This window comes from Beta vulgaris, chromosome 2 (assembly GCF_026745355.1).
Source record: "Beta vulgaris subsp. vulgaris cultivar EL10 chromosome 2, EL10.2, whole genome shotgun sequence".
Taxonomy (NCBI): Eukaryota; Viridiplantae; Streptophyta; class Magnoliopsida; order Caryophyllales; family Amaranthaceae; genus Beta; species Beta vulgaris.
The window spans coordinates 49,199,015-49,271,103 of NC_079203.1; the positions used below are offsets into that span (position 1 = coordinate 49,199,015).

Sequence of the window (72,089 nt, forward strand, 5' to 3'; positions counted from 1 at the left end):
TCATTTATGTTAATGTATTATTTATGTATTAACCGACTTCGACTTTCAGTCAAATGTATAATATAGGAATTTTCCATTAGAGAAATGATGTTAAAAATAATCGTAATATTTAAATTATTTATACTATATAAGATTTTCATATGATTATTAAAATAAATTATAATGATTAGATTATTCTATTATAAAAAACGGGCAGAAAAATAAGTCAGATCAGGTTCGGAGTTCGATGTTCGAATTTTAAGTCAGAACAGATCGGATTCGGAGTCATATGTTCGAATTTTAAGTCGGATTTGGATTTTCGGGGCCGAAATCGGATTTAAAATCCGACTTCTTGTAGGGTCGAAGTCAGATTATGCATAATCCGGTCCAAGTCTGACCTGTTGCCATCCCTAACCACCACCATGCACATGAAAAAGGAGAAAACGGAATACGCATATTTATTTGTCTTATCCACTGGCTATTCACATGCTGATTGCAACCGTAACTAATCCACCAGCGAACTCGCCTAAGCGCTGACGAGCCCACAGCGGCGGCAAGCCAACAATAGGGTGCTAGCAGCAGCAAGGAACCGTCCAGATTTAGAGGAGAGAGAAACATGAGAAACCAAAATTTAATCTTGATGACGAACATTGGAAGAAGATGACGAATCAATTTCTCTTTTTCTCACAATCAGACTTGAAGGTGGAAGAAGATGAGTGAGCAAGATAATTGAGCTATTTAAATACGAACCAGTAGAAGAAGAGGACAACTGCGATTGGTTTTGCAAAAGATGTCGAACACCGAAAATCTAACTATCATCGGAACCGGAAGTTGGTCGGAGAAAAGCGAAAAAAGGAGAAGAGATGGAAAATTGGCAACAACAAACAAAAATGAGGGGAAATTGGCTTAATAGGAAAATAGAAGAGTTAACGCCGGAATTGAGATGGCCAATAACGAAAAAAGGGAATATGTTTTATCTTGCAAAAAAATTAAGTTTGTGATTTTCTTTTTTGCAAAAATCGAATTTTTGAATGGTTTTTTTTGACAAATTTTTCAAAATTTTAACATGTGATAAAAGATATTAATAATCAAATCAAATCAAATCATTCATATATCTAAAAAATGCGGAAAAAATAAATAAAGCAAATAATGAGTGACAAAGGAAACAATGCTCAATAATGTATAGTTTCTCCAATACTAATGAATAATATTGTTCTAGTTGTGGTAGGCTCCTTCACTCAACATTTACAAGAGTAGTCCCTATCAGTCATGTACTATTCTATCTCATAATGTAGAATTTAAATTGTTGAAAAATGAGATAAAATGTACAATGCTAGGCAAGAACAACTCATATAAGACTTCTTATCAATTTAAATTAAATAATGCTCCATTTGTTTTTAATTATTTACAAAAAATTCTCCTTCTTTGTTTATTCATATGTAAAATCTATTGGATGTTACCGAGTTTGTGTCAACATGCATTACCACGATATCAAATCCATGTTTTAATTATACATCATAAAAAAATTAATTTCTCAATTAATTGGGCATTGTAGACCATGCATATGAAAACAAATGTTTCAACTAGAAGTATCAATTAACAGAACTTATATTAAAAACCCAATGTACAATACATGTAAGGTTAATTTATTCACTCATGTTCATTTGGAGAACAAAGTGCAAAAAAAAAAAAGCTGTAGGTACACCCTTATGCACAATATAAATTTCAATTTAATAAAAATGGAAATATCATGTAAAGATGTTAGTATTATGAATTTATGTGTGGCTCTCAAGAATACATAGAATTAGGGCTTCTTCTATTCGACATAAAACAGTTAAACTGAACTGATTGGAGCTTAACTGAACTGAACTGAATTGAATTAAATTAAATTGAATTAAATTGAATTAAATTAAATATAATAAATATATAAATAATATTTAAACAATAATAATATGAATATTAATTATAATGATAAGCAATAATAATGAATAATAATAATAATATTTTGGATATTTCTAAATGATAGTTATAAATATATAATATTAATAATCATAAATTAATAATCATAATAATTAATGATAATAATGATAATTAATAATTATTATTTTATATTATTTGTATTAATATATTAATACTTGATGATAATATATAATAACAATAATATCTAAGAAGTAAATTAATATTACTATTTTAATAATTAGATTTAATAATATAATAATATTTAGTAATAAAAATAATGATTGGGTTGGACGGCGAAAATTACATCATAAACCGTCTTGAAGCGATTTGATTGGTTTATGGGCTAAAAAACGTGGGTTTATTTGTGCTTTAACCTAAACCATGTTCCTCCTAATAATAATAGTAAATAATGAGTAAAGCTATAATAAATAACAATAATATATAGAAACAACAACAACAACAACAACAATAATAATAATAATAATAATACTTAAAAGTAATGATATAAAAATAAATAATAATAATAATAAGAGTAATTAGTAAAATAAATTATACCAACATAATAATAATATTTAACAAAATGGTTATAAAAGAATGGAGCTGAACTGAATTGGAGCTGAACTGAGCTGAACTGAACTGAAAATAAGTTGGGGAGAACAGACCCTTAGGTGCAATAATATTTTCTTTAATTGGCAATCTTCCAAATCACCTGAAAATGTTCGGAAGCACGAAGCATTATAAAACGAAGATTGGTATATTTGAGGAACAAGTATAAGTATGTTCTTACTGTTTACGTGGATTATCAGTGACATAATTATTAAAAGAGACGGTTTAATTTTAATATAAAAGTAGACTTAATCATTAAATGGATTAAACTAGTTACCGAAAGACATTATTGGGCTTATTCACTTTTTAATATTGTGCTTACCATTGTCTAATTTTAATTTAAAAGTAGGCGGTCTCTTACATGACAAACTTTATGAATGATCTTAATTTGGAACATTAATAATATACACTGATTTAACTTCAATGGATTTTGATTACCCGTTCGCGAATACAAAATAATTATGTTAAATTTGGTTAAAATAAATATGATCTACTATAAAATAAGTAAAATACTTCTTTCAAAAAACTCTAACATAAAAAAATAAGTATTTTATTTATTTTAAAACGGATGAAGTAATTCATTTTAATCTAATTCATTCTACAAATGGTGAAACATATTACTAACCTCTGACAATCTTTTAGCACTACACAATATCAGTTCGTTAAGCCAAACTTGGCCAAATTTACCATGCACTATAGTCTTCCCGTGCTTATCTAACTTTGTCATTATTTTGGTGAAATTTCAATAGTTTGGTATCTTCCTCTACTTTTGCAAGACTAATTTGGTCTCAATTGATAGATATCCTTCCCTACTTCCAATATTGGCAATTGATTTGTTGGAAATGGAGGGAAATGAAAAGTATAATGTCTTAAGTTGTGGTCATATGATTGAACGGAGGACATGTAACTTCTTGCAAAATTTAGTGAAAACTATATAGTTGATTCTTTTATTTTGTAAAAAATAGTGTTTCTCGTAAAACATAGCTTATTATGTTTATTTCAAGTTTCAACCAAATAACTCTTTGATTTTTCTTCTCATTATTTAGTTGATTGCATAGTTAAGTTTACTTTCTTAAAATTACATCATTACTAGTTTTAAAAGAAGTTAGAAAAATCTATGGACGACATACGCACACGTCCTGATCAATTGGTCAAGCATAGAGATGGCGCTGAAGACTATTGTATAGTTGTTTATTGCCCGATTATTGTATTCCCATATCTTTTTGGATTTTATCTTCATTGCTTATTGCTTGTTTGTCGTAATTATGATGTAATTTTCTCTGCTAATCCCTCTCTAATTTTCCATTTTTTTCCTTGGTTAGTTGATGGCGCATATGTCAACTAAACAACTTTTTAATTTTTCGTTTCCTTGTTTAGTTGATTGCCTTATTAAATGCACTTTAATGGAGTGGGGGTTGCTGGGGTGGTGGGAGGGTGAGGGAGGGGTGGTTATGTTTAGGTTTAGGATTTAGGGTTGGGATTAGGGGTAAGGGTTAGGATTAAAGGTTAGAGTTAGTGATTAATTAATTAGGGTTGAAATCTTCTAAATTATGATTAGCGACTAATGACAGTTAATGGAGTCAACCGCTGTTAGTCATTAAAAGCATTTGGTGTATTATTATGAAATTGAGGGATACTCTTTATATTTTGAAAAATGCGAAGGTACCTCGTGAATATTCTGAAAACTCGGGGTACTTGGTGAAAAAACCGTAATTATTATGTAATTCTCTTCATTAAATCCTCCTATTTAATTATCTTTATCATCTATATCGACTTATCAGTTATCCCACTCATCAGAAACACCAACTCTTCTTTTTCTCTAACTTATGCATTACTTATGCTAATTTCAGGATTGTAAACACACACAATTTTCCAAATCATGCTAATCCTGAAGGACGATCTCTATCAATCTGATCTACTCATGCAATCAAAATAAATACAATAGATAAACTACTCAATATAATAGAGATAAACATTATTATTTGACGAAGTCCAACTCAATATTGTTAATAATTTTTTAATTATCTACTTTAATGGGTAACTTATTCTATAGATAGATTTATCAATCTCAACACAAAAAATTCGTCTTCAGAAATGGCTTTCACCACAACCCCACAATTGTAGTTTATGCCTTCCAATATACTCCCTCTGTTTCATATTAATTTACTCACTTCACTTTGGGGGAGAACCAAGGAGGAAGTACAAAAGTATGAGAGAGAAACTGAAAAGTGGGATAGAGAAACAAAAAAGTGGGTTAAAATATTAAAAAGTGAATGACATGTGTGGAAAAAGAGTAGAAAGTAGATGTGATATATTACCAAATATAAAAAAAGCATCAGTGTGTAGATTAAAAAGAAACGGACTAAAAAAGAAAGTGTGTAGATTAAAAAGAAACGTAGGGAGTATAAGTTAAAATTGTTTACACTTTACAGTATTACTTGCAAGTTGCACAACAGAAATAGTTGTCAAAATATTTTAAGGGACAATAATAATTCAATACAGAATTTTTCTTATTGGACTAGGGGAGTAGAATCACCTAGGCAGAACCTAATCTAAAAGCAGGTCCAAAGAAAACAAAATATTTAGTGGTCAGGTTCAAAAAATTTGATACAAAAACTGGTGAATCTAGATCATGTTTTGGATATTTCTGGTATTCTGAGGCCTCCATGTTTTGAGATTGAATCACAAAGATAAAGTTGATGAAATAAATAAAAATAATAATTGGGGTAGAATTATTAAAGTAAAGTATTTTTCCCTGAGGCTGGGGATTTATGAGAATCTTGGGGAAAAGTAAAACATGTGGCTAGTTTGATACTCCTACTGCAAAACTGCTTTTTCTTCATTTTTTTCTGTTGTACTGCTGTCATTTAGTACGTAGTTTCTAAAAGCGTTTCATAATTTATACGCAATTTAGCTGCTTTAGCGTTCCATCAAACAAAATTTGATCTGATCATAAAGGTTCGGCTTCATGATTTCAAGGTTATGAGATAAAACTCTATCAACAATTTTTTACAGGCGGGATGAGGTTTTTCTTATCATCCCTTCTGCCTCCCGAGAAGTTTGATCTACAAATCTTAGTAGTTAAACCTGAGCGAAGTGCCGATTTCTTTAGGATCCGTCATCTTACCTATTTTTTTTTTAAAAAAAAAAGTTCTAGTTGGCTTTGATTGTAAAGTTTCATTTGCTGCTAATACGGTTTGTAGTAAGTATAAAGTTATAACTTTTGGTTAGGAGGAGATTTAATTATGAAGGTAATTAAAGTGCGGGGAGCGTGCAAGCGCCACTTAGAAACACTTTCGGTGTACCTCTTTGAGTGTTTGTAACTAATTCTAATATGCTAATTGCTATCAGCTATACTCTAATGTCTTGCATCCTTCAGTCCCCAAGCTTTGTCTACACCTCTAAAGGTCGAGTCTTTTCGTAAAGAGCATCTTGGTAAGTTTACTAGATAGTAAAGTTAATATTAAAATACACTTAAGTTGATATCAAATAGGGTTTTGTTTGTAATTAGACTTTATTTTGGTATCAACAATTTGGTACTCACTCTCTATTGTTGTTCGTTTACAATAAGAAAGAATTTTCAATATTCTTCTCAATGTATAAGAGAAAAAATATAATGTGAGATCTTGTTTGATGCTTTTCAATGATTAATTTATTAATATTCATTCGTTATAATTTTTACTAATATGTGATGATGATACTTAAGGTCAAAAAGTGAATTGGCAAACGCAACAGACAAACTAAAAAGATATAAATATATGGAGTATCAACTTAACTCTTTTTTTTACCAACTTAAGGATCCGTTTGATTCAACATATTTTGTCTTGTCTTATCTCATCTTTTCTTATCTTATCTTATCTTTTTCTTAAATGAGTGGAGATGAATTGAACAGAAAATCTTATCATATCTTATATAAGATCTTAAATAAGTTAATATAAGTTAAATAGAACGTGACCGAAGTATATTTGGTACCATTTTGACTTTGGCACCAACTTACTGTACTTCTCAAACTCGTGAAATTATGATTATTCTCTTATTTGGTAGAGTCCGTCGAGACTACTGATTTTTATTTCAAAAATTATTAAAAGAGACGGTCTAATTTTGATATAAAAGTAGACCTAGTAACTAAATTGATTAAACTAGTCATCAAAAGAAATTAGCCTAGTCCTTGTTGGATTAATTCTCTTTTTAATATTGGGCTTACCAATGCCTAATTTTAATTTAAAAGTAGACGGTCTCTTACAAGACAAACTCTTTTTATTTTTACGAACACTTTCTCCCATCTTTTACGAAAGTAAAAATTTATACAAGTTATTAAATATTAAAAATGCTAATTGACGTATAATTTTATAACCAATTTTAGAGTTCATATTCTTCTTTTAGAATAAGCAAGGTTGAGATGGTGGAGTAGTAGTATCGCTTTTCATCTCCTATTCCTAAAGTCTAGGTATATAAGACTCATTTGAGAAATTTCCCATATCCTAATTAAATCCCATTCATCTTACCCAAAAAATCAAAAAATTAAGTCAATAATAATGTTGTTTCTTACTCCTATTATTGTCATGTTCTCTATGTCGTCATTGTTATCATTATGAGGCATGATCGGTATATTTTAATAAGTTTTTAATGCATGCTTTCTATAATTCTGTTGAACAAGAAAACCAAAATTATCTTGGTGCTATACTGCTATCAATACAATTATTAGTGCAATTTAATAATGAAAAATTTACCCATACTTTCCTTTTTTTTTAATACTTGTAAGTTGTAACATTAAAGTTAGCCACACGATTTAAGAAAAATATTAAAAACAATAAACAGACAAATTTATAATAGCAATTTGAATATCGATTAGAGAAAAGGTCTAGATTTTCGCTTTCAATTTTAAAGTTAGGTTATTCGTGTTAAATTAGCTTTATAAAAGACTAATCAGTAATCACCCTATCATCAAGCTGCAACTTAACTATATAATGAACTCCAACTAATACATTATATTGCTTTTCCTCACCTAATGCAAAATAAAAGTTCAACTATTACTCCACTTAAACAACTACTAGTAAAAAGAAGGGGATTAGAACTTAGGTCAAGTTTCTCTCCCCTCCAAAGAAAAAACCCCAAACCCTATCTCGAAAACCCTTTTGGGGAGGCCGCCGCCTAGCCTCACGGCTGGTGTAAGGCGTGTCTCCCCTTCCTCCGCGTGTTTTTCTTTTGTGTTTCTTTGTGTTTATGCTCGATCTATTTCCTCATCCCCATAGTTTCTTTGGCCTCATCTTTTTGCTCTGGTTAGATTGTGGGTTGTGGTTTTTTCCCTCCCATCTATTCTGATTAGAGAAGGTGAGGCAAAGTGTTTAATTGTAGTGGCCCTGAGGCGGTGATCTTCCTTTTCAATAAAGGTTTTGTCTTCTCATTTGGTAGAAGTTTGTTCTTTCTTTTGTTTTTGCTCTGTTTTATGGTTTTCTCGGAAGAAGGTGTGATTCGGAAGATGAAAGATCTGATCTACAACAAGGGTATTGATATTCAAAAAGTTACAGCACGTTCAGTGAAGATTCAGTTAAAGATGCGTAGACCTCGATTCAAATGGGCTCGGATAGATTTTCAGTTATCTTCTTTGGATGATGTATTACTTGTTGTTTTCATATCTACTTCCATATCTCATTTATCAATTTATGTAGATGTCGGGTGTCTTTTTAATGAATGATAATTTCCTGTAAAAAAAAAAAAAAACAACAATTACTAGTAACAATAGAGTAACCCACGAAGGAGAAGAGTTGTGATTGTAAATTAACATAGGTATAACAACATGAAAGAGTATTTTAGAGAGAAAAGAAAGAGAGAGGAAGTTTGTTATTACTGTGAATGATAGAAAATGGTTTCTACAAAAAGAAAGAAAAAGATAACAGGCTACTTATAGTAGCTAAGGACAGTTACAAAGTAGTTACAAAGTTTGTTACAGTAGGTAACAACTTATTACACATATAACAGAAAAGTAAAACTAGTTTATTAGTCTTCATATCCCCCCTTCAAGCTGGACATGTGAGGAGTCCACAAGTCCAAGCTTGGAAGCAAGTAGCTGATGCTGAGGACCTGGAAGAGGCTTAGTGAGTAAATCTGCCAGCTGCAATTGACTAGAGATGTGAGAGGTTTTGAGAAAACCAGCTTCAACCTGCTCTCTCACATAATGACAATCTCTTTTCAAGTGTTTAGTTCTTTCGTGGAAGACTGGATTCTGCGCAATATGTTGAGCAGCAGTGTTATCACAGTATAAATAAATAGGAGTAGGAACATGAATCTGCAAATCTTGAAGTAATCCTTCCAACCAAACTACTTCAGAAGTTGTGCTAGACATACTTCTGTATTCTGCCTCAGCAGAAGATTTACTAACTGTTTTCTGCTTTTTAGTCTTCCAAGAGACTAAGTGTGAACCCAAGAAAATGCAATATGCACTTAAAGATCTACTACTGAAAGTACAAGTACTCCAATCAGCATCACTGTAAGCTTTGAGAATCAAATCAGATTGTGCTGAATAAAACAAACCCAAATTCAGTGTAGTCTTTAAGTACCTAACCACATACATAGCTGCTTGCAAATGAGGTTTTCTTGGACAACTTAAAAACTGACTTAAGTGTTGTGTGGCATTGGAAAGGTCTGGCCGAGTAATATTAAGGTACAACAGCTTACCCACCAGCTTCCTATAATGTTCAGGTTCTTCTAAAATGTCCCCAAATTCAGTAGAGAGACCTAAGCCCTTGGGAAGAGGAGAGGAAACAGGCTTGGAGTTGCCAAGATTTAGATCCTTGATGATGTCAAGAATATACTTTCTTTGACTTAACAAAGTCCCTGATTCATTTCTGATTACTTCAATACCCAAAATGTATTTAAGATCTCCCAGATCTTTGATTGTAAAAGCTTCATGCAACTGTTGTTTGACAACATCTATCTGAGATTGAGATGTTCCAGTAAGCACCATGTCATCTACATACACTAAGATGACAATGAATTCACCATGTAGCTCACGAGTAAACAATGAATAGTCTTGTTTAGATTGTATGAAACCAATATTAAACAGAAACTTGCTAAGTTCCTTATTCCATTGACGAGAAGCTTGCTTTAATCCATACAAAAATCTCTTAAGGAGACACACTTCACCAGCTTTTGCTTTATCATAACCAAGAGGTGGCCTCATGTAAACTTCCTCTTCTAAATAGCCATGAAAGAAAAGCGTTATTTATGTCAAGTTGACATAAAGGCCACTGTTTTGCAGTTGCAAGAGAAACAATGACTCTAACTGTTGCAAGCTTGGCAACAGGTGAAAATGTATGAGTGAAATCCTCACCCTCTACTTGCTGGTAACCAGTAGCAACAAGCCTTGCTTTAAAACGTTCTACACTCCCATCTGCTTTGTGCTTGATTTTAAATACCCATTTTGAGCCAATAACTTTCTTTCCTTGTGGTAAGGAAGTAAGTAAACAAGTCTCATTAGTTTCAAGTGCATTAAGTTCTTGTTGCATAGCTTGTTTCCATTCAGGGAATTGAATAGCTTGTTGATATGTAGTAGGTTCGGGAACATGAGTGACATTAGATTGAACAGAAAAAGAATGAGAATTGGAAGAAACAGGAAGGGTAGGACAAATGAAGTCTTGCAACTTAACTGGAGGTTTAGAAACTCTACTAGAATGTCTAGTAACAGGAATATTGACAGTATGATGTATATTATTTGATAGAGACATAGAAGCTGTAGTAGATGCAGGAGAATTAAGAGGTGGATTAATAGAAGGAGAAAGCTGTGCAGTAGATAATAAAGGAGATGGATTAGGAGAAGCTGAATGATGAGAATCAGAAGAAGAATGTGTTGTAGGAGTTGTAAGAATATGAGGAGGATCAATATTAGAATTGTTAGAAATAGGTGAGTCATTTGAATTTTCAAATGAAACAATAGAAGGATTATTAGTAACAGAAGAAGAAATAGAATTAGGAGAGTGATGAAAGGGAAAAGAATTTTCTTGAAATATGACATCTCTGCTAACAAAGCATTTATGTGACTCTAAGTCATAGACTTTGAATCCCTTTTGACCAAAAGGGTAGCCTATAAAAATGCATTTCTTAGCTCTAGGACTAAATTTGTCCTTATTTCTATCCATGTTGTATGCAAAACATAGGCATCCAAAAATTCTCAGCATTGAATAGTCAGGAGGTTTGCCAAATAATATTTCAGAAGGAGTTTTCCAATTAGTAACAGAAGAAGGAAGGATATTAATCAAGTATGTTGCTGTTAACAGACAGTCACCCCAGAATTTTGAAGGTAACTTGGCATGAAACTTGAGAGCTCTAGCTACTTCAAGTAGATGTCTATGTTTGCGTTCAACACGACCATTTTGTTGTGGTCTACCAACAATGCTATTCTGATTAAGAATACCTTTATTCATGAACAATGATAAACATTGATCTTGAATGATTTCAGTGCCATTGTCTGTCCTAATAACTTTGATGGTAGTATGAAACTGATTTTCTATTTGAAGAATGAAAGTTGAAACAGTCCTGTAAACTTGCATTTTATTATGAAGAAGGTAGGTCCAAGTACACCTACTATGATCATCAAGGATAGTAAGGAAGTAAGAGGCTCCTGAAATTGATTTGTGTTTATAGGGACCCCAAAGATCAATGTGAATATATAAGATCAAAGCACTTGGCAGCCCTATTAAGGCTTCTAGGGAATGGAAGTTTGTGATGTTTTGCATACACACAGATTTCACAAAAATAGTTATTTAAGTGATTACAATCACATATTCCTAAGTGTTTCATTTTGGATAATGAAATGTGGCCAAGTCTAGCATGTAACAGATCAATAGAAAGATTAGAAGATTTGGAAGATTTTGATAAAGTAGAAGATTGAGAAACAGAAGCTAGAGAGTGAGAATTAGAATCAGCAACAACAACATTAGTAACTATAGGAAAATTTTTGTGTATATTAGTAGAAACAGATTTTTGTGAAGAATTGAGCAAGTACAAACCACCTATTTTAGGTGCTGTACCAAGATGATGTGTAGTATTAGGAATAAGAAATATGCACTCATGTGATCTGAAAATTACTTCAATAGCAGCATCATCTATCAATTTCCCAACTGAAATCAAATTATGCTTAAAAATGGGCACATATAAAACATCTTTGAGAACAAGGTTAGGAAACACATCAACATCTCCAATTTCAGACACATAAGAACAAGTTCCATCAGGCAATCCAATTTTAACAGACTTGGATAACTTTCTTTTATGTATAAATAATTTATCATCAAAAGCCATATGATCTGTGGCACCAGAATCCATAATCCAAATATCAGTAACAGAAGTAAGCAAAGATATACCTGCATAATTGGCATATGAAACAGAATTGTTGGAAGATTCTCCAACAACTTGCTTGCCTTTCATTGCTTTCATAACTTCAGTCATTATAGATTGTATCGTGGCAGAGTCATGAACTTCAGTATTGTGATAAGAAGTAGCAGAAGGTCCAGCAGCACTATACTCAAGAGGATCATCTCCTGCATAATCAAGATGATCTGGAACAGACACTTGTGCAGCAAGCTTGGTAGTGACCCCATATTTCTTTGTAAACCATTCTGGAAAACCTTTAAGTTTGAAACAAACATCTCTAGTGTGTCCTTGCTTCTTACAATAATCACACATTCTCTCCAGTTTCTCCTTTCTCCAATCCTTCTTGTAAGAATTCTTAGCATAAGAGTGTTGTTTCTGCTGAACAGCAAATGCACTAACCTCATGACTTCCTGGACTAGCATTCATACTACTCACTTCCTTCTGTTTTTCCATCTGTTGAGCCAAATAAAATGCTCTACTAATAGATGGAAGAGGATCCATAGCAAGAATATTGCTAATTGCATTATCAAATCCACTATTAAGACCTAATAGAAACTGCATTAGCTTCTCTTCAGAGTCAAATTCAGATAACCTCTTCAAGAAATTGCAACTACACTTCAGCAAAACACCACAAGTACAGGTTGGTAAGCTTCTGAGGTTTTGTAATTCATCCCAAAAACGCTTCAATTTTCCATAATACATCATAATGGACTGATTTTCTTGCTTAAGGTTGTCTAACTCGCGTTTCAATTGATAAATATGAGGTCCATTAGATTGACCATAGCATTCACCAATTTCATGCCATAATTGTGCAGAACTATCAACAAAAGTAAAGTTCTCTCCAATTTCTTCATTCATTGAATTCATTAACCAGCAAATCACAAGATAATCACATCTCATCCAGCGATTATAATCCTTATGTGATTCATCAGGTTTAACAAGAGTTCCTTCAATAAAACCTATTTTATTCTTCGCAATCAAAGCTCTTCTCACATTACGTTTCCAGCTAATATAATTGCTACCATTGAGATTAATCGAAACCAATTTACTTGCAGTTTGATCTGAACTTGTAATATAAAATGGATCATTATAAGCAAGACTTACATTTACATTTCCAGAATTCGTATTATTCTGATTAGAAGAGGATGAATCGCCTCCATTTTCAGCATTAACCTCAATTTCCACCATTTTTAATGAAGCAAGAAGAATACAGATTTCAATAGAATTTCCGCGGAATAGAAAGAATCTTCAAAGATTCAAGAATTATACGCAGAAAATGATCAATTTCTGCTCTGATACCATGTGAATTAACATAGGTATAACAACATGAAAGAGTATTTTAGAGAGAAAAGAAAGAGAGAGGAAGTTTGTTATTACTGTGAATGATAGAAAATGGTTTCTACAAAAAGAAAGAAAAAGATAACAGGCTACTTATAGTAGCTAAGGACAGTTACAAAGTAGTTACAAAGTTTGTTACAGTAGGTAACAACTTATTACACATATAACAGAAAAGTAAAACTAGTTTATTAGTCTTCATAGTGATCATTTACTTCACAACTTTGATGCTAAAATTTTGCTTCAGAGAATCTAAAATAGATCAAAACTAGCTTATAATTAGACCTATCTACATTTTTTGTCCTTGTGGATTTCTATACACCAAAAAAAAAAAAAAATTCAAATTCAAGTAACCAACTTTGTTTCTCTTTCAATAAAAATTGTTTTCACTAAATTATAATTTACGTTGTCAAATTTCAACGATCCAAGATATCGCTTAGGTAATTGCAACTAATTTTTACTAAAAAATAGGGAAATTCTATATGGTGACCCTTAACTTTTTTAAATTCTATTTGGTAGACAATTTTTATCTTTCCTCTATTTGGTAACCCTCTACTCTATATTTTCAATTTTCTTTAACCTTATTGCATTTTAAAATCATTTTTTAATTTAAAACCTGATTTTTCAATTACAAAAAACTAATTTTGAAATTTTAAAAAAATAAACAATTCCTCCCCCACCATTACTACCCATCCCACCCTCCTTTCCCCTCCCTTAGCTTGTGACCACTACTATTCACCCAGTTCCGACCTCTTGCTACGACCCCCACCCCACCCCACAACCTGCAACCACCGCAACCCACCCCCTGCCAGCACCGCCACCTCCAACCAGCACCACCACCCACAACTCTCCGCACAACTTTCCCCTTCCCGTTCTCAATTTCAGCCCCCATCCCCATTGCCGATTTCGGCCACCCCTCCCCGTTGCCGATTTCCGCTAACCCTCCCCTTCCCTTCTCCATTTACGGCACCCCTCCATATTTCCGGCGACCCCTCCCCTTCCCTTCTCCATTTCCGGCGCCCCTTCCCTATTTCCAGCGCCCCCTCCTCTCCCCTTCATGTTTTCGGCGCCCCCTCCACGAAACCCATTTCCCTGAAACCTTAACCTACAGGAAAAGCGGAAAGGATGGAGGTGCGGGAAGGGGTCAAAATTGGGGACGGGGTAGGGAGTTAGGGTGGCCGAGGTCGGAAATGGAGAAGGCAAGGGGAGGGGGCGCCGGAAACAGGGAAGGAGCGCCGGAAATGGAGAAGGGAAGGGGAGGGGGCGCCGGAAACAGGGAAGGAGCGCCGGAAACAGGGTGGGGTGAGGGTTTGCCTTTTTTTTTTCATTTTATAATCAGTTTTTTGTAATTAAAAAGATAAATTTTTATTTAAAAAATAATTTAAAAATGTAATAAGGTCAAAGAAAATACAAAAAATAAAGTAAAGGGTTACCAAATAGAGGAAAGATAAAAGTTGTCTACCAAATAGAATTTTAAAAAGTTGAGGGTCACCATATAAAATTTCCCAAAAAATAAATAAAAAGACCCATCTCAATTCTCATGACATATTTCCTTAAGTCGTCATGTCAATTGCTTATTTTGTTCTTTAACGGAGTGTACTCACAATTTATATTATACACCCAAATGTATTGTACATTAATGATTATTTATTTACTTATAAATTGTACCGTACACCTGCATATACCGTGTTTATGTGGGAGAGTAGTACATAAGTGATACTAGTGATTAAGATCAATTAATTAAAAATTCTTTTTGTTTTTTGTATTTTGGGTTGTTAGGGTGAATGATTAGACCGTCTACTTGAAAGATGCTAATGATTGATTAATTCATCATCTTGGGAGGAGACACATCTATTGGAGTAGAGTGAGGAAAGTGGCGCCATCACAGTCGTTCAAAGTTGCTTGCTTTAATATATTGCACCCATATTGGATTATTGGTCAATTGCAAATTTAATTACAATAATATATCAAGTATAAAATCATAAAACCCGATCAACTTAAGTGCTCAAATTAATGGTTTATGCCCTTAAAAAAATATTTCTTGTTTCAATTTAAGGTTTTATTTTAGATTTTTTTTTGAGATGATTGTTTATTTTAGATGGAGACATCATTAGTCTATTTTAAAAGAATAAAGTTAAGACCTTGACGATATTTGGGCCATGTTTTTTTGGACATATTTCCAGTTCAGTTCAGTTTTTCTCTACAATTTCAATTTCTCCAAATTCAGTTCAGTTCAGTCCAGTTCAATTTAGTTCAAGTCAGATCAGTTTAATAGAATGGGACCTTGGTGCTCAATATTTCAAGAGTTTGTTTTGTAAGGGACCGCCTACTTTTAAATTAAAATTAGGCAATGGTAAGCCAAATAACATTAAAAAGAAAACTAGCCTAATAGTGACTAGATTAAATTCTTTCGATAACTAGTTTAATATATTTAGTTACTAGGTCTACTTTTATATTAAAATTATCTCTTTTAATAATTTTTTGATGTTTCGAAGTGTCATTAATTTTGGACAGCTTACTTTGTTTGAATATAAGAAATGGTAAAAAAAAATGTGAGACAAAGACTTGGGAAAGAAAGAAGAAGGAAGTTGATGAGATGCCATGTATCTTCCTCATATTGTAATGTTACTGATCATTCATTTTCAATTTTGGCTTCTTTTCTTTATTTTTTAGTTGACATTTCGTATTGATTAGCTTTAGCATCACAATTAGGTGAAGAAAGTGAGATCTCTCCCTCTAATTGGGTGATTGATAAAAATATCTTCTCTAGTTGCTTTACTTTTATTCAAAACACTATACAAAAAGTGATAGTAGCATATGCTCTTAAGAATGTTACATTTAATATGTATGTACAACAAGGACATAAATTATTTTAGAAATCATTCAAATCTGTAAATGTCATTTCATAGACGAACTCAACCTACATCAAGTTTGACACTTATGTCTATTTGAATGGGAAAATCTACCTTAGATTTAAATCCAAATACCATGTTTTTTTTTGATAGGAACATTTATTAGGTTGAACTTAATTAGACTTATTCAGATCTGATTCAATAAGGCATGTATAATCCTACATCTAACTTATTTCCACGAAATTTCACTTACTTTTATAAAAAAAAAAATCAAAAAATAAAGTCATGTATTGTGCTTCCTTAGATAAAATTTGTTATTTAAAAATGAAAAATAAACCCTTATTAATCGTTTTATTAATGAAAAGTAAAGTCAAATGTCTAATTAAGGCACACTTATTTTATAGGACAACTAATTTTTAGGTTTGGGCTATGTCACGGGTAATTAAAATGATAACACAAAATACAACTTGGTCTAGTGGTTAAAACTTTAGTATATGAACTTGAGGTGATGGGATCTATGTCATGCAATTTCTATTTTTTTTTTATTGTACATGAATTACATAAGTTAAAACTTCTCTCGAGAGAGCGCCACATAATACCGTTTCTTGTTTAGGAACACCTTTTAATATATTTATAAAGATATGAGTGAGATTTAACCTCTAAATTTGTTCATAACTTCACATAAAATTTATATCATAACCCGTAAAAATTCTCATTATAAATCCACTTAATACAAGGCTAACTCTTATTCAAAAGAGTGAGTGAGTGACAATACATTTAGCTGAAATTATGCAATTACAGTTTTAAAAATCCCCATACAACTGCTCATCGTCCAGCTAAATCTTCAATCGGCCATAAGTTTTGTCCATATTCAAGTACCTATAACTCTATAAGAAATTCAAAGAATACCTAGGCAGTATCGTTACATATATTGTTTAAATTGTAAATGATTCATTATACTTTTTTTTTTTTTTTACATGTTACACCTTGGCACTTTACACTACTCACAAATTTCATTTTGATCACGTTTGCAAATTTATACGTGAATAAAGATATAGTCATGTGGGATAAGGATAGGAGTTAGCTCAAGTGGGTAGAGTGTTCTCCCTTGGCCCTAAACCTTGGCCCCTGAGGTTAGGGGTTCGATCCTTACCACTAGCATTAACATTATGTGTTAATGTATTTTTTTAATAGGTACTTTTTATAATTTTTTCAAATAAAAAATTAGAGATATATGTCTTCAAGATTTTGCATTTTCATGCTTGAAAAGTAAAAGTATAACATGTAAAAAAAATGGAGGAAGCATTTCAAATGTCCCCGGGCTTATTGCTTCAGTACAGTATAGAGTCTCTTGAAGGACCAAGTTTCTTAGGCCTGGCATGCAATCACGAACAAGAAGAATTTATAAAAGGCCAAGTGACCATTCATGTAATAGTCCAATAACAAGTGCATGTTTCAAATGGCTGATATTTAGGCCAGAGATATTATCATAATTATGATTTATGACTGTCAAAAATTATACAAAATCTTCAATCGTGCACACAAATATTACATAAACTCATTTAAGTGGTATACTTGCTCAGCAGAGATGAAAGAATAATTACTCAAAAGGGTTACCCTGGCAATCAATATCTAATACCCTTGGCAACCTCGAAAAAATGAGCGACATTCTCCTCCGGTGTACCTACAACAATCCCATGACCGAGATTTAGAATGTGTTTTCCTCTCCCAGCTTTCTTCACAGTATCCATTATCCGGCTTGTTATGAATTCTTTCGAGCCAAAAAGCACACCCGGGTCGACATTGCCCTGAACTGCAATGTCAGATCCTAATCGCCTCCTACCTTCCGCCATGTCTACTGTCCAATCCAAGCTCACAACATCAACACCTGTTAAGGGCAGTCTCTCTAACAAACCACCTGAGCCGCTAGCATAGAGTATAATAGGTAGATTTGGATGGGTTTGCTTCACAGAATCAACTATCTGCTTCAAGTATGGTAAACTGAACTCTTCAAAGTCAACTGGACTGAGCTCAGTTGCCCATGAATCAAAGATCTGAACAGCCTGTGCACCATTATCAGCTTGATACTTGACATACTTTGCCATAGATGTTGCGAATTTTTGAAGAAGAGCATGCAGAACCTATAGCAGTAGCACACTGATGGTCAGACAACAAGAATTTTATGCCTTGTCCTTAATACAGCCAGCTAATTTGCAATGCATACTTAGATTACCTTAGGTTCAGAAAAAGCCAGTCTCTTAATTTTGCTGAAGTGCTTTGATGAACCACCTTCAACTACATATGATGCTAGGGTAAAAGGAGCACCAACAAAACCGAGAACTGCGGCCTCATTGTTCACCTGAGATGTAAATTTGCGAATGAATATGCTTGTAATTGTTTACATTCATTAACGGGGCAACACAGCATTCATTTTTATGTCAGCACTACATGTCAATAAGTTTGCATGTCAGTAGGTAAACATGTCTCCAATTAAGTTTCTAAGAGCTCCAGGGCTGAGCTAACTAATTTTATATACTGAACATATTTCACAAGCAAGTTAGGTTCTCCATAATCTCCAATTGAATAGGCTGGACAATGAAGCTTTCCATGTGAGTAATACATATCACTATATCAACATAGGTGAAAAGTCAGTATTCTTTTTATGTTACATAATTCACAATTTCCTTACTACTGTCCAGGTTATAAGCTTTCTAAAGTTCCGTACCTGGGGAGGTGTGGAGGGAGTAGTTGTAGTTCAGGTTACAAGTTACAACTAACTCGCTCTGTCTGGATTCCAATTGTTACCTTACTAGTTCGAATTACACTATCCCAGTGATAAATTACTTCCGAACTGAGGGAGTCATAATGATGAGTGTAGACGAGAGCTATAATAAGGCATACTAATATAACTCCAAGTCTCCGACAACCGAAGGTACACCAACATCCAATAAGAAATAGCAAGTCTATCTTTAAGTGTATATTGGACATTGAGGTTGCTTCAACAAGCCTTCAAAGGAATTCTTTCCAAATTTTTCAGAATATGATAAGGTGTAGACCTACACAAAAAGTATTATCCACAAAGCTAATGCACTTTGTAAGAAATTTTGTTTTTTCCCACATGTATTAAAAGGTTGTATACTCATGAGTTACCACACAAACGTTGTTATTGGGTTACAATGTTTATGATAAGAACAATAATATGTTATAAAACGCAAAAGTAAGTGAACAAAGCAATGAGGGAACACACTTGCCTCTTTTCGCAAAATTGTTAAGGCTTCCCCAACATATGGAACTGACTCCTCAGGGTCAAACTCCCTAACCTGATCAACATCTTTCTGGGTGCGTAGAGGATCAAATATAATCGGACCCTTTCCTTTCACTATGTCAAAAGGTATGTTCATTCCAGCGAGTGGGGTTAAAATGTCTGAAAACAATATAACCTGTCAACACAGCACATTAGGCATCACTCATCAGAATACTAGCATAGCTGCATTAGGTTTTCAGAATATTGCTTGGAAAAAGCTTTTAGAAAGTGACAGAGATGCCTAGATGAGTAGGTGAGGAAGCTTGACACTGATATTAGCAGGAACTTACTCCATCAGGTTTGAAAACTTTCCATGGTTGCAAGGATATTTCAACAACAAGATCAACATTTTCTGATCTTTGACGGAATGAAGGATACTTCTCACAGAGAACTTGGTAACTCTGAAAAAACAAATCAAGAACGAAGCATAGTCATGCATTTGGTATACATGAGATAACCAGAAAATAAAGCAACATCACATAACTTGAGGAGATGACATGTAACAAGTAGTCAAAATTCAGTTAATAGATTTGTCTTCTGATGTTTTTTCATAGTTCATTTAGTCCATAGAGTCTTCATTATCGAGTTTACAATACAACAATGTCTGCTTATGACGTACAATTATAATGGAGAATAAGTGGATCAAAATAGTTGGGAAGAAGAAAACTTAGTTCTTCCTTGCAATATAATGAAGAATAAGTGAATAACATTGTATGTTAATATGTTAAAAGAAAAGTTATCACCTTTCCTACAATAGTAATGGAATTCTTAATATAACCTTACTTAAATTAAGTGACTAAGGGATGATAGATATATACTAATAGTATGAAAAGTAAATTTGTGAAATCATGGCATACCCATAATAATGATAGCTTGGACGATGTGACAATAATCCCCATAAGGAGGGAGCAGTTGATAATGAAATACTATATACCCAGATGCAAACACACTGTCAGTCTCTGAATGAAATCCCTCTTATTTTAGTTTTGAACAGCAGTAAGCCACAAATTTTACTGATACGACAAGAAGAAACTCGGAAGATTCAATTACAAAACAATGATCTGGTGTCATCATGTTTTTGAAAGAACCCTACTCCAATAACTCCACTCTACTGCCTTTGACCTTCTTATGCATGAGAGCATCTGAAAGGATGCTAATTCAAATTGCTTCTTTTACTTATATACTATATTACACTTATCATTCCACAAGCGATAATCTAAACCACATCTCTGACGAAGATTGTTATTGCTAACCTGTATCAATCTTTATCACTCTAATTTCCAAGCCCTATCATTTGCAGACGTCTAGCATTATAAAATGTATATACTACATGTTATAAAACATACAACACTAATCCAACATTAGACCTAGACATCGAAATTCCATGAATGTCATGCTAGAGTCCCATTCTAACTAAATTTCATGTGTAACTTGATTGCATAAAAAACTGAAAAACACAGAACTCCAATGCAACCACAAACTTACACACATGACTTTAAAATCAACAATTCCAGATCCAATCTATTGAAAATAACTACAATAATCACAACGACGATTCCACGACAACCCAAAATCAATCAAACAGAAACAACTACTAGTAAGAACAAAAGAACAAACCACTAAAAAGGGTATGATTATAAACCTGCCTTCATGTATCTCCCAGCTTGCCTCATCAACCAAACTGGAGGTCTTTCAACATCCAACCCTTTCACAGCATTTAACAACAAGGGTTCAGCAGTACTTGTACCCTTTGACTCTGCTACTAAACCTAGAAAAATTAATCAATAAAAAAAACATGCCAAAATTCATTACAAAAGCATAATTCCGCAAATATATCATCAATGCCCATAATTTATAACTAACCCAGAAAATTATAACAATTACCCACAAATTCAGCTAAAAAATAGTACACAAAAATGCAATTATTGCCCAAATTATGTCAAAAAAAGTATACAACTGACATCAAAGATTGAAAATTTATACCTCCAGTAGAACATTGAATTGAAAAAGGTCTAGAATTTGATGAAGATGAAAGTCTTGAATGGGAAATGGAATGAGCAGAGAATGAAGATACAGTACAACTTCCACCATAAATGCACGACATTTTTCTTCTTACTTGTTATATATTCTTCAAATTAATTGAGAAATTTTTCTGGGTTTGAAGATTCAATTCATTTCTTTGATCTTGAGTTTTGTTGGAAAAGTGTGTGTTTTTGTTGATTTTGAAGGGAAAATCCGGAGAGATAAGGTAAAAGAAACAGCTGGATTATTACCAAATCCGGAGAGATAACGTAATTCTTTTACATCCAGATTATTATTTGTTTGGATATTGTATATAGGTGGATAACCCGACCCGTTTAGGACCAAATCATGAGCATTTGGACATTAAGTAATTCATCTGGAATATGGATATTGACCAAAATAATAAAGATATTAAATTTTTTCTTGTTTTGAGTTTAGGATGATTGATACTAATCTCCATGTCTAAATAAGTGCAACAATTTGATTTTTATGTTTGCCAACGTACAACTTTGACCATTAGTGTATCTAATTATCTATTTGTAAATGTTATGAAAAGTTGATATTATGGAAATAATTATTAAAACAAACCCAACAACATTTTATATGATAATTTTGTTTTTAAAATACGATCAAAGTGAGGTGCGTGAATAATATAAAAGTCAAAGTGTTGCAATTAAAAAGAAATAGGAAATTTTAATAGTGTATTTTATATACTTCTCAGGGTCATTGATTCATCTTTATTTTAGATTTTTTCACTTGATCTGCACTCGGATATAGAATTTTGCCCTTGTAGAGTGATAATTTTAGCTCTATGCTTAAATTAACTTCTAGAGTGACAATTTTAGCTTACAAAGTGACCATATTATGGAACAAAGTGATGTAAACTTTTATAGTAAGACGGTCTTATACAAGACTTACTAATTTTACATGGTTGAAATCAGTAATTAATCCTATAATTTTCTCACAATAGGAATAAGAATAACAACTTAACTTATTAACCTGGTTTGTGAACTGAACAAATTTTGTATTATCTACACTTTCCAAACGAAGAAAAGGCCAAGAGAGGGGGAATGATCAAGGGGTGTATCATATCATGAATTCATGATGCTGAACTTCTATACGTCGCCCAACAATTACTTAAAATCGCCCAAAAAAAATAATGAAATTACATTTATAACCTTCTTTATTTTTTTCTTAAATCAACACCATCCACTCCACCTCCTGCCTTCCACCACCACCACCCACGCAACTCACTCCTCCACTGAAATTACCCCTCTCTCTCTCTCCTTCACTGTTTACGTACCACCACCCTCACCCAGCGTGACGTCGCAACCACCTCGCACACTGCTCGATTTTTTTTTTAATTGTAGAACGTCCTGGCAGGACGTTCAGCCCATGGGGCGATCTTCCGCCCAGGACGATCAGCCCATGGGGTGAACGTCCGGCCAGGACGTTCGCCCCATGGGCTGATTGTCTTGGGCGGGCGATCGCCTCATGGGCTGAACGTCCTGGCCGGACGATCGCCCCATGGGCTGAACGTCCTGTCGGGACGTTCTACAATTTAAAAAAAATTCGCTGGCTGCGGTGTGCGAGGTGGCTACGTAGTCGTGGCACCACGGCTTCGCGAAGCTCCAACAATGGCGAACGAAGAGGAGAGAATTCTGGAAACTCAATTAGAGCTCCAATTACACGAACAAAAGGAATTCTTTTCTGCTATTGAACTCAAAGAGAATTCTGTTTAGTTTGGAGGATTGATTGTGCGGCGACGGTAATAGTGGGCAGGTACGTGGTGGTGGGGTGGTGGGAAAAGAGAAGGTGAAATGGCAGAAGGTTGGTGGTGGTGGGGGTGGTGGGTAGTGTAGAAAAGAGGAAAGGGTAAATTGGGCTATAAAAATATATTTTGGGCAATTTTAAGTAATTTATGGGCGATGTTTAACAATACCCTTCATGATGTTATGAGTTATGACTCATGGGTGGAGATCTCATCTTATCCAGTTAGAAGGTTTTTCATTGGTTGTTGCAATACCACTTATAATCAAATTACACTACCATATTCTCGTTAGTTGGCCCACTTTAGTTTATCATAGATGATTTTAACTTCAATTGAGAGAAAGCAAAAATTGAATTCCTTTCTCTATAATATCAACCCCATTTCAAGTTGAATCCATTTTTGCCAAATTTACCTTCTCTTTTTCCAACCAGCCTCATTATATGACAGACTTGCAAAAATTTAGTGGAAAAGGAAATATAATCAAAACAGTCTCATGCCCCAAAAATGCAAAAATGCCATATTCGGAAGCCAGCAGAGAAGATCAGAACAGTCTTAGGAAGGAACGTTACGAATTATATGGGACTACATTGCTAAACTGTGTAATGTACATTGAACAAAGTATATACAAACATTAAATGAGAGAAGGGTGAAGAGAGATCATATGCATCTTGGAACACTACAGAAGATTTAAACATAATCTAATTAGTGATTACTCAAAAAATGGTATCAGTAGTAAGCCTCCTTTTTGAGGGACTCTTTTCTGCGATCTGCTTCTGCAAATCCATGAAGTTAGAACCCTTATGTGCAAATAATCTCCGGAGATTTATAACCGATAGCTCGTTGAAGCTGGCCACTGCAAGATCAGCCTGCACCAAGTCATACCTGCAAACAACAAACAACCTGATCCCTTAGACTTGTATCCAGCACGACAAACATGTCTAATACCATAAGGTGGGAATATTATCCATAGACCCTAGCCTTTCCAACTAGGTTGAGGCCTGTTCGGTATGACTGTCAGTTTCTACTTGTTGGTTTTACAACTCTGAAACTTGTAATGCTTTGGTGAAAACTGACCACAATAATAATATTCACAAATGTATTGTATATTCAGATTGCTTATATGCCACCCAACTCCTTACAAAGGAGGGGGGAGATCTTAACATGTTTACCAATATTGTAAATGAGTGCAGGGAGCTTTTCCGAAGAATCCATGAAGTGGAGATTAGGCATACCCCAAGAAGGTATAACAAGACGGCAGACGCACTAGCTAAAGAAGCGCGTAGACTAGATGATTGCATGAACATAACTAATTGTTTGCCCCACCCTCCTAGTTTTTGCATGATTTCTTACATCTCGGATTGTAATAACGCTATTTAAGTTTATCTAGTTCCATTGTTCACCAAAAAAAAAAAAAAAAAAGTGGATACTACTCTTTCTGCTGTTTTTTGGTTTTAAATAAAAACTGAAAACTGGAAAAGAAAAAAAAAAGATAACTGACAAGCCTTAGCTTCCAAACCAGTAGTTTACAAAAAATTAGATAGCATCATATTTATGCTAAATGCAGCAATTTGATTATGTTCATCTGATGACTAGTACTTAAATGCTGAAAACTCACAGCCCGTTCATAGGATTAAAACTAAGATCAGAGTGAATGTCAGTTTTCATGATACTTACGCACGGTGAGCACCAATTAGAGCTACAGCCATCATTGTGCAGTTATGAGCAGCGGTTACACCTCTTGGGTCATCCTCGAAGACCACACACTTCGACGGTTTCCTATCCAACTGCAAGCAAATAAACAGCAGATGAAATCACAAAAACTAAAAATTATAATTTGCGCAAGGAGGTTCTTCATTATCATAAGTGATATCTTATAACATAGTTGGATCTTGCCATAGTAAAGTAAACTACTGTTGTAACTTATAAAAGGTGAAAAAGGACCCAACACAATCTCGAAAGGTGAAGAATTCATCTAATGAGAACCAGGACATTGTATTCAGTCCTCAAAGAAAGGCCACTAAGAGCTAGAAGTAGAGAAGGGAGAGAGCAATTTTGTTGTATTTCGCCAGGAAAATGCTATATATCTAACTTCTTAAAAATCTAACAAGAGACTGAGAGAGAGACATTCTGTAGATTCAGTAATGTGGGCGCTCCTTTGCTCTCTTTAGCTAGCCATATAACCTTTTTCATTTTACCATACCACAGTAGAAGCCATAATTTGGAGTTCAGTTTTTAACAAGATTTGAAGAGTAAGCAGACAAAAGATACTTTACAAAGAATTCCGACCTTCATAGCAGCAGAGAGAAATCTATGGGCAATTGCCTCCATGCCATCTTCTTCACTCACTATGGCCTGCAATGCCGAAAAGCTATCAGTTAGATATGTGTATTTAGATGGCTAGTGCAGCTGCTGAGAAAAATTAAAAAGAAAGATGCCACTAAATATGGAACATGAGGAGAGAGATAATGATGATGTTCATGATTAGAATACAATAATTACAATAAAAACAAGCAGGTACCTGGAAGTATTCCTTGATTCCCATCCTTTCCAGAGCTTCAACCATGTTTCTTCTGTCAAGACTTGAAACAACTGCACAAGGTATACGAGCAGTTGACACTGCCTCCAGCCATTCTTCCAAACCTTCCAAAGGTCTATCAATCTTGAGGAGATTTTCATAGTACACTTGAGAAAGCCGCTGCTTTAACAGATCTACATCAGCTTCTGATTTCTTCCACTGTAAAATCTGGAAAGTTTCAGAATGTTAGGGCACAGCTTAGACATCAATCAGAACAGAAACTGGATTCTCCAAGAAAATATTGGAAGAATTTGTATTTCATCCATCCACCCCAGGTGAATAAACATATCACATTGAACATTAAAAAAAGACAGCAATGAGCCATGATAGCATCCTCATAGCAAAATTTTCTTCCTTCAATCTAGAGCTTGATTTCTTAATCAGATAAAATATTCACATGTAGCACAAAAAGTTAAAAGGGAAACAGCATCTCCGCCCCTCCTGAACCACCAAATTCAAATGCCAAAGGAGTACATAAGCAGAACACCGTTGTGCAGCACAAGATCCTTTTTCAAACTTTTGGGACACGCGCTTGTGAGGAATACCCATTTTCAGTATGTTGTGGAAACCTCAGTTTCAAGATTTGTCTATTTATATCAAAATGAAAAAGAAAAAAGATTCAAAAATTTCGGATCCAAGGTGGTACTTTAATGACTTCATCTGCAATTTTAATGTCCAGAATCCCAAATGTTTCAGGGACACCAAAATTGCTAGGGTGTATGCATCTTTATGGTTCAATAATATACTTCAACTAGTTCAATGACAAAAAAAGGACAAAAATATAGTAGGATCCACTAAGGGAAGGGCTTGACGATAAACATGCTGTCTGCAAAAAAAAAACTAAAAGACAGAAACTAGTCTCTCATTAACAAGAAACTAACAATCTAGAGCCCGTTTGGTATCAATGCCAATTCCCAATTTTTGAAGTCATATGACAACAAACAATCCCTAACTTATGTCGAGGGCTACTAATTCAGAGATCGACTTGAAAAAAATATTTTTCGGAGATACTAACAAAACAATATCGAGCTCCTTACAAGTCCATCATGAGTAAAGATCAATATAGAGAATTTATTTTTACTATATTTCTCAACCTTATTCAGCACATGATCAGGACCTGTGGAAAGAATCAGTCTTTGAGTATTAGCATCCTCGGGTATTTCTTTTCCTGTAAAGAAGTAAAACACGGGACAAAAGGGTCAAATTTTGAATAGTATAAAGCTAATTTTATACTTTGATCAGCTAGAGAAACTTAATCTAAAAAGATGCACTGATACATATTCGTAATCTTAAAATTTTCACTGACTCTGACTGATGTACCAACCCCATACAGATCTACCACACCCTTCCAACAGCAGTTCACAGAGGAAGGGGGAAGATCATCTGCCAATAAACTAAAATAAAAAATAAAAGATGGTGGTATTTTAATTCCCATGGGATCAATCATTCAATCTACACCACAAGAAAGCCTAGATACATTCATTAGAAACATATTTGGCACATAGACGCTAAAGTCAACCTTATAATGTAGAGCTCAATTCCCCAGTAATAACAAAAACGTGGTTATAAAGGACATGGACTTGTGACTCAAATTGGACCAAATGTGGAACATGAGGAGAAAGATAATGATGCTATTTTTGTTTTACCTTTCGCTGTACTGCTAGCATTCTAGCAGAGGTGAATCACTCTAACTTATTCTTAAACTGTTTACAAATTCTATTAGGTAGTGTTTGGGAATGAACATTTCATTTGAAATGATTCATTTGAAATTTGTATTCTCAAATCATGGAATTTAAAATCAAATTCATTGTTTGGTAAACTTAAGAATTTCAAATTTAGGATTTCAAATCCATCTTCATTGTTTGGCTTACCATAGAATTTAGAGAGAGGAGATTGAATAGTTAAAAGCTAGAGATTCATCAATGGAGGAAAAGAAAGTTAAGAGATTCATTAATGGAGGAAAAGAAAGCTAAGAGATTCATTAATGGAGGAGAGAAAACTAGGTTTATAATTGAGGAGAGAGAAAGTTAGGAATATTTTGAACACTTAAAGAGGAAAGTAGAAAATAGTTAGGGTTTAGAATTTGCAAATGACACCCTTTCACATGGAATTTGAGAATTCTTAAAATTGGGCTATTATTATAAAGGTTGGAATTGGACCAATTCCAATTCCAAATTTCTGGATTTCCCAAACATGTCATTTGGCCCAAATTCACATTTAGAAATGAAATGCTTATTCCCAAACATAGCATTAGACTATTCTTTCGTTCACTTTTTTTTTTTTTTTTTGGTGGGGGGGGGGGGAGGACCAATGCTAGGGGGGAGGACAGACCTGAACTCAGTTGACACTTTTGACAGACAAAAACACATACTAGTCAAAAGAAGTACCTGGCATAGGATATGCCGAGAGAGAGAAAAGGGGGAAGGGGTGAGGGGTTAGAGACTTAGAGGGCATAAAACCAACAGACACAAGCAATATCAGTTCCCAAGACCATTCATCCAAAGATCATTGACATGACACTTCAAAGGAATGACAAGTTCGGGAGTAATAAGTCAGAGCATGTAACTATTCACATGAGACACTGAAGGGACAGCAAAGCCACAATGCACTTAGCGTTCTTGGTCAGGGATAAACTAAGAACAATGACCGTTTTGGTTCTCCCAGGTGATCTCAGACATTTCGTATCATTTTGGAGCATGATCATCCACGCAGACAGGACAAGAACTCAGTTCTCAGTTAGAGAACATAACAAAATATCGCTCCAAAGCACTTTGCAAGCTGTAGCTCATCTTCTCTCAGCACTAACAGTTCCAGATTAACATCAAGCATATAACCACAACACCAGTGACATACTGTATCTCACATTAGATAATACTGTGCATACCCTCTTCAGAGGCAAGCTGTTTCCAAGCATTCAACTTCAATGCTCGAGTATCTGCCTGAAACATATTACATTTCATATTAGTTTCACCAAAAGTTGACACAAGATAGGACACAATAGGAAAATAAAACTATCAGTATCAGTTAGATCATACTTCATCCAACATGAATAGATAGTGAAATATCTATTTGAAAAATATATACTAACTGCACAAAATGGAGGAAGTTAATTACCTAGGTCCCCCTAGGTAAGTAGAACTTCCCATGGTTAAAGACACAATTCTGCACTTCCTAGAAAACATTACTACATGGGGATCAACTTCCTAGGAAATGCTACTTCCTATATACAACCAAACGACCACAAAAATTATTGAAAGTCCACTTAAAGCTAGATTTCTGAGAACAACTACGTTGCTACATATTTCAAGAAACTTTATCCTGAATTGGAACAGATTGCCTGGAAAGACAACGAATCAGCAATAGACTGCCCTATAACATCAACTTTATGCAGCCACCGAATAGACAATAATGTGGCTCATTTTAATATTAAACGTCTGAATATGTACAGGGGGCCAAGTCTGAACTGAGGAGCATGGTAAACGATCCACTTTCTATTAATTGATAATACTTCATAAAATCAAACAAGAAGAGATATAAATACCTACTTCCTCCGTTCCAAAATAAGTGTTACACTTACAATTTCTGGAAGTTCCAAAATAAATGCAACGTTACCTTATTTGGCATTGAGTTCTCTCTATCTCTCTCTTCATCACATGGGTCCCTCCTTTTATTTCTCTCTCTCTCCTTGGTTCTTGTGCTCCCCCCCCCCCCCCCCAAACCCAAGTAACACTTATTGTAGAATAGAGGAAGTATTATAAATAGTATTAAATGTTGGGTTTTGTCTCATCAACTTTCGCATGAAAATTACATAAGCCTTAGCAAGAATCAACCAGATTTCCCATTTCTAAAAGTCAGGACTTACCAAAACAAATTTCCTCTTAGGGTGATGGCGTAATGCTTAGATTGGGGGTAATGTATTAAGTGGGTAACCGAAAAAAAGGTTAAAGGAATGCACATTATAGGATCAGGTAATGATGGTGTAAAAAGGGAAAAAAATTACCACATCTCCTAGGATAATGTATCCCTCCCCCCCCCCCCCCCCCCCCAATGAAGATAATAAATAATTATTTCCCTTTCCATCTCATCAACCACAACCTAAATTTATATTCATTCTGTGTTTGTTACTTCCTTACTGAATTGGCCCCAATCCAAGCATGCCCTTAATGTTGAATGAAGGAAAGTTCACAAACCTTATAGTAGTGACTAGCGAAACAGTAGAAATAAGGACCAAAATTCCATCTATCATTCAATCAAATTAGCCTAGAAAACCAAATAAAGCCGAAACCAAATACTCTCCACAACTAATCTATCAGAGTTCAATCGATGCAAAAACTATTACTAAATCAACTAATGATGTCCAACTCTAGAGTTTTTTCGTTCGAAAGGGATAAATGGTCATATAAGAAACACATCAGGAAGTACACCAAACAAATTGTAACAAAAGGGAATTACCACAACATTATCCCAAGAAAATATAAGTCCAAATGCTTCATCCGGTTTCATGGCGTAGCGTATTCTTTGAAGAAAGCCCTCTTGCAACTTGTCATTCAAAAAATCCTAACAACAAAAGGAAACAATATAAGCAATTAGCAAAACCTTATAAGAAAAATTCCACCAATTCATCACATGAACAACACCTTGATACCAAAAGTATCTTAAACGAGTTTGCTCACCACATCAACTTTTAAGGGGCCATCATGTCTGAAAGTCTCAAAACCTTCTCCATATTCAGCTCCAATAGCCTAATAAAACCCAAATATAATACTTCAATATAACAAATACATACACATACATTTCATCAACAATATAACCTTCCTCCGTTCTACAATAATTACAACATACCCTATTTACACATAATGTTAATATGAAACTTCTAAATAAGGGAAACGTTGCAATTATAAAAGAACGGATGAAGTAGTAATTTACAATAAACCCAATCAAACAGTACTAAGGATTAAGATTATGCAAATTTCATATACTCAGCAACCCCTCCTGAAATTATGACACTAATAACTCAATAAAGCTTACTTTTTTTCAATTTTTCAACAAAAACCCAGTAAAATTATAACCTAATTTTACATAGAAAATTTGACACCAATAATAATAACAATAATAAAACTCACCTCTTCTGTAAAAATCTTTTCTGGGACAAAAGGAAGCTCATTTGCATCAAAACCACAAACATTTGTAACCAGCACCCGATTCTTAACAAAATTCTGACGCTTTAATCTCTGTTTTTCATATATTCAAACAAAAATTCAACAAAATTAAACAAATTCGAGGAAAATAAGGTATTAAAAAACCCCAAAAAATAAAGATAATAAAGATGATAAATTTCACCGGTAATTTGAGGTTGGTGAGAAATTGAGAGTCAGATAAAAGAGAAGAAGAAGAGGGTTTTTTGGGAAGTAAAGCAGAACTTCTGATAAGATTGCAACACTCCATTTTCACAGCTTCACAACTCAACAAATTCTCGTGTTTAAGGTCGATTTTTTTATTTTATTTCTACTTTTTATTTATTTTCAACCTCTCAACATTTTTCTTTTCTCCAATTTTTTTCCTTCTTGTTTTTTTTTTTCTGCCCTTTTATATGATGATTGGTGATAAAAAAAGAATTGAAGGGTTCTTGGGCCTTGTGGATTTGTTATCTCATTGGACCTATTTCCGATATTTTTTGGCTAGAGTTTGTCTTGTAAGAGACCGCCTACTTTTAAATTAAAATTAGGCAATGCTAAGCCCAATATTAAAGCCCAATAGTGACTAGGTTAATTTATTTCGGTCACTAGTTTAATCCATTTAGTTACTAGGTCTACTTTTATATTAAAATTAGACCGTCTCTTTTAATAATTTTTGTTTTGGCTAACAACTTCTACAAAAGCAACTATTCTTTATTATCATGAAGTATATTCTTTTTTGGGAAAATTGTATAAAATTGCCTCTATGTACACATGTTTTAAAGATTTACTAGTATATGGGCTCGAGCATTGCCCCGAGTTGGTATTGTTTTCCAAATTTGATATGTATTTTTTTCCATTCCCATTAAAATATATTAAGTCAAACTCAACATTTAAAAGGTACAAATATAATAATATGGACACTTAAAGCATGATTAAAAGTTGATTGAGATAGTAATTGCGTCATATATAATAGCAAATGTGGAAGCATCTCCCTACTTGCTATTAATGCTACAATATACGGCAAGAAAGACGGTGAGCATATATAGCATGTTGATATTGACATTTAATTTGCGTAGGACTTACATTGGCTCATGTTTTTTACTTTAATAAGTAAGAAGAAATCTTTTGGACTGTCCTCACGCAAGGCTCCTACCCAGAGGCCCATTACAATCATATATTCCAACCCCCCAACCACCATAACCCCCTTAAATCTCAAGCAAATGTTTGTGGAAGGAAATGAATCCTAACTTTTGTTAGGGAAAATGAGAAAACTCACCACTTGAACCAACCCTAATTCATGTAAGTTGGCTCATGATGAAAGCCTTGTTTTACGTGTTGTAGTCTCGCATATTAGTGCTCGGAATTGGAGCGATTCTGAAGTACTTAGGTTAATTTAGAAAAAGGAAGGAAGCTTAGATGCAAGTGTCGGAAAATCTAAATGTCTTCCATCTAATAAGCTCAATATTTAACATTTTTGAAAGTTTTGAATACATGTAACTTTTTTTTGGATAATTTTAAATACATGTAACATTTTTTGTTGGTATTGAATTATCTCTTTTCATCACATGAGGTTTCTCATTTTATTTTTCTCTACCTCTTCTTCTGCTCTTTAGTTTTTGTGTATTTATTCGTGTATCACTTATTTTAGTGGTGAGGAAGTATGATTTTAGATTTTTAGGAGTTACGAAATGATATAAACTTGTGCTGGTTTGTTATAACCATTGTACATTTGTATATTGTTTCATGGTAATTGGTACACAATGAAAAAGAAGAAGACCAAGAGATATTCCGATAAATTATTCACCACCACCTTTTGTCTCTTGTCAAAGAGCACAAACTTGAAACTACATCCCTCGCACAAAGGATGAATATTTTAGAATTCTTGCATCTGCAGCTACAAGGCTGTGAAGGATTACCACCACCAATTCCCCCTGAAGTGCAAAATTGGAGATATATGAAATAGTAAGCTATATTCATGTGAATAACTTAATCATCTATATTCATCACTGGAAATGTGTTTTTATCTCTGGCATGAAAGTTTGATATCAACAATTTGAATGAAAAAATTGTTGGTACTGTACTAGCATTACCTTATGAGAATCAACTAATATATATATACTTCCTCTATTCTGTTTTAAATGAAACACTAGGTGAAACAACACTATTTATTGATCAATTTTGACTCAAATTTATTGTCATTATATAATGAAAAACGTAGTTGAGTGGAATCTTGTTAGATTCATCTCGATACATACTATCAAATTATAACTTTTTTATATTTTTTTACGTGTGCACAACTAAAGATATTAGTAATGATTAAAGAAGCACGTTAAGTTGCATGAGAAAACAAATGTTTCATTAAAAACATAACAGAGGAAATATATTTTACTGCAAATTCTTAATATGTAGTAATTTTTTTTGCTCTACTGAGTTCATGATCCATAAATGGAAAGAAATGAGTGAGAATTGTAAATTGTGATCTTTCCAAACAAGCACAAGCTTATCGACAAATGTCTCTTCTATTACGAAGACCGCCGGGACGTGAAGCTTATCTAGGAGATTTTTTTTATTTGCATTCATGACTTTTGGAAAGAGCCGCTAAATCAAGTTCTCGTCTAAATACAAAAGAATGGACATGAAGTTTTAAGGGGTTAAAGATTACACCAGACCATGCCAACCATCACGACTTTAAACACCACACAAGGCAGACATGGAAAACATGGTAATGTGTACTGAGTTGTGCTATTCATAGGCTACATTTCTGGATGGAAAAACATGACAACTTAAAGGCACAACAAAATCACACATTATAAGACTACAAGTCTAAGCATGACATGATGAAATCATGGGTTATTGGCTTCTGAGGTGCCTAAGCCTTAAACCTTGGTTTCGGGTCTAGCTAGCCCAACACAATCGCTTGCGTAGCCAAGCCTCCGACAATGCCTTTCCAATAGTGTTACTCCGACACCTTCATTTATCTCAAAAACAAGGTGTTGAATCGTGTCATGTCGTGTCCGATACGACACTTTACTTGGATACTTTATTTTAAACTAAAAACTTGACTTTTTTCTACAAAATAGCAGAGTCAAACACTTAGACACCCATAGCGAGTAGATACTCAATTCGTGTCTGAGTAACATAGCTTTCCAAAATGAGCTAACCCAATTGCCATCTTCATAAGCATATTTTCAGCAATGCAATCTTGCACAGTTGCATGTAATTAACAAAAATTAGGGCAAATAAATAAAATTTACTTCATAGATTTCTAATACTCACTAGAAGAGTTAAAAGGACAAGATCAAGTACAAAATGGAGTACTACTGGCAAACTTTTAGTGGGTGCAATGCCTGAAAAGGGCTAAAGATTGTACCAAAATCCACCCACAAAATAGCCAAAATACAAGTAGTACTACAACAAACCTACATCAATTAGCCAAGAAAATATATAGACATCAAACCCTGTACATCATAGCCTAGACTATACAATAGCCAAAATGACTTGCCTTGGTGAAAGTTGGTAAGCTTACAAAAATCTGAATAGCATGATTAAACTTCTCTTCATTTCAACTAAGCCAATCCAACATAGGGTCACGAAAGGACACCTCGACGCAGAAGCAATTTCGATGCAATTTGCATGTCCTGTTGCACGAGTCATATATAACTGTATAAGAGTTAAGTCACCTTCACATGGTGGAGAAAAGAAGGAAAAGAAGGAAAAGGGAAAGAGAGGTACAAATTGTTCCAGCCTTCGTCTTCTGGATCATGATCTTCTGAGTTTTCGTAGCGATTATAATGCTGTGTGAAGACATAATGGAAGATGTAAGAACAAAAACAGATGCAGGACTAGAAAGATATGTGTTCTAAGTAGAGTAATGGAGGAGAACCTTGTAGGAATTCGCCGATTCTGCTTCATCATCACCTTCCTGCATACATGAACATGATATATCATCATGTTTAAGAAGATTGAGAAGTAGGGAGTGATGCAGAAAAATCCCAGGGAAAGTTATGCTAAGAATTGACTATATAGTAAACATGTTCTTGGACTGATATCAGTAATAAAGGGTAACAAATGGTATGTTTTCTTATTAGTATCAGATGATTTCTTTGTTGTATTAGTAAGGTGAGATGGTCAAATTTCCTCCTGTCCTCATTAGATTTCTTGGTTTGAGATCATCTTGATCAAGTTTATTTTCATTCTGAGTAACAAAATCAAATGAACTTCATCTTTTGGCTTATAGGACCTTCTAGAATCATCATAAAAATTCAATAACCACACGAAGAGTCAACATGAATATTGAAGCTAATATTCATATAATTACTCATATAAGAACAAGTTTAGGCGGGATAATCTCATGCTAAGTTGTTTTGAGGTATTAAAACTTTACTCGTAAAATTAAATCTGTCACATGGACTCATCTCATCAAACAAACTTATTAAAGGTTGGACATTATAGCATATCAAAAAATGCTTCTATTTCTTGAATTACTCAAACATACCAAAACTAACCATCAATTAGTAGCCTATTGAATATACTCTCCATTTATTGTCTTTGCTGCATAAAAGTCCTACATAACTCTTTTACCTAGGAAATAACAATTACCTACACTAAAGAAAAAACCTTAAACAATAAACTTTCTTAATCTTATCAATCTTCTATTAGTCTTTTTCACAATTCACAAACCATCTACTAGTGGTCATGTTTCATTTTGTTATGGTACTAGAATTGATTTTTTTTTTATACTACAGTGTATCACAAACCATCTACTAAGAGTTTCATTGGTTCAGAAACTTACTTGAGACAGTTTAATTTCTTCTTGATGTAGGACTTTTGAATAAGCCTCGTCCACTTTGCGAGCCTTAACAACATATGGCAATTTCTCCTATACAATAAAAAAATAAGACCTTTTAAGTTAAAAGGCTAACCATTTAGGTACAACAAATAAAGTAGAGATTTCACCTGCATAGCCAAAAGCACGAAAATAATTGGGATTTCAAGAAACATAACGTTTCCAAAACAAAAGAACCTCAAATGCTAGCCATTTTCATGCTTTATTAGCACGAAGACTACTAAGGTTCCAATAACACAAAAACCTCTAGTCCAGTTTTTTTTTGTGCTTCATATATTTCACCCTACTAGGCTACTACTTTATGTTACTCAGACACAAACTAAGTGTCTACTTAAATACAGGCGTTCAAGTGTCCTACTCGACTATTTTGTAGAATTTTTTGTTTCAAGTTTTTAGTTTGAAATGAAGTATCCAAATACCGTGTGATGTCCAAATTCTAATACAATATGCAGTTCTTGAAGTGAATGAAGGTGTCGAAGTAATACACCAGTACTACTCTTACAGTAATACTCAAGCACTAAAGCATATCCTAAATTAGTACTATTTAATAATATATACCTCAGAGGTCATCTTCTTCCATTTTTCAACTGCTTCACGATTAATCTCAATCAAGGCTCGATCTTTGCAAGTTTCTGAATAGCTTTCCCTGATAATAAACCAATTCAACCACATCAAAATCAATAACTTCCTTCTATAAATGACAAACATTTAATAAGAAAAAGTACCCAAAAAAAACCTACAGTTTTGAGTAATTCTAAATTTCTAATCAAAAAATTGCGCCAAAGCTTACAATTAAAAAAAAGAGTGGAGATTAGAAAGTACATGAAAAACATAAAAGGTGATCTGGGTTGCTCAGAAATGTTGTTCTTTTCATTAATTGAAGGTTTAGAATCAACCCCTTTAAATTTCTTTACATCCTTCTTCACATTACACTCATGCATGTCCATTAATGCTACTGCCACAGAAATTCCACATCCATCACTGCAAAATCAAACCCAAAATTACATTAAAAATTCAAACAAACACATTACAGAAAAATAAAATGAATGACAAAAACAACAGTAACTTTTTTTATAAAGATGAATTGCAAGAAATGTTACCATTTAGCAAAGGCGCTTCCATCGGGGGCTCGGCGGGGAACCCGAACCCGTTTACGAGTTCTGGGTGGGTTTGCCATTGAAGCTGCAAAAAATGGAGGAAAATTGAGCTATTTCTAGTCTTTAATTTGATTTTAACTCTGTTGTAAAAAAAAAGTGGATGCTGTGGAGTATAATTAATATAATTGTTATCTTTGCATTTTCTTGTCTATGAAAAAACAGTGGATTATGGTGTTGATTATAATTTTATATACACATTGTTTAGTTTGGATTTTTTTTTTTGGGGGTTGAAAGGCTGAAACTATGGGGGTAAAATTTTAAATTTTCCCGGCAAATTTTGTTTAAAGGGGCGCCAAAAGGTAAAAAGTGCATTTTATTTTGATCTTGAAAAAGGTGGAAGTGGAAAAACTGTTGGATTTTGTGCGCACACGTGTGGTCAGATTAGTGGGGATTCAATGACCGATGTTTTTGTGTTGTTAGGTTTGGGCTGGTTCAGTTTAATTACAACTTGGACTAGTTTCATAATTGGAGAAATTTGAGGTTGAAGGATCATTGTTGGTTCAGCCTTTTCTTTTTCAATTTTGCAAAAAAAGCATAAAAGATAAAACGGTGTGACAATGTAAAATACTCCCTCTATTTTTTTTTTACTAGATTGATAAATGACGTTTTAGAATTTCTTATTTACACCCTAAATATATACTATAAGATATTGTGTTTGTATACTTTTCATCACTTTTCTTATATGTCCCCTTCCTTCTTCACTTCCCCTCCCCATTTTCTTCTACATCACCACTGACGCCGACACACAACTAAAGCCACATCAGCACCGCTACTAGCTTCGCGCCGTACCGCCACCACCGTCACACCCCACCCTTATTCTTTCCTATGTTTTCCCCATTCTAACCATTTCTTTGATTTACAAAAAAAATAAAAAAAGGGCAGCGTCCAGGTATGAAGGCGTCTATAGCAGGTGCTCCACATGAGGATGAGGCACTTACCATGAACGTCTATGTTGGTAGTGGGGCGTCCATGACAAACACATGTGATGTTCTTTAAAAAAAACACATGCGCCTGCCGTGGAACCCCCGCCACGGGCCTAGGCATCTATCCTGTGATGGAGCTTTTTCCATGGACGCCTCCATTGGAGCGTCCACCATGGACGCCTCTCCATATTCTTAAAAAAAAAAACCAGTCTCCTCATCTTCAATTACAACATCGTCGACTAGAATTTGATTCAGCACGTCTTCAATAATGGGGCTTCGCATGGTGGTTGTTATTATCTAGGGTTTGGTGGCAGTACGACGACGTTAATAGTGGTGTGGAAGAAGGGGGAAGGGGGAGGGGGAGGGGAAGGCGAAGTGGGGAAAGAGGAGGAAGAGAGAAAAGAAATGGAGGTGTACATATAAAATATACAAATATTGTATTTAAGGCATTAGTAAGAAATTTTAAGGCGTCAAATAGCAAAACTCTTTTATTTTTAAAGGCCATACAATTACAAATTTAGTTACGTGGATTATTTTCGCGGTTCATTATAAGTGGTATAGGGTTAGCTCGGATAAGCTGAAACCTGTTAATAAAGCACATTTTGAGTTAATAGTGTTCCAATTTCTTCCATCTATTTTTGTTCTTCTTATATGAAACTTTTTAAGAGGGAATTGGCCAGATTGAAATGAATATTTTGAAAGTGAGGGATTATAAATTATTACATACATATTAAAAAAAAAGATAGATTGGGATATTGCCAAAACAAAGATGATTTATGGAGGATGAGCTTAAGATCCACATAACAATGCCACACTATTGGACTTGTACGTTACGATCGGCGTGCCATCAATTATTGAAGCATTAACTGTCAACTAACTGTGGTAAACTAGTGCATCAAGTACATCAGTATCATGGAAAAGTTTACATATTGCGTTTATCTATCAGAGGAAGTTAAAGAGAATGCCATTCTAAGAAGAGGAGAAACTGATATACTTTCATTGGTAGTCTTGAATCAATAGTCATGGTGTGTTTTAGAAAAATCCATAAAAAGTTATGATATTTCCCTTCAAAAAAAAAGAAGTTATGATAATTCACAAGTTTAGTTATTTACAATGTATTTGAACAACAAAGAGAAAGGGTAATGCTATGATTTCACTTCAAAGCATGCTCCATTCTTCCTTTTTTCTTTTCGATCTTTTCTATAAGGCATGTTTGATACTCTATAACCTAGTGTTTTTTTTCCTATATAGTAATGGTTTATGATTGGACTTTCTATTATATTGCTACCTAAATAAAGTGATAGGGAAGACAATATAATGTTTCAACTACTATATGATGGATTATTATTTTTTCCTTTCAGTTGGTAAAATCTTAGTTGCGAATGATCATATTCCGAACTAGGTGAAAACTAATTTTGGACGAAGGTAGTATTTGCCTTTGGATAATAAGAAACTTAATATAAGCATAAATAGTAGAAGAATTGATTCACACTCCAAATAATACAAGCACAAATCAGATAGAGCAACCCCTTTACACCATACATATAAGCAGAACTAACATGAATACATGATCAAGCACAACACAACCAATAAGATAGACAAACAAGCTGATGAGAAAGAATATGTTAGCACAAGAACTACAATGCCATCCATCCATTCATCCATCTACTCTTCTTCTCTTCGCCACAAATTTAAACCATGAATCTTACTCTTATTGTGCTTAGACATAGGAAGTGAAATATGCACAAACCCAAGACCTTTTCTCTTTGAGAAGAAATGCTTTCCTTCATTACCATCTTTCTCTCTTCTCTTTAGTGGAGATGTCTCTCCTCTATGTCGACGAAGCATTTGGTTCAACGACACCCTTTGCCGCCCTCCTCCACCAACTTCTTCTTGCCTCCCAACCTCTAAATCATCCCTTAGTACAAGTTTCCTGCTCAATATATCTCCTATTGAAGTTGTTGGTCTTGCAATCCGCTTATTACCTTCGTTTCTCGCAAACTCTAACTCGTTCGAATCAAGCAGCCTAGAATCCCTTCTAGGCCGTGTAGGAAAAGAGTTTCCAAAAGAAGAACTAATCTTCCTGAAACCATCCATTTTTTGATCAGCCTTTAGAGCTTTATCTTTCAAAGCAGAATACTCTTCAATAGAAAGACTAACTCTGTCCTGTTTTTGCTGATTATTGTTATAACCTTCAAATGCTAAACTTTCATTGCTAGATAAAGCTCTGATCTCAGCTAAAGCAAGAGATTCAGCAGCTTTTGCAGCATCTTCAAGCTTCTTAGCAACAACCCACCTCATTTCTATCACTTTAAGGCTTGTTTTAGTCTGCTCTACATCTGACATTGCCTTCATTACTTCTGATCTTGCTGCTTCTGCTGTCTGCATAAACTGCTCGGCCTCATAATTCAATTCTCGAAGCTCTCTTGAGATAGCTAACGGGTTAATAATCGATCCACCCGTATTCTTTTCCTGTCTTACAGTAGTACACACAGACGTCTGCATTTCCCTGGCATTCTGTACTGAGCCTTTCTCGCTCTCCAATTTCTTGCTGAGAGCCTCGACTGAAGCACGAAGCTCAGCAAGATCATTCGTGTTTCGATAAAGGTTATGTTTTGCTTGCTTTAACTCCATCATTATTAGTCCAGTAGCAGATGCAGGCAATGAATTTAGTTGTTCTTCATTCTTGACTGTTGGCTGATTAGTTTGATAATCAACAGGATATTTGTTCACAAATTCTTTGTTAGGAGCTGTCACTTGCTTCACAAAGTCTAAGCATGGTATTGTAGCGCATTCAGGAGCTTCTTTCGACACCTTCAGCTTCAGTTCTTCTACTAACCTCTTAGTTAACTCGAGTTCTTTTAAGATCTCACGGGTTTCTTCTTCTTTCCTTTGTAGATCTCTCAGCATTATTGCTGCTGCTGGGTCCTTATAAAGTTTGTCGATTTCGGAATCTTCTAGTTTATGCTGTTCATAAGTAAAATATATGCATCGTCATTTGGAGGGAAGTGATAAAAAAGAATGAAATGAGTATAGCCATCAATGCATTATATATCCAAGATTCCAAGGGTTGTCGTACATTTAATTTATTAAGAACTTGACTCATATTCTAGGTGCAAAAAATCTAGGATTTTTTTGGTACAACCGTTGCACCAGGTGGAAATACAACCCTCTCACAACTTCAAACATATGTTATATGTTACTAGTCTTACATGCACGCAATGCGTGCGATAATGTGTGACAACAAATGAAGTAGAAAATAAATTAATTGGGGATAAGATATAATTTTATGTTTTCTCAAAAAACTAATGTTCAGTTTAAATATCCTACTTTCCCCCTCTTTTCATTCAAATAAAATAGTTAGTTATCCTCTATTTTTTTTCCCTTTTATTCATTTTTTCTATTTTTTGGTGTCCCCCATGTGTTGCCTTATATAATAGAGATTCTTCATAAATTTCGCAATCACTCAATATCATATACGAGTGAATGATAATAAAAAATTACAAAGAAAAAGAGAGATCCGGATGGATAAACAATAGCATGAATCTTGATACCAGACTATACATATCCTTTTTTTTTTTTAGTGTAATATTTGACTTTGCACTATTCACATATCTTATTTTAACCTTTTTTTTTTCGCTAATATATTTAAACAAAATGATTATATGAAATGTTGTTGAATTATTAATGGATATTTTCATATTATCAACCTTTTTTATTTTTACAAATACATAATAAGAGCTATTAATGAAATAATGGTCATTGTTGTACATTAATAAGTGTAAAAGTAAGTCATCCGCCTCTAACCCCTCTCTCTCTCTCTAACAAAAGTTCTCCCTCCAACCCTAAAAACCCTTTCGCCGCACATCGAAAACCCTAGCGGGTTCAACTGTCGCGTGGGCCACCGCGGGCTCCTCACGCCGGCAGTCGAGCCCCGCCTCTGTCTCTCTTTTTAGGTTGTTGTCGTAGCAGTCTGGACTAGCTGGTCCCCCCCTCCCCGTCGTCGCTGGAACGCGGTGTCCCCCTCCCGTCGTCATTAGTTTTCCCCCTCCCCCGTCGTCGCTGGTTTTCCCCCTCCCCCGTCGTTGCATCTGCTTGCGTCCCCCTCCCGCCGCCGCCGTTGCTAGGTCCGTTTTCCTCTTAGGTTTGTCGTGCTGGTTCCCCATCCCTTTGTTTCGTGGTTTTCAGTCGAGTATGGGCCTCCCCCTCCCTTTCCCACTGTCTGGTTTCACGGTCTCCGGTTGGGCCTCCCAGTCCCCTTTCCCCCTTTGTTATGTCGGGCCTCCCTATCCCCTTCCTCCCTAGTTCGCGTCGGGCCTCCCTTTCCCCTTCCCCTTGGTTGTTAGTTACCCTAAGTGGGTGCCTCGTATGGTTGTTTATCAGTAGTTTCAAAAAGTTTATCAGTCTATTTCTTAAAAATTCAAGAGTCATTTGGTTGGTTAAGGCATGGGGTTTTAGTGCAGTCAAATTTGTGGTCTTTTTGGAATTTGTGTTGTGGATACAGGTGAATCAAGCGGCTTGTGCGAGTGGTCGGGGTGATGCACATTTTTCATGGTTTGGATCTTTGTTTTCCGGTTTCGCAAATCGGCAAAGTGTTCAAGAGCTCACTTTATTTAGCTCTCTCTCTAGCTTGGCATTGATCTTCCTGATCTTTGCCTTGACAAAATCAAATCTGCAGGTGGCGCACCAGTTGTATCTGGTGGTTTTCAGCACGCCCACACGACAGCGTTTCCACCTTCTATTGGAGAAACCTGCAATACTCTCGAGCGAGAGTATCAAGTCACATAGGACTATGACTCTTCTCAAGATCATGAACCCAGAATCCCAAGCAATAACAGTTTGCTGGGATTGTTCATGCGGCGAGGTACGACGCTCGCCATTGGTTGTTTGTTGTTCGAATCGTGAACGACAATCGTTCCTCTCACCACATTCATGAGCGAACCACGTTTTACCTCCACTATCACTAACTTTGACCAGTGATGCCCTCCGTCATATACGACTCTTTCGCGTTTTCTGTTGGTTTTGTTTTCTATGTATTGTAAGAACTCTTAAAGCTTTGTTAAGTTTGTTTGCTTGTTGTAGATATAGTTGTATTAGCATTAGGTTGTAATTCCTCTTTTATTAAATGTACAATTTCTTGATGTCAAAAAAAAAAGAAGTGTAAAAGTTAAATTGTTGCATTTATTTAAAACCAAAAGAAGTTGGATCAGTAATTGATATATTGGGGAAAGTTAGGAAATTTTCAGAGTTTTTTTCCGGATTTATTAAACATCGCTCCAAATGTACTTAAAATCGCCCCAAGTCTATTTTTATAGACTATTTTACCCCTCCTCTTTTCCACACCACCCACCACCCCGCCACCACCCGCTACCATCCGGCATCACCTACCTCCACCACTGCCACCCTCCATCTCCTCCACCACCCACCTAGTAAGAAACCGAAATTTTTTTGGAGGCCATAGGCGAACGTCCGGGCTGGATTATCATCGCATACTAGCCAAGTCTTGTAACAGAATAAAGAAGTGATGTAATTTCTGAAGCCAAGTATTTGACACCAACTGCAAAAACAAAGCTGAATTGACTCGTAGTGAGCATCCTAGTAAGTTGCAGTAAATGTCTCCAAATCAACCCTATTTTCTAAAGTTTCATAATAGTGCTACCAACTTTTTTTTGATGGGAATAGACGAATAGTCCTACCAACTTAAAGATTGTGTTTGGTCCTTTTCTTTTTTGTCCACTTTAAGCTTTAGGTACAGGGGTAAAGTATTCCAACAAAAGGATGAAAAGGAGTAATGCGTTACATTTTGAGAGCGAAAAAAGTCGTCTATAATGTTTTTACTATTCCTTGGAAATTATAATGTATATGTGTTAATATATGTGAAATTAATCTAAGTATGAGCTCTTTGTTTGTACTACTGCGTTCTAAATCAATTTGATATTAAATCATGTCAATAATTTATGGAAGTGGATTTTCATTAAGCAATTTGACGGAAGAAACATTTGATTATATGTTAGAGTTTACACCGTTTCTAATTGCATAAGTAATCGTTTCAATCTACGTACATAGTATTAAAAAAAGAACTTCATCCTAAATCCAACACAATGATAAAGTTCACTTACAATTAAGTGATTAACATATAGTTAAGAAAAGGTGTCGGCAATCAAAAACTATGTGAATGTACTCTAATTGGTCAAGAGTAGTAGTAAGATTGTATAAGATCTATCTCCCAAGGAAAATTTACATTAATTGAAGTGCTCAAAAAAAGATAAATCTTAAGCTACCATTCCATTGAATTAAAGCACAAACAAATATCAATAGCACATGCATTACTCAATTGTGAAAAGATTGGCACTTCAACTTTGGGTTTGATAAAGAAGAAATGCCCTGTAATATTGTGATAATGAAAGAAGGGCTATGGCCTATGGCATTGTGAAGTGGGAATTGAAGATGTATCACTAAATAATGATGACAAATTGAAAGTCAATTTCTCTCATCAATGTTACTTGACTATGATATTATCAATCTTATTCTAAAAAAAACAATGTTACTCAACTTTAACATTATTAAACTTAGCATTAAATTAATCGCTTGCCAAAAAGGAAAAAACCATGTCGTGTGAAGCACAATATTATTGTGAGATTACGGTCACTATATCTTAATTAGTAGAGGCGACACCTATGAATTAGTTTGCTGATCTTTTATTAACTTTGTCATAAGTTTTATTAATTAAACATTAGTAATCAAAATAATGTTGAGCTTCTGGATGAGTGATCATGTACAAGGGTGAGAAAATTTATCTTACCACGAGTTTACAAAAAGGAGTCAAAAAAAAGGTACTACTATACATTTAAGGATTATTTTAACAACAGTGTAACTATCAATAACTTCTAATTAACTAAGGATGTCTTGGCCTAGTAGTTAAGATTGAGACTCTGTGAACGATATATCGCAGGTTCGTGGCTCATATGGATAAAAAAAAATCAATAACTCCTAATTAATTACTGACAACTTGCAAATTTATGTTAATAGACGTATAATTTCACTAGTCAGTACTTTAGAATAGCACCAAATTAGAAAAAAGGAACAAAAGATTGATAGAGAACTTTGTTACAAAATATTTTAGAAATATAGTGTATTATCATGTTAAACCTCCTAATGTAATTAAGACTGTGTATTCTCACTATATATATTCGATTGACAGAAAAAAGAATTCTGATCTTCAGGATCTATCTTGTAGAAATAGTGTTTTTATCATATAAGATTTGGTAAAACTCCCTAATCGAAGTGTTGCGAAGCCTAATATGATAAAAGACGCTATCTTTACAAAATATATATATCCTAGAAGAAAATTATATTGTCTATCATTTCTCTATCATTAAGCACTTAAAAAAAAAAAAAAAAAAAAACTTACACAATGATCATCAGTAGCAGTAGAAGCATCAACAGCAAGAACGGGTTGGGGTATCCAAAACCCGCGACCGCCGAACCGGATAACCGCTTCTTCAACCGACCCGAATGGTTGAGAAGTATCCACTAATACTCTTGGGCTTGAATTCCCCATCTCATACATTGGGTATGTTTCATCATCGGATCCTAATTCTGAAGTTTGGGTTGCTGAATCTACTGCAACCACTATTCCCGCCATTTCAGTTTCACGTAACTTTTTTTTAATCTTCTTAAGAAATTAAATTTGGACATACAAGAATGAAGTCATGGTGTAAGAATGGTGGGATTTTATGGAGTGTGTACACGTAAGTGTGTTAAAAGAGTGTTAGTACAAGAAGAAGAGAGTGATTAAAGGGGAAATAAATGGATGGTGTGGTCATCATGATAGTTAGCGAAAGGTGATTTCGCGTTAATGGGTCGGGTCCACACTGACCCACTTTTAACTCCCTTTATGTTTTTGTTTTGAGAATTATGCTATGTTATAGGAACATAGTTTATTTGGGTTGAATCATGAGAGATGATACACATACACTCAGTGTATGTGGGTCATACATATATGGGATATATGTTTTACTATTAAAATGTATATCTTTTGTATATGTTACTACTAAAATGTATATCGGTACAAATTTTTTTTTGCAAATTTACAATCATTTGAATCTGTTTTGTTATTCAACAATATTTGATTTTACATGATTTTTTAAACAAAGATAAAGAATAAATTATTAAAAATAAAATTATATGTCGAAACATTGTAAGTTTGTAATATTTTTAGCAATAATATACATTTTAGTGGGATTCGAACCTATGACCTATCATTCACAGCACCTCAATCTTAACCACTAGGCCAAGACATCCTTGGTTAGTAACACATACAGTCAGTGGATGTGTAACCTTTACGTTGGATCATAGAGTATATATCCAATTAATTTGGTCACAACTATATTTAATGCTTTCGCATTGTTGCACAAATTTGGGACAATTTTTATTTAAAGTTATGCTATATGTAGTACTTATAGCTACATATAAGACATAAACGCTACCTAAAATGAAAATAAGTTGTAAATTTATGATAAAATTATATATCAACAAATACAATAAATGATCAATTAATGCATATTTTTTCCCTGTTGGATTGCATACAACTTTTTTCTTTTATTTATTGTACATTAGGTATTTATTTTGGGTATCTATTTTAATTATAGGATGCATGTTTCTTGAACATGCATCATGGTATTGTATTATACACATGTGATATGATGCACACATTTAGACACATAATTAACTTGTACTACTTCCGTTTCTTTTTAATTGTTACACTTTGACATTGTACACTATTCAAAATTGCAATTTGACCCTCGTTTGTGATTTATACGTAAATAAATAATAGTCATGTGTGATCTTGTTAGATTCGTCTTAGTATGTATTTTATGAATATATATTTTTTTTATAATTTTTACAAATACAAAACTAGAGATATATATCCTCAATGTTTTGCATTGACATACGTGAAAAGTGTAAGTGTAACAATTAAGAAGAAACATAGGAAGTATGCGATAAGCACTTAAAAGCATAGTGTAGCTCATTTGGAGTATGTATCAATCTTGCCTTCTGAAAACAATTATTTGAAGGAATAAAGTTATTATATGCATTTTATTTTGTTATCATCAATATATATATATATATATATATATATATATATATATATATATATATATATATATATATATATATATATATATTATATATGCATTGCCTTGTGAAAACATTACATTTTTCAAATGAGGGTTATGTTGTAACCTAAAAATGAAGGGCTGATGAACTGATACGTGGACCAATAAAGGGCCTCCATGTGTCATTGCAAATGGAGGAAAAATGACCTTTTTGAAAGGGATTATTCCTTTTGATATTTTAAGCTCATTTTCGTAATGAAAAGATAATCAATCCCAAACTCCAAAAAACGGTTGCATATGATTGGCTGAATTACAACCTCCAATTATTGGCTACCACGTGTTGAATTCTGATTTCTCAGCCAATCAAATGCCCTCATTCGAGGGTGGCATCATCAAATGACAACTTTTAGATTCGAAACACTATAAACAGTCTCCTCAAAATCTGATAAAAGGTAAATCATTGAAAAATATGCCATTACTCTGCTAAAATATACTCTTTTCTCTCTTTATTCTAAACCTGATACCTTACCTAAACTGACTTAAGCTTTGGAGGGAGAACCACCATCCAGACCTCAAGGGTTGGTTTTTTGTTGTTGCAAGTTCGGAGCGATGAGTAAAGGCATCACTAGCACAAGTCTCTCCCAGCCCATAACATACTGAAGGAAAAAGAAGCAACTTGACTCTCAAGTGCACTTAACAGGTTAAATGTGTTATGAATTTATGATCTATATGAGGAAAAGGCTCGAGGCTGAAGGTACATCCAAATGTATAATAATCAACATATATAGTCCATTATTGATCTACTTACTTTCTTTGTATGTCTTTGGAAAATAGTCATTGGTAAGAAGTTTTTTTTTCTCATAGTGTTGTAAAGTGCTATACATTACAACTTTGTATGTACTAGAGGAAAGTGAATCAAGGACAATTTATTTATTAATTCAAAGGTCAGATTTCAACCATTAGTTTGTCTCATAACAAGTTAACAACCCATTAATAAAAGTACTTTGCAATAGTATATATTAATTATACGAGGTTTGAAAATTTTAGGAGAACTCATATTGGAGGTGGAGATGGTATTATTAGCCTCTAATTTATCATGTATCTTATGTTGATGATCCCAAACTAATCCATGTATTACTGATTTAATACCAAAAGACAATAAAAAAGAATGCAACTTGAATTTCTTCAATAAAAAAGGAGTGAAGGGTTTAGTTTATCACTTAAAAGATTTCTCGAGGATCTATACAAACTACAAACGCGCAAAGCTCTACCATAAGGGAGAACGAAGTCGTTTTCTCCCTTCTCCTTTTCATATATAAAAGTTATTATTTACGTTCACCTAACTGAATTCTGATTCATGAAAAGTAAAAGTTTTCATAATCAACTAAATAATGAATAATATTACATATATATAGAAAATAAAAAAAACATATATGAAAAAAAAAATTCATATAAGAAATATCACTTTTCGTGTTCAACCAAACCAGCAGTCTTAACTACATGAAACAAATTTTTAGGATTTTGAAAAATCAAAGATGAATACGACTTGATTGTGAATGTTGTAGTTCTAGTGGTTAATTAGTAATTTGACAAGATGGAACTTAGCTTAATTACTACTAGTTTAGCAGGCGAGATTAAATAAACCACCCCTCCTCTCTTACCCTCTTGTTGGATTGGAGTATTGGACCACTGGTGACTGGACCAGCAATCAAATAAACCAATAAACCTTAGAAATGTTGACCAGAACCTTGAAGCATCTCCAAGTGAAGACAAAGAATAAGCAACTTTTGCAAAGGCTTTATATAATTTGTATAAAGGAAAAGTGTCACATTATCTTTATCGAGTTTTAATGATGGGTGTAAAGCAAAGCACAGTCGACAGGGGACCTAAGAACCCTCTAAAACATGCGTGATTTATGGACCAAATTACAAATTCTGCTAGCTCAGTAGCTCTCTCCAATTTCTTAACTCATACGTATATTCAACTATTTCCTTAGCTTGTTTATTTTTCTTGGATTCTAATGGTTGTGCTTTAAAAATGATATTTTCATATATATATATATATATAACATGCATGCCAGTAGCTTTTTCTTTCTTGCACCTACTCTTAAATTAAATATTTTTGAGCAGTATTCAATATTTTTTGGTGCAAGGATAACTTCAATAGTCTGCGTCCTCTTAAACTTATGAGGAATGGGCTTATGCTAAATACACATTTTTGGATACCAATATGGGACATTGGGACTACTTATGAGACTTGTACCCCAATACCCCATGTATATTATACATAGGTTAAATATCTATATTTTGAAATAATATATTTCTTTATTTGATTATATGAAATATAATTAAACGAAGCCATCAAATTAGTAAAATATATAACACGAATCGTTGTATGAATTCATCTACTTATGAGCCTAGGCGAAAATTAAACTATCCTATCATGTCTAAGAGAAACGAAGTTTCCTAGACAATAATAAGTCTACTGGTGAGTACTAGGTGAACTCAACCCAAGGGAACGCTAGACCAAAAATATTTTGGTTAAGTTTAGGCAAATTGCCCGACTAAGCAAAATATATCTTGCCAGGCCAAACCCATAAATTTCTGATTTTTCCAGACACTCCATACTAGCTTCAGGGAACCCAACTCTAAGTGACTAAGTATGTACCCAAATGTATGTTACACTATCACCCCTAAACATCTAGCATAAGATACTTTGTATATACATTAGAAGCAGATTGACTCAATAAATATTGCAAAAAGGATTTAGGTCAATAGCATTCCAACTTATTTATCTTAACACGATACAAATATACAAATCTAACTCGATATGACACATTTCATAACCTTATATCTAATTAGTTAAAGATAGATCTAAAGGTATATAAAAAAAAGAGAAATCTTTTGAGGTAGGATGGAAGAAGTTCCAATATTGTAATGGATCCCCTCCCAAAAAAAAAAAAATAGGATAAATTAATTTGACCAGTTCCAAGTATGAAAATCCTGACAAAAACAGTTCCAAATTTAATTTAGTATTATGCATTCCTTAATTTGAGGGGTTTTTACAATGGTAGTCCCATCAAGTTGTAACCTACTGTAGTATGTATACTCTGCTAATTTTTGTTTTTTTCTATTTTCTTTCTCCCTCCTTCCTCTCTCTTTCCTTCTCAGCTTCCTCCTCCTCCTCCACTCCCCTGCTACCCATCCCCCTCCCCTTCCACCCCACTAACCCCTTCCCACACCTTCCTTATCCGTCACCATTCCCCGTCCCCAGGATTCCTTTCTCTCCCATGCCCCTGAAACTCCTCCCCTAACCCCGCCACCCAAAGCTCTTTCCCCGCCCCTTAAAACTCTTTCCCCTCCCCCGCCACCCCTCACATGCCCCGGTCAGTCCCTCCCCTGCCACCCTATCCTATTCCCTTGAAATCAGGGGTGGATCTATTAAGGGTTTTGAGTGGCACAGGCCCCACGAAAAAATCAATTATCTGTTTTTATCAACATCAGCTGGATTTTATAATAGAATAAATACAATTCCCGCGCCAGAAGTTCATACAATCCAACTTGCTCTAGTGGTGAAAGCTCTACCAACTTACGGAATGCATTTCTTTTATATCACGGGTTCGACTCCCCTACCTGCCAATTTCAACTTTTCTTTTTCTCTTTCTTTTTCCTTTTTTTTTCTTTTTCATCTTCCTCTTTTACCAATTTTTCTTTTCTCCTTTGGATCTTTTTTAGCTCTAACTTGAACCAATCTTTTTTTCACTTGATACCTATAATACTTAAAAATAATTTTACTATATAAAATCTTGTATTGTAATCGCTTGTCTATTTGCTTGGTTTATTTAGGACTCTCCAAATTAATAATCCTAGATCCACCCCTACTTGAAACCCCATCCCTACCACCGATTCTCCTCTGTTATGAAAACACAATTCAACAATTTTTTATAATTTGTTTGACTGTTAATGGTTAACATGGCCAATATTTGTAAAAGACCACTGAAAGTCGGGACTGGAAAATATGAAATTGAAGTTGGAACTGTTTTGTCAGCGTACTCATATTTAGGACTGATTAAATATTTTTTTCAAAGAAATCTTGATAGATTTAAATCACCATGCATCCCCAATCGCTTCTAATTAATGAATTCGTCACTTGAAGTTGGAACTAAACTAGACATAAAATTATCAAACGACATTTCATATATTCATTTCGTAAGATTAGCTAGCTAGAGTGAAAAAAATTACCCTTATATCCCTCAAGTGGAATCTAATAGTAAAGATAAAAAGAAATAATGAAAACAATGCATGAAATGATGGTGGTGGTGGTTGAAATTTTAGTCATGTGGATCGTTAGTTATGCGGCAACATCAGTAATAATGGTTCTTAGCCATTGCAAATGAGTGCATGCAGTGGCACAAGCCTCTGATTTGTCACTTTCTTTCGGTAGCTAATTACAAGACGTTTTACCTTGCGAATTTCTATCATCGATCCTATGCTTTTAGAATTTAGATGTTTTCTCATATTTATGAAATTTATCCAAGATTTTAGCTATTTATCTCTATTATATAAGGAAAGGGAAACAATTATATCCTCTTTTGAAATACTTATTTTGCCCCCCTTTTCTTTTTAAATTACAAAAGAAATGTCAAAATCAAAATCGGCACTCAAATAAAACTACCGAAAATTAATTTACAACACTCACTTAAAAGAAGAAACTTTACAAATCACTCATACAATTGAGAAAATCACGTTATAAAAATCACACAAATCACTCAAATAATCAGGAAACTTTATTAAAACTTAAAATTAACATACAAACTAAAACTAATAACCTAGAACGTCAATACATATACAAGAACATTTACAAAAATTTACTTGCAAATACTCCCTCCGTCCCTTAATAGAGTGCCCATTTCTCCAATGCACGTTTGCCAATGCACGTTTTGTATCTTTAATATCTTTAATTTCATATTAGTAAAAATTATAAAAGTTTGATTTTCTTAATGTACGTAATGAGACGAATCAAACAAGACCCCACATGACTATGTTTTTTCTTATATATTAGAAATATTTTTTGAGGGCTTTCTTTACCTTTGAATAGTGTACAAAAAAGAAATGGGCACTCTAATTAAGGGACGGAGGGAGTAACTATTTTCAAGAACCATTCACAATTAATGGTGGGTCATGACAAAAAATAGAGGTATATATTTGTAGTGAAATCGGAATTTAGAAGTTAGACAAGGAAAAAAATTATTTACTTTTTTTATAGTGTTTCCTATATATAATGAAACTTTTACATATATTTGGACCTATTTTTTCTGTTATATAATAGCGATTAATCATCAAGGTAAAAAGGTTTATGTAAAATATCATTCAAGAAATAAAGTACAACATATCCTATTATATAAGGGAAGGGGAGACCTATGATATCCTCGAATGAAGAGACTATGTTACCTCCTTTTTATTCTAAATTACAAATTTACTTACAAATCAAAGAGGGAATCAAACAAAAATACCAAAAATATAATTATAGCAATCACTCACAAGTCAACTAAAATCATAAAATTGCATAATTTGCGTTATGCAAATCACTAAAATGAGGAAACTTTACAAAAACTTAAAAACTTACTTACAAACTACAACCTATGAAAAAATTGACTTGAAATCAAAGTGTCCACTTTCTTTACAATTTATGAAGTATTGTACTTAATTCAAAAATCAACTAAAAAATTATAATATTAGAAATCATAAATAAGTTCAATAAAATCTCTATTTTGTTCATAGAATTTAACTTCGAAAAGTAAAAAAAAAAAAAAAAGAATGGTGAGAGACTTAAGTGACAGAAACAAACCAATCAAATTTTGCAATTAAAAATAATTATACTTCGTATGTCTAATATTCAAATTTTAACTCTTATGCCGAAGAAAATCGAGTTTATGTTTTGAAAAAAATTCAAACACGCACCACGTGCAAGAAAATTCTAATATTAGAGATGGAAAGATAAGTAGGCTAGCAGCTGTCAAATGTAACCTTACAACAAGACGGCAGCGATTTAGTGTTAGGGGTTAGAGGTTAGCTAGCATAATCAATTTATTGGATTAGTGGAAGAACAAAAAAAAAAGACCATATTCCACCTTCAAAAGCTATTTTTTCATTGCTACATTAAAAATAAAGCAACCCTTTGTCAATAAAAATAAAGCTAACATTTTAATTTTTCAAAAGACTACCTCAAGGGTACAAGGCCTCCAGTGCAAAAAGCTATCTTAAAAACTACCACCCTAAATTATAATTTTCTTCTAAACTAGAGATATTTTTTTTTTTGGTGAAAAGTGGTACTTCAATAAAACTTAAGAGCCAGTTACATAAGGTTCAGTTTGATACGCCACCTCGGGGCCCTTAATACAATCCGCAAGATGATACTCTAAACAATAACTAGGGGGGTTGGGGAAAATCCTAGCTACAATATTACAAATTTTTAGGTTCTCATGTCTAATACAATACTTAGCCATTGAATCTGCAACGCTGTTTAGGCTTCGGTTGCAATGCATGATCTTGATCTCCTCAAAGCTCTTGACTAATTCCCTGCATTCGTTCAACATGTTAGCATAAACATTGGTTTGGGTAGTCCTTTGGTCAATGAGTTGTATAGCCATTCTACAATCTGAGAAAAGAACCACTTTTCGAAAGCCTTTGACATGAGCAATGGAGAGCCCTTCCCGGATACCCTGTAATTCCGCAGAGAGGGAATCGCGAGCAAAGGTAGACTTAGTAAACCCCAGAAGCCATCCCCCCTCGCAATCTCGTAAGACTCCCCCAACCCCCGCTATTTGTTTACTATTTTTGAAAGCCGCATCCACATTTATCATGGTCCAGGAGAGGGGAATATGGTCCGTCAGTCTAGATACATTCCTAGGCGTAGGGCCTGGGACAAGGAAGGAGTGAGCTTGAGTGTATTGCTCCGCATTTTTCCATGCGCAAGCAATCACATCCTCAGGTTTGGGACTCGGTTTGGAGGGGCTGAATATGACCTGGTTCCTGCCCTTCCAAATCTCGAAACACAAGAAAGGAAACATAATAGACCAATTTACATTTTTGAAGTTATGAACTTTTTTCAAATTTTGTTGGATCCACCACACATTTGGATCGTTAAAGTTATCGAGGTAAGAAGGGGTCAGGGCCCAAATTGCTTGGGAGTGATGGCATGACCGAAGGATATGGTGAGAGTCTTCCCCTTCCTGGTGGCATCTAGGGCAGTCACTATGATAAGAAATTTTTCGCTCCTTTAGGAGCTTCCCGGGGCAAACGATCGAGACCCACAAGCCATAAGAAAAACTGAATTTTTGGACTGGTCTTTACGAGCCATACCCATCCTAAGTCCAACGCATTCCCATTGGACAACTGATTCTTATATGCTGAGGAAAGGGAGAAGCCTTGGGGAGTTAAATACATAGGGGCAAGGATGTCTTCATGGCCCTCATCTAAAGGAGGTGTTAAATTTTTGATCCGGCTTACTATTTCCGCGGGGAGGTACAGAGATAAGCCCTCCAAATGCCACTCTCCTTCTATCACTACGTCCTTAACCTTAAAATCACTCTCTTGTGAATTTAAAGGTCCCTCTACCAAGTTACGAATGGGTCCATTCCCTAGCCAGTCATCGTGCCAAAAATCTATTTTATCTCCCCGCCCAAGAATCCAGCTACTATTCTCCGCAAGGAGATGCCATCCTCTTCCTACATTCTGCCATATTGGTGAACCTTTTGAAAAGGAGGTGACATAGTTTTTGTGCACATATTTGGATCTTATGCATTTTTGTGCTAGTGTATCAGGACCTTGGGACAATTTCCACCCTAACTTCGCCATATAAGCTTTGTTCATACACATTTGATTCCGAATGCCTAGGCCCCCATCCTCTTTCGGGGTGAAGGTTCTCTCCTTGCCAACTAGATGAATTCTTCTTTTATCCTCCTCATCCCCCCACAGGAAGTTGTTACACACTCGATCTAAATCCTTGAGGGTCGACACTGGGAGAAAAGAAGCTTGCATATAGTATGCAGGAATAGTAGAAAGGGTAGACGCAATCAGACACACTCTCCCAGCTCTAGATAGATACTTAGTCTTCCAATTTGCAAGCTTGCGCTTGACCTTATCAACCACGAATTGCACTTGTCCCCTAGTGGGTCGTTTATGTGAAAGAGGTAGTCCCAAATAGGTTCCTAGATTCTCATTCTCCTCGATGTTCAAAGTTTGCTGAAAATAGGTTCTATGTTCCGCCAATGTGTTAGGGGAGAAGATGAGACGACTTTTGCTTTCATTGATTTTTTGACCTGAGAGAGCACAAAACTCCTTGAGGATTTGGTGAACTGCTAAGGTTGTAGATTTATCGACCCTTCCAAAGATCAAGAGGTCATCGGCGAACATTAGGTGGGAAATGGGAACCTTATCTCTTCCTACCCATAAGGGGGTCCACGCTTTACTAGTGGTTGCTTGGTTGATCATGTGTGTAAGAGACTCAAGACAAATGTTGAACAAATAGGGTGACATTGGGTCTCCCTGTCTAAGCCCCCGAGAGTGATTAAAAGGTGTGGACTTCCTACCATTTATTAGGATGGATGATGAAGATTGGGAGATACAACTCATGATGAACTCAACCGATTCATTACTAAGTTCCAGGTTTTGGAGACACTTCCTAGCGAAACTCCACTCAATTCGATCATAGGCCTTTTCTAGGTCAATTTTCAGCGCAAACCACCCCGTTTTTCCTTTTTTCTTATTCATTGAATGGAGTATCTCAGTAGCCACTACAATATTAACATCGGGCCCCCTACCCTTAATGAAGCTATTTTGGTGCGGGGATATCCAATAGGGTATCAAAGGTTTTAGTCTGTTAACAATCACTTTGGTGGCCAGTTTATAGAGTGTATTGCATAGGCTAATGGGACGGAGGTGTTTAACAGTTTCGGGCGGGTGCTGTTTTGGGATTAAACAAATAATGGCCTGACACATCTCCTCGGGAATTTTCCTTTGGTTAAACCAAGCTCTAATGTTTTGACACACATCATCCCCCATAATGTCCCACATTTTCTAGAAGAAAATCGGATGGAAACCATCAGGTCCAGGGGTCTTATTAGGCTTCATTTGATGAAGCGCTCCCTTTATCTCAGCATCGGATGGGGGGTAAGCAATGTCGAGAAGCTGGTGGCTTTGGTGATCATGCCAAGTACAACCAACTTGCTCAGTGGTGTAAAGTTGCTGAAAAACTTCCGTTATGTGGTTTCTAATTTGGTCCGGCTCCTGAATTTCCATTCCCACCTCATTCCTAATGGACATAATCCTACTCGCATTACGCTTGATCATGACACTCTTGTGAAAATAACTAGTATTTCTCTCCCCCTCCCTTAATCTATCCATCCTACTTTTCGTAACCCAGAGAGTTTCTTCTTGCATAAGGATTTGAATCAATTCTTTACGAAGGTCTTCCTCGAGTTCTTGGTGAAATAAAGAAAGCGGATTAATTTGGAGCATTTTTTGGGTCCCTTCTAACCTAGCTAAGGTTCGTCTCTTCCGTCGATATACATTCCCAAAAGTGTTTGTATTCCAATCCATCAACGTGTATTGTAAACTTTTAAGCATTGCCTCAATTGGCCCCGTTTCCCTACCCCACGAGTGATAAACATTATCCTTGAAGGTCTGATCTAGGATCCACATCGGCTCAAAGCGAAATGGTTTCTCCCCTATTTTCCCCGGAGGGTTGTCCAGGCGGACTAGGATTGGACAATGGTCAGAAGTCACTCTAGGAAGGTTCCTAAGGTTAGAGTTCGGAAATTTAAGTATCCATTCCGGGTTCACCCAACCCCTATCGAGCCTTTCAAAAATTGGATTCTTTTTTCTCATGTTAGACCACGTAAACTTTTGACCATGAAAACCCAAATCCAATAAATTACACATATTCATAGTTGAAGCATATAAATGAGCACGATTTTGTTTGATCGGTTGACCACCCAACTTCTCCCCCTGATTAATAACTTCGTTAAAGTCACCTACCACTATCCAAGGGCAATCGATATCCACAGCCATGTCACACAGTTCTTTCCACAACAATTTCCTAGTAGCAAATTTAGGAGATGCATATACAGCAGAAATTACATAAGTTAGTTTCGAATTACGTACCTCGACCACACCGTGTACCCCTTGAGCACTTCCTCCTACAACTTGGAAATTCAGATTATTTGAATTCCACAGAAGGATGATGCCCCCGGCGAAGCCTCTCGGTTCCACTAGATGCCAGGAATCAAACCCCACATTTTGGAGGATAGAAGTTGTAGTTTGGCGGCAAACTCGCGTTTCCACGAGCCTACATATTATAGACACTATCGAAAGTCAAGAAATATTAAAAATTATATTAGGCAAAAATAAAGGAAATAGTGTCTAGACCCTTAGGATCTACAAGGTCTCGGTCTAGCTTATCTAGACCCTTAGGGTTCGGGTCTAAATCCAACAAAATTTTTAGGGCCTGGTTCAGGGTTTGGTCAGACCCGACACAAACCCGACCTATGCCACGTAATAGACATGTCAACACTGATATGATTCTGACATGAATATTTAAACGCAAACAACCTGATTTAAAACCCGAACCATACTTTAAAATGACAACTTGAAAGTGATTAAAGATCCGAAATGACTAGGATTCACCTCGTACCAGGTATATCCGAAACGATACTCGATTGAAATCAGCCCGAACTATTCCATCAACTATAATTCCCCACTATAAATTGAACGGTAATTTCTTGTAATGTATAACATAACAAGAAATTATTTTTACAAAATCTTCGTAATATAATCTCTGCGAGTTATCATTGCTACCTAGATTAGTACTATGTAAATTTGCGATTTCAGAATTTGAGTTACTTCGCTTGTAATATAATGTTTCTTTTGACTTTTGGTTTTAGTTATGCAAAAGGATATGTTTTAATATCGTAATACCAGTGTGATACCAATATTATACTATCTAATTTTATTTTACTTTTGACAGGTCCAAATTTAGAATAATATTATACCCTCCAATTTGCATATAGCCCCGAACCCGATCTTTTTGGAACCATAGGCAAAATACTATATTTGGACTTTCATAAAAAAAGTTACAATGTGTAATAGAAAAAATAACATATGATAGTAACTGAAAATAATATGTTGTTTTTTTTTTTGAAAGAAAAATAATACTTCCTCCGTTCTGTTTTAAATGAAACATTGGATGAAATGACACTATTCACTGATCAATTTTAACTCCAATTTATCGCTATTATATAAAGAAAAACATAGTCAAGTGGGATCTTGTTAGATTCGTCTCGATGCATACTATCAAATTATAACTTTTTTATATTTTTTACGTTTACACAACTAAAGATATTAATGACTAAAGAAGCGCGTTGGGTTGCGTGAAAAAGCAAACGTTTCATTTAAAACGGAACGGAGGAAGTATGTTGTTTAATAGATACATTTTTACTAATAAAATTATCAAAAATATTTTTTATTCAAACAACTCATATGTCATCATTTAATACATAATTTTGAAAAAAACATAAAAAATGAGTTCTACGAGCTTTCTGAGATGCAAAATTATTACTGATAATATCAACTCCTATGTTTTCCTAGAGTTCCTAATGCATTACTCAAGATGCAATTTAATCCTTTTTAAAGTGTAGAGAAAAAAATTATATGCATAGTTAAGAGGAGGTTTAATGCTAATAATGGCTCACATTTCTGGAAAAATATTGAAATTATTGATGAGTTTGATGGTGGTTAGTGATAAATCTATATAAATATCTTAAAAGGCGTGCATAAACAAGAAATGGTGCCACATGGCGCTCTCCCTAGAGAGTTTTAGTTCATACAAATCCATGTACAATAAAAAATGTAGAAATTGTGTAGTATAGAATTTGATACCAAGACCTCAAGTGCATATACTAAAGTCTTAACCACTAGGCTAATTTTTATTCAATATTATTATTATAAAGTATTATATTAATAAAAGAAATTTTTTCTTACGCGGGGCATAGCCCGGGCCTAATAACTAGTTTGAAAATTAAAAGAAGAGTTCGAATTTGAGAGAGGGGGGTGAAGCCGTGAAGCCAAACAGTTTCGCTAGTGAAGTGTAATTCTAGGCGTGAAGATTGAGAAACATATTTTTCCCCCTAAATTATACTCCCTCTGTCTAATAATATAGTACTCACATTTCTTTTTGGGTGTCCGAAAATGTTGAGCCTATTTTTCTTTTTATATTTATTATTATGCTCTCCAATTTCATTTGTTAAGGTTACTACAATGAAACCAGGTTCGGGTCACTCATCCGAATATTTTCAGTACAAGTCCACGACTCATTACCCAATACTTTACGCTCTAATTTATTATTTCGAACTCTGAGGCCTGAACTATAAATAAACGGGCCACGATAAGGGACCATAACTGAAATGGTGAGATATTGGTCCACAAATGATATACTATTGGACTACACCGTTCCCATTTGTTTGGGCCGCGGAATGGCAGAGCACAATCTAAAATAAGCAATGATGTCATTCGTAATTTCTATTTACTCCATAATCTAAAAAGACTTTTAGGAAGGGACAAACTTTTTGAAAAGGACCCTAAACAAAGTTACAAAACTACTCCTTCTGTCATTTATTAGTTTACCCCTTTTGACTTTTCACATTTATCGGTGTAAAATTTTGAGTAATAATATCTCTAATTATGTTTTTGTAAAAGTTATAAAAATTTAATATTCAAAAACTACACATTGAGAAGAATCAACCAATATCACACATGATTATATTTTCCTTACATATAAAGTATAAATGACGGTCAAAGTAATAAAGATGAATAGTGTTATAAGTCAAAAGAGGTAAACTAATAAAGGACGGAGGTAGTATAAGGCAAACAACCTTTTATAACTTCTACAACACCTCAGCCCAAAAAAATACAATCTATACCAGATCAAAAAACCAATTCTTATCACTTTGCTTAATAACACTCTACCCAAAGAAAAAAAAGTTTGACTTCATCGTTGTTAAATCCCCATATATGTTGTATACATGTGAGTTGTCTCATATTAAAGAAAGAGGAGAGAAAGTACTATAATATAAGTTGGATGAACTACTCATACTACTATTAATTGATTTTAGAATGGAACCTCCTTTGCGCTTGAATATGGACTGAAGTCTCCTCCTCATTATTGGGTTGTCCAAGCCCATTTTCACTTCTATCAAATTTATCATGATATCAGAGCTCAGGTTAGATCTGATAGAGTATAGATATATTCCTGGGCCTCAACCATCAGGTTAAACTTTTGGTTGAGTTGGTCCTTTGACATGGTATCAGAGCCCGGGTTGCGGGTCTCGTCTAAACTGGGTGTTTGATAGTGAACTGGATAAGGATTTACCTCGACAGGATGTCTAGCCCTTAAGAGGATTATTGCTCTGACCTTTCCAGTTAGCTCTGAATTTCTAAGGACACTCACAAGTGAGTGGGTGTGTTGAAACCCATTAAGTGCCCACTTGTAAGTATCCCACATTGGAGAAAGAAGAGAGAATAAACCACTTTATAAGATTAGGAGTTACTCCTCCTATCACCAATTGGTTTTAGGATGGAACCTCCTAGCTTGTAAGTGAGCTAAACTCTCCTCCTCCTTATTGGGTTACCCAGGCCCATTTTCATATAATCTAAAAAAATTAACATGACATGGTATCAGAGCCAGCGTGACAAGAAGGTCACGGGTTCGAATCTCATCCACCCCTCCTTTCTCAGTGAAATATCTCGCGCCAGGTATGAGGGAGGCCTGTGCTGCATCCACACTTCATGCCCAAAGGGCTCTTGCGTGAGGGGGCGTGATAGAGTATAGATATATTCCTGGGGCCTCAACCATCAGCTTAAGCTTTTGGTTGAGTTGGTCCTTTGACAAGATCCCTACTCATACTTAGAGCTAATAATTTTCAATATATGCAATTATAGAACACAAATTATTAGAATAGGCAGTCTAATTTTAATATAAAATTAGACGAACCCAATACTGAATTTTTCTAACAAGCCCATTCCATTTCACATTAACCCAACAACATCCTCGCCATCCCTTCTTTTCTCCTTCCTTTATTTTCTTGATTCTCAAACTACAACAGACAATAAAAACTTGATAGTCCTACCGAACGGATTAAAATACTCACTAAATGGATTAAATTAGTCACTAAAAGGTTAGAGAATGTCACTTATGAATAGATTAAACTGGTTACGGAATAGATTAAACTGGTCCCTAAATAGATTAAACTAGTCATTGTATTTAAAAAGGTGGCATGTTCTCTTCTCTATATTGGGCTTGGATCGTGCCTAATTTTAAACTAAAAGTTGACCGTCTCTTACAAGACCAATTGATTGAATATATATTATATGTAAAACCCTAATGCATATTTGGTCTAACCTCGCATTTGACGACCTTTAGACTCTAAGGCTCTAATTATACTGCTTGCTTGGAAATTATTATGTGGACGGTTTTAAATTCTTAACTAGTGTGTTGGCCCGGACATTGTTCCGGGTGTTACCTTTTTTCTTTTTCACAATTGATGTCTTTTTTCCACTCTTGTAAAAAATATTTTTATAAAAAATCTAACATTTAATTTACTTTATGTTTGCAATGAATATATAACATTGTGTGGATTTATGATGCACTACAAAAAGTTGGTTGAGATGGTAAGGAAAAATTTCTTTTTGTAAAAGATCGCATGTGAAGGATTTATGTCCTCGACTTAAATGCAATTACTAATGTATAATGGATCATATTATAGAGATAATAAGTTCGTTATATTGGGTCGTCTATACGTCTTGCTAGAGAAAGCTATAGAACTTCGGATTAGTAAATAAATAAACCCGAAGCCCAATGTAACGGATCCTACAAGGTCTACAATAAAACTTGGATCAACAAAAGAAACCTAGAGCCCAAGAGGGCCTAGGGTGGCCGGCCAAGAGAGGGAAAAGAGAGAAATCTGACCTAAATACTTTTATTATATTTGGGTTAGGCAGAAAAGAAAACAGTCAGTTATTCTCTTATTATTTTCTCTCTCCTATTCTCTCTCTTCAAAAGTCACGTTATACTCCAAGAAACCAAAGAAGAATTTTCTTCCTTTCCAACTAGCATTGGTGGAGTGTTGATCTGGGTTGGTGGACTAAGTAGAGGAATCACATCTGAGATTCTTAATCCGGGTTATTCAAGCTTTGTGGAAATCACGCTACAAAGGTTATTTCTAAACTTGTATGTGATCCTTAATTGTATATGCATGTGATCCTGATTTAAGTGCTTATGAATTTGATTCATGAAATTCCGCTTTATAGTACTTATATATTCCTACAGTGGTATCAGTTTTAGCCTCTTGCATATAGATTTTGGTCATAAAGTTTAGTTTATGTATGATTAATTTTAATTTGATTAAGGGAGGAATTAAATTATGGATTGAATAATTAATTGAAATTTGTTAAAAGAGTTTTAATTACTTTCTTTCTCAATATTTAATAGCCGAATTTTTAACCTCCTAAACCCTAATTTTCGAAATTTATAAAATTCTGATTTTAGATCTCTAAATTTCGAAAATAAATTCATATTATTAATAAAATTTTCATGCTTAAAATCGTTTATGTATGAAGATAAATTCATGTAAAAGGTGTTTTATATGAATTAGTGATTAATTATATGAATAATCTGAAAATTAATTAAAATAGAGATTTTAAAATTTAATTTTCTGTATTAAGCATAAAGAGTTATGTTTAATTTAATCAAGATCACCTAATTAAATTTACAAAAGATTGTAATTTTAATATCCTTAAAATAAAAGAAAAGAAAAGAAAATTGAAAGGGAAAAGAGGAGCCGCCACCGTGGTCGGTGTTCGGTCTCCGGTGGTCAGTGTTCTGCCGGCGACAAACCGGTGTGGGGAAGAAGTCGAAACTGCCGGCGAGCAGTCAAAGTCGGCGAAGTGAGGGTGAGATGGCAGGCAGCACGCGTTTCGACGCGGGGCTGCGATTTCGGTGGGTCATGGGCTGGCGCCGGTGTGTTCTTCTGCCAGCGTCGGCTCATGGGAAAAACAGACCAGCGTCGGGTCCGAATCAAAAGGCCGGCCAGCGCCGCGAGGTGGCCTGCAAAGTCGCCTGTTTTGTTTAGCTCGTCAGTGTCGCGTTGAATGCAGCCTTGCTGCATTCACGCTGGTTTTTCGTTTGTTTTTAAAAATAAAAAAAAAAAAAAAATTGATAAAGAAACGTGACTTAAAATCTGGGCAGCAAGTTTATTTTATCTTTTGGAAGTTTTATTTTGAAAACAGAATTTGAGAAAGATAAGTAAATTTCAATTATGTTGACTTGGTCATAGATTTCAATCCATAATCTGATTTTAATCTAATTAAAATTAATTAGGCTAGTTTAAGGGATAGAATCTTTAGGTGATGTTATTACTTAAATTTTATCTTCTTGCTTTAATTAAAATATTGATATTTTAATTGATTGGCAAGTATATATTGATATTATTATGTGGCTTTTATATTATGAATTATTGCTATGTAATGACTAGTATGGCCCAAATTAAGATAGAAAAATACGATCTGCGTATCGTATGTTTTTGTAATTTTAAATACGATCTGCGTATCGTTAAGTATTTTGTAATTTATTTAATTTAGTTATTATTTAAATTATTTTTGATACTTATGTAATCCAAAGAAGAGTCCATCAAGAGAAGGCCCATGGAAAAGGTGGATGGAGATCCATGAAGAGTCCAAGAAGGAGCCATTGATGCTTAGTTCTTAGGATTAGGGGCCATACTAGATCATTTTATTTTCGCATTTTATTATTCTTTAAAATGCTTATAAGTTTATTGTATGTTGGTTGTTGATGCGCTAGAGTTCACTAATTCATAACAACATAATAAACTTAGGCCCCGTAAATATTAAGGTTTGCTTTTCCAAACATAAAGTACTTATAAAACCCTTAATTAATAGTAATAGGTCATGCCTCCGCAGGGTGTTATCATTAATTTTGGGATATAAGGTAAAATTGCGAATTTTACAACTTAGTTTGGTTGTCCTTAACAAAATTATCAAAAGCGTTTTGAATTTTGAAGCAAGAGATAGTTAAACATGCGATGTTTATCCATCTAAACAAGAGTTATAAAGTGTTATAATTAGTAAAAGAGTTTACTTACCTTGATAATGTAACGTTAAGATAAGGCCTCCGTCTGCTTAGTGTTACATGTTGATAGGATCTTGTAAAACACTTATTCATAGGGGACTTTAATTTTGAATAGGTGGTCAACCTAGAAACCTTTTACATGTTTTAGGTTGCTTTAAAACATAAAATTGAACTTTGCCTTATTTTTCTGTCCGTAGATATCATGTCTAATAACAACAACAACAACTCCGGTTTCAACATTCGTCCTTTTCTGGAAAAGGACAGACTGAATGGTGAAAATTTCCTTAATTGGGAAAGGACCTTAAGACTCGTTCTGATTTGAGGGTCGAGAGGACGTCTTAGATACCCCGCTTCCTGTAATAACTGATGAATCAACTGACGCTGAAAAACGTCGTGCAAAACAGGCTAGTGATAAGTCTATACCAATCACTTGTTTGATGGTAGCAGCCATGGAGCCGAACCTCCAAAAGAGGTTCGAAACCAAGGATGCCTACACGATCATGCAAGAGCTGCGGGCCATGTTTAAAACTCAGGCCCGAGTTGAGCGGTATGAGACTAACAGGGAGATCCTTGAATGTCACTTGAAGCCGGGTCAAGCTGTTGGCCCCCATGTGTTCGAAATGATGGGTCTTTTCGAAAACATGGAAAGACTTGGGTTCCCTTATAGGCTCGAGTTGGCTACTGACATCATTCTCCACTCACTACCTGAAAGTTTTAATCAGTTCAGAATGACCTACAATATGAATGAGTCTGAAAAGACTTTGCAAGAGCTGCATGGATTTTGGTCAATGCTGAAAGGAACATCCCTAAGGTTGAACCAAAGAAAGAGGTTCTGTTGGTTCAAAAGGGAAAGGGTTTCAAAAAGAAATGGGCAGGAAAGAAGGACAAAGGCAAGCAAGTTGCCACTGTCGCTGAAAAACCTAAGCCAACCGCCAAGCCAAAGGTGCTGCGGAAAGCAAGTGCTTCCACTGTCACAAGATTGGACACTGGAAGAGGAACTGCCCGATATACTTGGAGGAAATAAAGAAGTCTGGGGCTTCACTTCAGGTATATATGTTATAGAAATCAATTTGACTTCTACTTCTTTATGGGTATTTGATACCGGTTGTGGTTCTCACATAGTTAATGATGTGCAGGGACTAAAAAGAAGTAGGAAGTTGGCAAAAGGCGAGGTAGAGCTACGCGTTGGAAATGGAGCACGAGTTGCTGCACTTGCCGTCGGGAGCTATAGTCTACACTTGCCATCTGGGCTTATTTTAGAATTAAATAATTGTTATTTCGTTCCTACAATAACTAAGAACATAATTTCGGTTTCAGTTTTGGATTCTGAAGGTTTTTGCTTTGAAATAAAGAACAAATGTTGTTCCATTTCTTACAATAATATGTTCTATGCCAGAGCTAATTTGATAAATGGTTTATATGTGCTTGATAAATCATTACAAGTCTATAACATAGATAGCAAGAAAAAGAAATCAAATGATTCTAACCTAACCTATATTTGGCATTGCCGAATGGGTCAATAAACCAAAAGCGCATTCACAAGTTACAAAAGGACGGTATAATTCCATCATTTGATTTCGAATCATTTGATGTATGTGAATCATGCTTAATGGGAAGATGACAAAATCACCATTTACTGGAAAAGGTGAAAGGGCCAGCGATCTTTTAGGACTCATACATACAGATGTATGTGGTCCTATGAGCACAAAGGCAAGGGAGGGTTTAATTACTTCATCACCTTCACTGATGATTTGAGTAGATATGGCTATATTTACTTGATGAAACATAAGTCGGAATCTTTTGATAGATTCAAAGAGTTCCAAAATGAAGTACAGAATCAACTTGGTAAGACAATAAAAGCACTACGATCCGATCGTGGTGGTGAATATTTGAGCCAAGAGTTTGATGATCATCTAAAGGATTGTGGAATTCTTTCACAATTAACTCCACCAGGAACACCACAGTTAAATGGTGTATCTGAAAGGAGGAATCGAACCTACTAGATATGGTTCGATCTATGATGAGTCTTGCTGATCTACCGATTTCTTTTTGGGGATACGCTCTCGAAACTGCTGCACACACACTAAATAGGAGCCCGTCAAAGGCTGTAGAAAAGACTCCATATGAGTTATGGAATGGAAAACCTCCAAACTTGTCTTTTCTTAAAATCTGGGGATGCGAGGTCTATGTAAAGCGGTTACTATCAGACAAACTCGCACCCAAGTCAGATAAATGTCTCTTTGTGGGGTATCCAAAAGAGACAAGGGGTTATTACTTCTATAACCGTCAAGAGAACAAAGTGTTTGTTGCTCGTGATGGTGTCTTTCTTGAAAAGGAATTTGTTTCTAGAAAGACAAGTGGGAGTAAAATAACACTCGAAGAAATTCGAGATGAGCAACAACTGGACGTGGCTCACACCATGTCAGAGACGGCCCAACAAGACGAAAGTCATGTTGAGGAGATAACGTATTCAACGCATGAACCTCCTACCGTCCCATTCGAAGTTGAATCAAGCAGAAATCTTCAAACTGTTAAAGAGAACGTTTCTCTTGATGCTCAGACCCCGCGTAGGTCTAGTAGACCAAGGATTCCAAACAAAAGGTTGGTTGATTTCCTAATGACTGAGAATTCTGAAATTATGATTTTGGAAAATTCAGAACCTACTACCTACAAACAAGCTTTGACGAGCCCAGACTCTGAGAAATGGCTTGAGGCCATGAAATCCGAGTTAGACTCCATGTCTGAGAATAAAGTTTGGACACTAGTTGACTTGCCTGCTGGGGTTAACCCTATTGGATGCAAGTGGGTGTTCAAATTGAAAACAGACAAAGATGGAAATGTCTATGTCTACAAAGCAAGACTGGTTGCAAAAGGATGGTATAGACTATGATGAGACCTTTTCTCCAGTAGCAATGCTTAAATCAATTCGGATACTTTTAGCGATTGCTGCATTTTTCGATTACGAAATTTGGCAGATGGATGTCAAAACCGCATTCTTGAATGGGTTCTTGAATGAGGATGTGTACATGACACAACCTGAAGGTTTTGAAGATCCAGAAAATCCTAAAAGGGTTTGCAAGCTTCAGAGATCCATTTATGGATTGAAGCAGGCATCTCGGAGCTGGAATCTTCGGTTTGATGAGGCAATCAAACATTTGGTTTCATCAAAAGCGAAGAAGAGTCTTGTGTTTACAAGAAGTTTAGTGGGAGCAGCTTAGTCTTCTTGGTTCTTATGTAGATGACATACTAATCATGGGAAACGACATACCAATGCTTGAGTCAGTCAAGGAATGGTTAAAAGTTGTTTCTCTATGAAGGACCTTGGAGAAGCTGAGTACATACTGGGAATTAAAATCCATAGAGATAGGTCTCGAAGGATGATTGGGCTGAGTCAAGAAACTTATATTGATAAGGTTCTTACAAGGTTCAACATGGAAAACTCGAAGAGAGGTTTCGTTCCCATGTCACATGGCATATCGCTTAGCAAGAGTCAGTGCCCGACTGAGCCTGATAAGTTAAAGCGAATGAGTAGCATTCCTTATGCTTCGGCTATAGGGTCTATCATGTATGCCATGATAAGTACTTGACCAGATATTGCATATGCCTTGAGCATATGTAGTATGTTCCAAGCAAATCCAGGAGAAGCACGCTAGACTACATCTAAGAGCATCCTTAAGTACTTAAGGAGGACTAAAGCTATATTCTTAGTATATGGGGGACAAAGTGAGTTGGTTGTTGATGGTTATATTGATGCAAACTTCCAAATCGACAAAGATGATTACCGCTCTCAGTCAGGGTATTTCTGTTGTCTAATGGAGTGGTAGTAAGCTGGAAGAGCTCAAAGCAAAGTTCATACGGATGAGAACGTGGCTGATCCGCTAACTAAACCACTACCTCAACCCAAGCATGAGTGTCACGCTAGGGCTATAGGCTTGAAGCAAATGTAGGTTTAGAGAAACTTATTACAATGTAAAGACATGGCTTTGCTATTTATGTTTATGATAATAAATTTTGTCTTATTTAATTTTGGTTTGGTATTAAATAAAATGTCCAAAATATATCTTGAATTCTATGGTTTTGTCAAATATGTGATTTGATGAATGAAACACCATAAGTGAACATATTCATAGAATATTAAAGTTCCTAATCTAAGTCATTAAACTGGACATAAATGACTTATTAAAGGGATTAGCATATAAGATTGATTGATAGCGCCGTTTCATGGGCTATGGAAACATAGAGATGTTTAATCAATCATATGGACATGTATAGTTGATACATAGTCGAACTTGACCTGCTTAGAAGTTCTATAACTTCGAAATTATATTAGTAGATTCCTGAGACATGAGTAGAACAGTACTCAGCCCAATGATTAGTATAGCTTTGATACTGTCAAACGTCATGCCGTAAAAGGGGACTATAAAGGCAGCATTCAGGTTGTGCTAAAAGTTGAGTGGGAGTATTGGTTACTATAAGATTGGAAAAGTCCTCCTATATGAGATAGGATAGGTGTCTTGGCCCCTTGAAGAGTGAAAAATTGAAAATGCATGGCCGTGCTCAAATGGATCATTCGATGATCATTTGTTGGACAATTTGAACTCGGATTTCAAGGAATAATTTGAAAGCTAGTATGGATGATATAGAAATATGATCATACTATCAAATTAAGACATTAAGAGACTTGAGGAATAAAAACATTGCACACTCGTCTCGGACAAGTGGGAGATTGAAGGATTTATGTCCTCAACTTAAATGCAATTAGTAATGTATAATGGATCATATTATAGAGATAATAAGTTCGTTATATTGGGTCGTCTATACGTCTTGCTAGAGAAAGCTATAGAACTTCGGATTAGTAAATAAATAAACCCGAAGCCCAATGTAACGGATCCTACAAGGTCACACATAAAACTTGGATCAACAAAAGAAACCTAGAGCCCAAGAGGGCCCTAGGGTGGCCGGCCAAGAGAGGGGAAAAGAGAGAAATCTGACCTAAATACTTTTATATATTTGGGTTAGGCAGAAAAGAAAACAGTCAGTTCATTCTCTTATTATTTTCTCTCTCCTATTCTCTCTCTTCAAAAGTTACGTTATACTCCAAGAAACCAAAGAAGAAGTTTTCTTCCTTTCCAACTAGCATTGGTGGAGTGTTGATCTGGGTTGGTGGACTAAGTAGAGGAATCACATCTGAGATTCTCAATCCGGGTTATTCAAGCTTTGTGGAAATCACGCTACAAAGGTTATTTCTAAACTTGTATGTGATCCTTAATTGTATATGCATGTGATCCTGATTTAAGTGCTTATGAATTTGATTCATGAAATTCCGCTTTGTAGTACTTATATATTCCTACAGCATGTTCAAATCTTGTGACAAACAATATTTACTTTGTAAAATGACGTAATAGTATAGATATTATAATTTCAACAAAACTAAAGAATCGTTTCTCTGCTAAATATAAATTAACCTTTTACTTGAGAATAATAATTATGATTTTTTTTTTCTTTTTGTGATTTAATGTATTTATTGGCGGGTATTAAGGACTTGTTCATATTGCACTTGACATCATTTATGAAATGTTGAAAGTCAATTATATCAAACAAAACAAAACATTTCTAAATGACGGAATTGATGTTACTACTTACTAGAAGTAAGGAGACGATATTACTGATGGAGAGCATAGAAGAGAGGAACATGAAGAAGCATGTGATCCATGTACCCTTACTCCTTGTTAATCGCATTATGATACGGAAGATTAAATATAGATTACTTGCCGGGTGATCAATTGAAACCAAACAATGTCATCAACTACTTAATTATTACTATAATAATATTGGTACAATACTCAAAACTTGACCTAATATCACATCAGAAAATAAAATACGACTTAACCTAGTATGAGAATCCAATTCCAAATTTGCTATGACAAAATTTTGAATTCAAACAAAAAACAAAGAAATTTGAAACTCGAAAAAACTAACTACTATTAGATGCATAGTTTAGAAGTCAATTTGATTCCAAACTAATACTAATTGAATAGATCCATTAAATTTTAGTGTTTATAAAATTTCTAAATGTTCTTCATATAGGGATTGTGGGGGAAGAAATCAAGGATAATCGGGCCACTTTAAGCAATCTCTCTTAATTTTATGAACATCTATCTTACTTTTGAAACTAATCTATACATTTGTTTTTTCAAAAAAATAACGTTGAAATATGCTGCTTTGAATTATCTGGCATTAGGATTAACTAAAACCCTCTAATTAAAATCTGCCTTTATTGTTCAGTAATTTGTATTCTCTCCTAGATCTTATAAAAACCAATTCTCCTTACTGTGTGTAGCTAATATCTTATTAGTAAACCACGTTAAATTCTTATATCAATTGTTTATTAATAATTTGTTTTGTTAATTGCTTCTATCACAACTGGTAATATTTTCTTTAAGAAGAACTTTCTGAAACAAACTAATAAAAAAATAATCAAAATGAATATTTTGAAACGGATGAAGTAATGAAATACTATGTTTTAATAGAGGAGTACAGTTTCTAGGTAAGGACTAAGGCGTGCCCTTGGCTCATTTAATTTCCCGTACGATTTCGTAGATAATCATGAAGTTCGCTACAATTGCTAATTTCATACCCCATAGATCTGCACAGCCTTCCACGTATCGAATTTTGTTGAGTTTTAGTGGCATAGTAGCATCGTACAATTATTGTTGTAACTAAACTTGCAATAATAATAGTTTCTCATTGAAGAAGAAAACAACTATGCAGCGTGTCTCTTTAGGGAGCTGAAATTGTTCTTATTGATGAAAAATGACGAAAGCTTTTATTTATTGACGATGTTGTACTAATTATGGAGATTTCGACAATACCACGTTCATAAGGGTGATGTCTAACGCTTATGATAGGAATCTAATAGTAATTTTGTTATTTTAACTAAAATTAATTCAGTGAATATAAGTAATATATACAACGTTGATATTAGAAGTTAAAATCTAACAAATACATAATCAATATTTTTTTAAGGGAATAAAAAGATTATCATTAGTAAGTCGTCGTACGACATCTACGATAATAAATTAATAATAAGCCGTCATACAACATCTATAATAATAACAAACTTTAAGTGAAATAGAACCTAAAACATCAATGTAAAATTCTTTATCCAATTTATTAATATAAACGCTTTGAAACTGCTTTTTTTATATGGTAATATCCCAACCATATATATAATGATTTAAATAAATGAAACTCGCGGCCAACAAAAATATGATCCTTGAAGATTAGATTTAACAATAGTGCATGTCCTCTATCATATGATTATTTAACTAGTTATAAATCCCCGTATCTTCCATCTTTCTCTTACCTTTTTCCCATCTTATGAAAAATCAATTTTCAAACATATATCATTATGACTAAATAATGAGTGTTAGTTTGGAGGACATTAAAAGTTTTTTTAATGAAAAATTTTATTAATGGAAGACCAAATGACATCTACAATAGGTATTAAATAAAAACAAGATACAATCACACAAGGTGAAATCAAATTTGTATTTGAAGAAACTACAATGAACCAGATTGAGCAATATAGCGCAACCTCCTCGTATTTGCTAAACCAAGCAGTTATTGATGAGAAAGTCTATCATTCTGACATAGTTTTGGAAGAGCATTATTGATCAAGTCATGTTAACTGAATCCGAGATTTCAATACCTTCATGCCGAGTCTCGAACTTCAACCAATGAGAACAATTTCTCATATCTAAAAATTTTAAAAAAATCCTACTCACAACTCCCATAAGGGAGAAGGAGATCTCTGTAATAGAGACTAAAAACCCCATAATAGGGTTTGAAGAAATCTCATAAGAGACACTAATATATTCAACAAAATAAGAAAATGAA

At 34.6% G+C, this 72,089-nt stretch overlaps 5 protein-coding genes across 6 annotated transcripts; all 5 read right to left on the reverse strand.

Annotated features, from left to right (window-relative positions):
- Nucleotides 1–11,196: 11,196 nt before the first annotated feature.
- LOC125494928 (uncharacterized) lies at nt 11,197–13,098 on the reverse strand. The gene has a single exon (XM_048638823.1). The coding sequence runs from the start codon at nt 13,096–13,098 to the stop codon at nt 11,197–11,199; it is 1,902 nt and encodes a 633-aa protein (XP_048494780.1).
- Nucleotides 13,099–17,550: 4,452 nt separating this feature from the next.
- On the reverse strand, nt 17,551–21,697 carry LOC104908426 (uroporphyrinogen decarboxylase). Its single transcript, XM_010697544.4, has 6 exons — nt 21,385–21,697; nt 21,048–21,169; nt 19,692–19,802; nt 19,349–19,537; nt 18,331–18,456; nt 17,551–18,238 (listed from the first exon to the last, which is right to left on the reverse strand). The coding sequence occupies exons 1-6, from the start codon at nt 21,503–21,505 to the stop codon at nt 17,723–17,725; spliced, it is 1,185 nt and encodes a 394-aa protein (XP_010695846.2). The 5' UTR covers nt 21,506–21,697; the 3' UTR covers nt 17,551–17,722.
- Nucleotides 21,698–23,759: 2,062 nt separating this feature from the next.
- Nucleotides 23,760–31,347, reverse strand: LOC104908416 (uncharacterized). 2 transcript variants are annotated; one of them, XM_010697536.3, is made up of 10 exons: nt 31,110–31,345; nt 30,893–31,000; nt 30,443–30,511; nt 30,222–30,326; nt 28,654–28,708; nt 26,864–26,937; nt 25,713–25,937; nt 25,481–25,546; nt 24,869–24,978; nt 23,760–24,076 (listed from the first exon to the last, which is right to left on the reverse strand). In XM_010697536.3, exons 1-10 carry the CDS (start codon nt 31,212–31,214, stop codon nt 23,908–23,910), a joined length of 1,086 nt encoding a protein of 361 aa, XP_010695838.2. In that variant the 5' UTR covers nt 31,215–31,345; the 3' UTR covers nt 23,760–23,907. The 2 variants fall into 2 exon arrangements, with proteins under 2 accessions (XP_010695838.2, XP_048495241.1); XM_048639284.2 differs by lacking the exon at nt 30,893–31,000 and having other exon boundaries at nt 31,110–31,347.
- A 2,829-nt stretch (nt 31,348–34,176) lies between these two features.
- On the reverse strand, nt 34,177–37,525 carry LOC104908405 (high mobility group B protein 2). The gene is made up of 7 exons (XM_010697527.3): nt 36,893–37,525; nt 36,615–36,773; nt 36,351–36,438; nt 35,739–35,825; nt 34,830–34,868; nt 34,679–34,740; nt 34,177–34,584 (listed from the first exon to the last, which is right to left on the reverse strand). The coding sequence occupies exons 1-7, from the start codon at nt 36,967–36,969 to the stop codon at nt 34,509–34,511; spliced, it is 588 nt and encodes a 195-aa protein (XP_010695829.2). The 5' UTR covers nt 36,970–37,525; the 3' UTR covers nt 34,177–34,508.
- A 1,790-nt stretch (nt 37,526–39,315) lies between these two features.
- Nucleotides 39,316–45,656, reverse strand: LOC104908397 (WEB family protein At3g51720). Its single transcript, XM_010697520.3, has 2 exons — nt 45,284–45,656; nt 39,316–40,839 (listed from the first exon to the last, which is right to left on the reverse strand). Exons 1-2 carry the CDS (start codon nt 45,515–45,517, stop codon nt 39,538–39,540), a joined length of 1,536 nt encoding a protein of 511 aa, XP_010695822.2. The 5' UTR covers nt 45,518–45,656; the 3' UTR covers nt 39,316–39,537.
- Between the last annotated feature and the right edge of the window lie 26,433 nt (nt 45,657–72,089).

What these genes read in the sequence shown, in the direction of transcription:
- LOC125494928 (XM_048638823.1), bottom strand. Translation starts at nt 13,098, where the DNA reads ATGGTGGAAATTGAGGTTAATGCTGAAAATGGAGGCGATTCATCCTCT.
- LOC104908426 (XM_010697544.4), bottom strand. Translation starts at nt 21,505, where the DNA reads ATGTCGTGCATTTATGGTGGAAGTTGTACTGTATCTTCATTCTCTGCT. An exon ending in AAGCTGGGAGATACATGAAG is followed by an intron (nt 19,803 to 21,047) that starts GCAGGTTTATAA and finishes TTGTTTTTTCAG; the next exon opens with AGTTACCAAGTTCTCTGTGA. An exon ending in AAGTTTTCAAACCTGATGGA is followed by an intron (nt 19,538 to 19,691) that starts GTAAGTTCCTGC and finishes CTGTGTTGACAG; the next exon opens with GTTATATTGTTTTCAGACAT.
- LOC104908416 (XM_010697536.3), bottom strand. Translation starts at nt 31,214, where the DNA reads ATGGAGTGTTGCAATCTTATCAGAAGTTCTGCTTTACTTCCCAAAAAA. An exon ending in AAAAGATTTTTACAGAAGAG is followed by an intron (nt 30,512 to 30,892) that starts GTGAGTTTTATT and finishes GGGTTTTATTAG; the next exon opens with GCTATTGGAGCTGAATATGG. An exon ending in ACAGCTTGCCTCTGAAGAGG is followed by an intron (nt 26,938 to 28,653) that starts GTATGCACAGTA and finishes ACTTCTTTACAG; the next exon opens with GAAAAGAAATACCCGAGGAT.
- LOC104908405 (XM_010697527.3), bottom strand. Translation starts at nt 36,969, where the DNA reads ATGGCAAACCCACCCAGAACTCGTAAACGGGTTCGGGTTCCCCGCCGA. An exon ending in GGAAGAAGATGACCTCTGAG is followed by an intron (nt 35,826 to 36,350) that starts GTATATATTATT and finishes TTTATTGTATAG; the next exon opens with GAGAAATTGCCATATGTTGT. An exon ending in AAGAAATTAAACTGTCTCAA is followed by an intron (nt 34,869 to 35,738) that starts GTAAGTTTCTGA and finishes TCATGTATGCAG; the next exon opens with GAAGGTGATGATGAAGCAGA.
- LOC104908397 (XM_010697520.3), bottom strand. Translation starts at nt 45,517, where the DNA reads ATGGCGGGAATAGTGGTTGCAGTAGATTCAGCAACCCAAACTTCAGAA. An exon ending in CTGCTACTGATGATCATTGT is followed by an intron (nt 40,840 to 45,283) that starts GTAAGTTTTTTT and finishes ACTTATGAACAG; the next exon opens with CATAAACTAGAAGATTCCGA.